We start from the raw sequence: 65,909 nt of genomic DNA, 5'->3' as shown, positions 1-65,909 counted from the left end.
GCCAGCTGTTCACTCGGCTTCCAGGTGGGGGCGCTCTTCGCCTCCTGCAGGTCTTGGCTCAGGGGCTGCTTGCCCTGAGGTGGGGCTGTGTGCGGGAGCCCAGGCACGCAGGGGCAGGCCCCAACCAGCTGCACACGTCTCTGCTGGGGAGGAGAGCGCTAGGGAAGCTACGTGTGTGAGGCAGCTGCTGGGCGCCCAGGGAGTCAGCCTCCGGGTGTGCGGGGCTGCAGACCACAGCCAGGGGCCCTGGGAGCCTGGTGCACTCCGTGCAACGCTGAGTCTGGGCGGCCAAGCAACCGCTGGAGGAGCCCTGCACTAGACCTTCCCTTCCCTCGCACAGAGCTCTTCCTGCTGGAGCCCTTGGCAGTGTGCAAGCCACCGGCCCCTAAGCCCTCCCCAAGGACGCCTTGGGCCTAGGTGCAAAGGCAAGGCAGGAGCGGAGCTGAGGCCAGGAAGGCGCCAGTGGCGTCTCCCAGCCTCGCGCAGCCTGCTCATTCCTGGGCAGGAAGCCTAGCAGCGAGGCAAGTCTGGGCAAGGCTCGCCCAGGGCAGAGCAGCCTCGCGCCAGCAACTCTGCCAGATCGGGCCTCTGAGCAGAGCTGGAGCTCTGCGCCCTGGAGGCGCACTCGGCTCCAGCCAAGCAGGGCTTGAGCCAAACGAGGCTGGGCTGCCTCTTCTTCCCTCGAGGAGGCTCGCCTCCCCGCCAGCTGTTCACTCGGCTTCCAGGTGGGGGCGCTCTTCGCCTCCTGCAGGTCTTGGCTCAGGGGCTGCTTGCCCTGAGCTGGGGCTGTGCGCGGGAGCCCAGGCACGCTGGGGCAGGCCCCAAACAGCTGCACACGTCTCTGCTGGGTAGGAGAGCGCTAGGGAAGCTACGTGTCTGAGGCAGCTGCTGGGCGCCCAGGGAGTCAGCCTCCGGGTGTGCGGGGCTGCAGACCCCAGCCAGGGGCCCTGGGAGCCTGGTGCACTCCGTGCGGCGCTGAGTCTGGGCGGCCAAGCAACCGCTGGAGGAGCCCTGCACTAGCCCTTCCCTTCCCTCGCACAGAGCTCTTCCTGCTGGAGCCCTTGGCAGTGTGCAAGCCACCGGCCCCTAAGCCCTCCCCAAGGACGCCTGGGGCCTAGGTGCAAAGGCAAGGCAGGAGCGGAGCTGAGGCCAGGAAGGCGCCAGTGGCGTCTCCCAGCCTCGCGCAGCCTGCTCCTTCCTGGGCAGGAAGCCTAGCAGCGAGGCAATTCTGGGCAAGGCTCGCCCAGGGCAGAGCAGCCTCGCGCCAGCAACTCTGCCAGAACGGGCCTCTGAGCAGAGCTGGAGCTCTGCCGTCCTGGAGGCCCACTCGGCTCCAGCCAAGTAGGGCTTGAGCCAAACGAGGCTGGGCTGCCTCTTCTTCCCTCGAGGAGGCTCGCCTCCCCGCCAGCTGTTCACTCGGCTTCCAGGTGTTGGCGCTCTGTGCCTCCTGCAGGTCTTGGCTCAGGGGCTGCTTGCCCTGAGCTGGGGCTGTGCACAGGAACCCAGGCACGCAGGGGCAGGCCGCAACCAGCTGCACACGTCTCTGCTGGGGAGGAGAGCGCTAGGGAAGCTACGTGTGTGAGGCAGCTGCTGGGCGCCCAGGGAGTCAGCCTCCGGGTGTGCGGGGCTGCAGACCCCAGCCAGGGGCCCTGGGAGCCTGGTGCACTCCGTGCAGCGCTGAGTCTGGGCGGCCAAGCAACCGCTGGAGGAGCCCTGCACTAGTCCTTCCCTTCCCTCGCACAGAGCTCTTCCTGCTGGAGCCCTTGGCAGTGTGCAAGCCACCGGCCCCTAAGCCCTCCCCAAGGACGCCTGGGGCTTAGGTACAAAGGCAAGGCAGGAGCGGAGCTGAGGCTAGGAAGGCACCAGTGGCGTCTCCCAGCCTCGCGCAGCCTGCTCCTTCCTGGGCAGGAAGCCTAGCAGCGAGGCAAGTCTGGGCAAGGCTCGCCCAGGGCAGAGCAGCCTCGCGCCAGCAACTCTGCCAGATCGGGCCTCTGAGCAGAGCTGGAGCTCTGCCGTTCTGGAGGCGCACTCGGTTCCAGGCAAGTAGGGCTTGAGCCAAACGAGGCTGGGCTGCCTCTTCTTCCCTCGAGGAGGCTCGCCTCCCCGCCAGCTGTTCACTCGGCTTCCAGGTGGGGGCGCTCTGCGCCTCCTGCAGGTCTTGGCTCAGGGGCTGCTTGCCCTGAGCTGGGGCTGTGGGCGGGAGCCCAGGCATTCAGGGGAAGGCCCCAACCAGCTGCACACGTCTCTGCTGGGGAGGAGAGCACTAGGGAAGCTACGTGTGTGAGGCAGCTGCTGGGCGCCCAGGGAGTCAGCCTCCGGGTGGGCGGGGCTGCAGACCCCAGCCAGGGGCCGTGGGAGCCTGGTGAACTCCGTGCCGAGCTGAGTCTGGGCGGCCAAGCAACCGCTGGAGGAGCCCTGCACTAGCCCTTCCCTTCCCTCGCACAGAGCTCTTCCTGCTTGAGACCTTGGCAGTGTGCAAGCCACCGGCCCCTAAGCCCTCCTCAAGGACGCCTGGGGCCTAGGTGCAAAGGCAAGGCAGGAGCGGAGCTGAGGCCAGGAAGGCGCCAGTGGCGTCTCCCAGCCTCACGCAGCCTGCTCCTTCCTGGGCAGGAAGCCTAGCAGCGAGGCAACTCTGGGCAAGGCTCGCCCAGGGCAGAGTGGCCTCGCGCCAGCAACTCTGCCAGATCGGGCCTCTGAGCAGAGCTGGAGCTCTGCGCCCTGGAGGCGCACTCGGCTCCAGCCAAGTAGGGCTTGAGCCAAACGAGGCTGGGCTGCCTCTTCTTCCCTCGAGGAGGCTCGCCTTCCCGCCAGGTGTTCACTCGGCTTCCAGGTGGGGGCGCTCTGCGCCTCCTGCAGGTCTTGGCTCAGGGGCTGCTTGCCCTGAGCTGGGGCTGTGGGTGGGAGCCCAGGCACGCAGGGGCAGGCCCCAACCAGCTGCACACGTCTCTGCTGGGGAGGAGAGCGCTAGGGAAGCTACGTGTGTGAGGCAGCTGCTGGGCGCCCAGGGAGTCAGCCTCCGGGTGTGCGGGGCTGCAGACCCCAGCCAGGGGCCCTGGGAGCCTGGTGCACTCCGTGCCGAGCTGAGTCTGGGCGGCCAAGCAACCGCTGGAGGAGCCCTGCACTAGCCCTTCCCTTCCCTCGCACAGAGCTCTTCCTGCTGGAGCCCTAGGCAGTGTGCAAGCCACCGGCCCCTAAGCCCTCCTCAAGGACGCCTGGGGCCTAGGTGCAAAGGCAAGGCAGGAGCGGAGCTGAGGCCAGGAAGGCGCCAGGGGCGTCTCCCAGCCTCACGCAGCCTGCTCCTTCCTGGGCAGGAAGCCTAGCAGCGAGGCAACTCTGGGCAAGGCTCGCCCAGGGCAGAGTGGCCTCGCGCCAGCAACTCTGCCAGATCGGGCCTCTGAGCAGAGCTGGAGCTCTGCGCCCTGGAGGCGCACTCGGCTCCAGCCAAGTAGGGCTTGAGCCAAACGAGGCTGGGCTGCCTCTTCTTCCCTCGAGGAGGCTCGCCTCCCCGCCAGCTGTTCACTCGGCTTCCAGGTGGGGGCCCTCTACGCCTCCTGCAGGTCTTGGCTCAGGGGCTGCTTGCCCTGAGGTGGGGCTGTGCGCCGGAGCCCAGGCACGCAGGGGCAGGCCCCAACCAGCTGCACACGTCTCTGCTGGGGAGGAGAGCGCTAGGGAAGCTTCGTGTGTGAGGCAGCTGCTGGGCGCCCAGGGAGTCAGCCTCCGGGTGTGCGGGGCTGCAGAACACAGCCAGGGGCCCTGGGATCCTGGTGCACTCAGTGCCGAGCTGAGTCTGGGCGGCCAAGCAACCGCTGGAGGAGCCCTGCACTAGCCCTTCCCTTCCCTCGCACAGAGCTCTTCCTGCTGGAGCCCTTGGCAGTGTGCAAGCCACCGGCCCCTAAGCCCTCCCCAAGGACGCCTGGGGCCTAGGTGCAAAGGCAAGGCAGGAGCGGAGCTGAGGCCAGGAAGGCGCCAGTGGCGTCTCCCAGCCTCGCGCAGCCTGCTCCTTCCTGGGCAGGAAGCCTAGCAGCGAGGCAAGTCTGGGCAAGGCTCGCCCAGGGCAGAGCAGCCTCGCGCCAGCAACTCTGCCAGATCGGGCCTCTGAGCAGAGCTGGAGCTCTGCCGTCCTGGAGGCGCACTCGGCTCCAGCCAAATAGGGCTTGAGCCAAACGAGGCTGGGCTTCCTATTCTTCCCTCGAGGAGGCTCGCCTCCCCGCCAGCTGTTCACTCGGCTTCCAGGTGGGGGCGCTCTTCGCCTCCTGCAGGTCTTGGCTCAGGGGCTGCTTGCCCTGAGCTGGGGCTGTGGGCGGGAGCCCAGGCATGCAGGGGCAGGCCCCAACCAGCTGCACACGTCTCTGCTGGGGAGGAGAGCGCTAGGGAAGCTACGTGTGTGAGGCAGCTGCTGGGCGCCCAGGGAGTCAGCCTCCGGGTGTGCGGGGCTGCAGACCCCAGCCAGGGGCCCTGGGAGCCTGGTGCACTCCGTGCCGAGCTGAGTCTGGGCTGCCAAGCAACCGCTGGAGGAGCCCTGCACTAGCCCTTCCCTTCCCTCGCACAGAGCTCTTCCTGCTGGAGCCCTTGGCAGTGTGCAAGCCACCGGCCCCTAAGCCCTCCACAAGGACGCCTGGGGCCTAGGTGCAAAGGCAAGGCAGGAGCGGAGCTGAGGCCAGGAAGGCGCCAGTGGCGTCTCCCAGCCTCGCGCAGCCTGCTCCTTCCTGGGCAGGAAGCCTAGCAGCGAGGCAAGTCTGGGCAAGGCTCGCCCAGGGCAGAGCAGCCTCGCGCCAGCAACTCTGCCAGATCGGGCCTCTGAGCAGAGCTGGAGCTCTGCCGTCCTGGAGGCGCACTCGGCTCCAGCCAAGTAGGGCTTGAGCCAAACGAGGCTGGGCTGCCTCTTCTTCCCTCGAGGAGGCTCGCCTCCCCGCCAGCTGTTCACTCGGCTTCCAGGTGGGGGCGCTCTGCGCCTCCTGCAGGTCTTGGCTCAGGGGCTGCTTGCCCTGAGCTGGGGCTGTGGGCGGGAGCCCAGGCACGCAGGGGCAGGCCCCAACCAGCTGCACACGTCTCTGCTGGAGACGAGAGCGCTAGGGAAGCTACGTGTGTGAGGCAGCTGCTGGGCGCCCAGGGAGTCAGCCTCCGGGTGTGCGGGGCTGCAGACCCCAGCCAGGGGCCCTGGGAGCCTGGTGCACTCCGTGCGGCGCTGTGTCTGGGCGGCCAAGCAACCGCTGGAGGAGCCCTGCACTGGCCCTTCCCTTCCCTCGCACAGAGCTCTTCCTGCTGGAGCCCTTGGCAGTGTGCAAGCCACCGGCCCCTAAGCCCTCCCCAAGGACGCCTGGGGCCTAGGTGCTAAGGCAAGGCAGGAGCGGAACTGAGGCCAGGAAGGCGCCAGTGGCGACTCACAGCCTCGCGCAGCGTGCTCCTTCCTGGGCAGGAAGCCTAGCAGCGAGGCAAGTCTGGGCAAGGCTCGCCCAAGGCAGAGCAGCCTCGCGCCAGCAACTCTGCCAGATCGGGCCTCTGAGCAGAGCTGGAGCTGTGCCGTCCTGGAGGCGCACTCGGCTCCAGCCAAGTAGGGCTTGAGCCAAACGAGGCTGGGCTTCCTCTTCTTCCCTCGAGGAGGCTCGCCTCCCCTCCAGCTGTTCACTCTGCTTCCAGGTGGGGGCGCTCTGCGCCTCCTGCAGGTCTTGGCTCAGGGGCTGCTTGCCCTGAGCTGGGGCTGTGGGCAGGAGCCCAGGCACGCAGGGGCAGGCCCCAACCAGCTGCACACGTCTCTGCTGGGGACGAGAGCGCTAGGGAAGCTACGTGTGTGAGGCAGCAGCTGGGCGCCCAGGGAGTCAGCCTCCGGGTGTGCGGGGCTGCAGACCCCAGCCAGGGGCCCTGGGAGCCTGGTGCACTCCGTGCGGCGCTGAGCCTGGGCGGCCAAGCAACCGCTGGAGGAGCCCTGCACTGGCCCTTCCCTTCCCTCGCACAGAGCTCTTCCTGCTGGAGCCCTTGGCAGTGTGCAAGCCACCGGCCCCTAAGCCCTCCCCAAGGACGCCTGGGGCCTAGGTGCAAAGGCAAGGCAGGAGCAGAGCTGAGGCTAGGAAGGCGCCAGTGGCGTCTCCCAGGCTCGCGCAGCCTGCTCCTTCCTGGGCAGGAAGCCTAGCAGCGAGGCAAGTCTGGGCAAGGCTCGCCCAGGGCAGAGCAGCCTCGCGCCAGCAGCTCTGCCAGATCGGGCCTCTGAGCAGAGCTGGAGCTCTGCCGTCCTGGAGGCGCACTCGGCTCCAGCCAAGTAGGGCTTGAGCCAAACGAGGCTGGGCTGCCTCTTCTTCCCTCGAGGAGGCTCGCCTCCCAGCCAGCTGTTCACTCGGCTTCCAGGTGGGGGCGCTCTGCGCCTCCTGCAGGTCTTGGCTCAGGGGCTGCTTGCCCTGAGCTGGGGCTGTGGGCGGGAGCCCAGGCACGCAGGGGCAGGCCCCAACCAGCTGCACACGTCTCTGCTGGGGAGGAGAGCGCTAGGGAAGCTACGTGTGTGAGGCAGCAGCTGGGCGCCCAGGGAGTCAGCCTCCGTGTGTGCGGGGCTGAAGACCCCAGCCAGGGGCCCTGGGAGCCTGGTGCACTCCGTGCGGCGCTGAGCCTGGGCTGCCAAGCAACCGCTGGAGGAGCCCTGCACTGGCCCTTCCTTTCCCTCGCACAGAGCTCTTCCTGCTGGAGCCCTTGGCAGTGTGCAAGCCACTGGCCCCTAAGCCCTCCCCAAGGACGCCTGGGGCCTAGGTGCAAAGGCAAGGCAGGAGCGGAGCTGAGGCCAGGAAGGCGCCAGTGGCGTCTCCCAGCCTCGCGCAGCCTGCTCCTTCCTGGGCAGGAAGCCTAGCAGCGAGGCAAGTCTGGGCAAGGCTCGCCCAGGGCAGAGCAGCCTCGCGCCAGCAACTCTGCCAGAACGGGCCTCTCAGCAGAGCTGGAGCTCTGCCGTCCTGGAGGCGCACTCGGCTCCAGCCAAGTAGGGCTTGAGCCAAACGAGGCTGGGCTGCCTCTTCTTCCCTCGAGGAGGCTCGCCTCCCCGCCAGCTGTTCACTCGGCTTCCAGGTGGGGGCGCTCTGCGCCTCCTGCAGGTCTTGGCTCAGGGGCTGCTTGCCCTGAGCTGGGGCTGTGCACAGGAACCCAGGCACGCAGGGGCAGGCCGCAACCAGCTGCACACGTCTCTGCTGGGGAGGAGAGCGCTAGGGAAGCTACGTGTGTGAGGCAGCTGCTGGGCGCCCAGGGAGTCAGCCTCCGGGTGTGCGGGGCTGCAGACCTCAGCCAGGGGCCCTGGGAGCCTGGTGCACTCCGTGCCGAGCTGAGTCTGGGCGGCCAAGCAACCGCTGGCGGAGCCCTGCACTAGCCCTTCCCTTCCCTCGCACAGAGCTCTTCCTGCTGGAGCCCTTGGCAGTATGCAAGCCACCGGCCCCTAAGCCCTCCCCAAGGACGCCTGGGGCCTAGGTGCAAAGGCAAGGCAGGAGCGGTGCTGAGGCCAGGAAGGCGCCAGTGGCGTCTCCCAGCTTCGCGCAGCCTGCTCCTTCCTGGGCAGGAAGCCTAGCAGCGAGGCAAGTCTGGGCAAGGCTCGCCCAGGGCAGAGCAGCCTCGCGCCAGCAACTCTGCCAGATCGGGCCTCTGAGCAGAGCTGGAGCTCTGCCGTCCTGGAGGCCCACTCGGCTCCAGCCAAGTAGGGCTTGAGCCAAACGAGGCTGGGCTGCCTCTTCTTCCCTCGAGGAGGCTCGCCTCCCCGCCAGCTGTTCACTAGGCTTCCAGGTGGGGGCGCTCTGCGCCTCCTGCAGGTCTTGGCTCAGGGGCTGCTTGCCCTGAGCTGGGGCTGTGGGCGGGAGCCCAGGCACGAAGGGGCAGGCCCCAACCAGCTGCACACGTCTCTGCTGGGGAGGAGAGCGCTAGGGAAGCTACGTGTGTGAGGCAGCAGCTGGCCGCCCAGGGAGTCAGCCTCCGTGTGTGCGGGGCTGCAGACCCCAGCCAGGGGCCCTGGGAGCCTGGTGCACTCCGTGCGGCGCTGAGCCTGGGCTGCCAAGCAACCGCTGGAGGAGCCCTGCACTGGCCCTTCCCTTCCCTCGCACAGAGCTCTTCCTGCTGGAGCCCTTGGCAGTGTGCAAGCCACCGGCCCCTAAGCCCTCCCCAAGGACGCCTGGGGCCTAGGTGCAAAGGCAAGGAAGGAGCGGAGCTGAGGCCAGGAAGGCGCCAGTTGTGTCTCCCAGCCTCGCGCAGCCTGCTCCTTCCTGGGCAGGAAGCCTAGCAGCGAGGCAAATCTGGGCAAGGCTCGCCCAGGGCAGAGCAGCCTCGCGCAAGCAACTCTGCCAGAACGGGCCTCTCAGCAGAGCTGGAGCTCTGCCGTCCTGGAGGCGCACTCGGCTCCAGCCAAGTAGGGCTTGAGCCAAACGAGGCTGGGCTGCCTCTTCTTCCCTCGAGGAGGCTCGCCTCCCCCCCAGCTGTTCACTCGGCTTCCAGGTGGGGGCGCTCTGCGCCTCCTGCAGGTCTTGGCTCAGGGGCTGCTTGCCCTGAGCTGGGGCTGTGGGTGGGAGCCCAGGCACGCAGGGGCAGGCCCCAACCAGCTGCACACGTCTCTGCTGGGGACGAGAGCGCTAGGGAAGCTACGTGTGTGAGGCAGCTGCTGGGCGCCCAGGGAGTCAGCCTCCGGGTGTGCGGGGCTGCAGACCCCAGCCAGGGGCCCTGGGAGCCTGGTGCACTTCGTGCCGAGCTGAGTCTGGGCGGCCAAGCAACCGCTGGAGGAGCCCTGCACTGGCCCTTCCCTTCCCTCGCACAGAGCTCTTCCTGCTGGAGCCCTTGGCAGTGTGCAAGCCACCGGCCCCTAAGCCCTCCCCAAGGACGCCTGGGCCCTAGGTGCAAAGGCAAGGCAGGAGCGGAGCTGAGGCCAGGAAGGCGCCAGTGGCGTCTCCCAGCCTCGCGCAGCCTGCTCCTTCCTGGGCAGGAAGCCTAGCAGCGAGGCAAGTCTGGGCAAGGCTCGCCCAGGGCAGAGCAGCCTCGCGCCAGCAACTCTGCCAGATCGGGCCTCTGAGCAGAGCTGGAACTCTGCCGTCCTGGAGGCGCACTCGGCTCCAGCCAAGTAGGGCTTGAGCCAAACGAGGCTGGGCTGCCTCTTCTTCCCTCGAGCAGGCTCGCCTCCCCGCCAGCTGTTCACTCGGCTTCCAGGTGGGGGCGCTCTGCGCCTCCTGCAGGTCTTGGCTCAGGGGCTGCTTGCCCTGAGCTGGGGCTGTGGGCGGGAGCCCAGGCACGCAGGGGCAGGCCCCAACCAGCTGCACACGTCTCTGCTGGGGAGGAGAGCGCTAGGGAAGCTACGTGTGTGAGACAGCTGCTGGGCGCCCAGGGAGTCAGCCTCCGGGTGTGCGGGGCTGCAGACCCCAGCCAGGGGCCCCGGGAGCCCGGTGCACTCCGTGCGGCGCTGAGCCTGGGCGGCCAAGCAACCGCTGGAGGAGCCCTGCACTGGCCCTTCCCTTCCCTCGAACAGAGTTCTTCCTGCTGGAGCCCTTGGCAGTGTGCAAGCCACCGGCCCCTAAGCCCTCCCCAAGGACGCGTGGGGCCTAGGTGCAAAGGCAAGGCAGGAGCGGAGCTGAGGCCAGGAAGGCGCCAGTGGCGTCTCCCAGCCTCGCGCAGCCTGCTCCTTCCTGGGCAGGAAGCCTAGCAGCGAGGCAAGTCTGGGCAAGGCTCGCCCAGGGCAGAGCAGCCTCGCGCCAGCAACTCTGCCAGATCGGGCCTCTGAGCAGAGCTGGAGCTCTGCCGTCCTGGAGGCGCACTCGGCTCCAGCCAAGTAGGGCTTGAGCCAAACGAGGCTGGGCTGCCTCTTCTTCCCTCGAGGAGGCTCGCCTCCCCGCCAGCTGTTCACTCGGCTTCCAGGTGGGGGCGCTCTGCGCCTCCTGCAGGTCTTGGCTCAGGGGCTGCTTGCCCTGAGCTGGGGCTGTGCGCGGGAGCCCAGGCACGCAGGGGCAGGCCCCAACCAGCTGCACACGTCTCTGCTGGAGACGAGAGCGCTAGGGAAGCTACGTGTGTGAGGCAGCTGCTGGGCGCCCAGGGAGTCAGCCTCCGGGTGTGCGGGGCTGCAGACCCCAGCCAGGGGCCCTGGGAGCCTGGTGCACTCCGTGCGGCGCTGTGTCTGGGCGGCCAAGCAACCGCTGGAGGAGCCCTGCACTGGCCCTTCCCTTCCCTCGCACAGAGCTCTTCCTGCTGGAGCCCTTGGCAGTGTGCAAGCCACCGGCCCCTAAGCCCTCCCCAAGGACGCCTGGGGCCTAGGTGCAAAGGCAAGGCAGGAGCGGAGCTGAGGCCAGGAAGGCGCCAGTGGCATCTCCCAGCCTCGCGCAGCCTGCTCCTTCCTGGGCAGGAAGCCTAGCAGCGAGGCAAGTCTGGGCAACGGTCGCCCAGGGCAGAGCAGCCTCGCGCCAGCAACTCTGCCAGATCGGGCCTCTGAGCATAGCTGGAGCTCTGCCGTCCTGGAGGCGCACTCGGCTCCAGCCACGCAGGGCTTGAGCCAAACGAGGCTGGGCTGCCTCTTCTTCCCTCGAGGAGGCTCGCCTCCCCGCCAGCTGTTCACTCGGCTTCCAGGTGGGGGCGCTCTGCGCCTTCTTCAGGTCTTGGCTCAGGGGCTGCTTGCCCTGAGCTGGGGCTGTGCGCGGGAGCCCAGGCACGCAGGGGCAGGCCCCAACCAGCTGCACACGTCTCTGCTGGGGAGGAGAGCGCTAGGGAAGCTACGTGTGTGAGGCAGCTGCTGGGCGCCCAGGGAGTCAGCCTCCGGGTGTGCGGGGCTGCAGACCCCAGCCAGTGGACCTGGGAGCCTGGTGCACTCCGTGCGGCGCTGAATCTGGGCGGCCAAGCAACCGCTGGAGGAGCCCTGCACTGGCCCTTCCCTTCCCTCGCACAGAGCTCTTCCTGCTGGAGCCCTTGGCAGTGTGCAAACCACCGGCCCCTAAGCCCTCCCCAAGGACGCCTGGGGCCTAGGTGCAAAGGCAAGGCAGGAGCGGAGCTGAGGCCAGGAAGGCGCCAGTGGCGTCTCCCAGCCTCGCGCAGCCTGCTCCTTCCTGGGCAGGAAGCCTAGCAGCGAGGCAAGTCTGGGCAAGGCTCGCCCAGGGCAGAGCAGCCTCGCGCCAGCAACTCTGCCAGATCGGGCCTCTGAGCAGAGCTGGAGCTCTGCCGTCCTGGAGGCGCACTCGGCTCCAGCCAAGTAGGGCTTGAGCCAAACGAGGCTGGGCTGCCTCTTCTTCCCTCGAGGAGGCTCGCCTCCCCGCCAGCTGTTCACTCGGCTTCCAGGTGGGGGCGCTCTGCGCCTCCTGCAGGTCTTGGCTCAGGGGCTGCTTGCCCTGAGCTGGGGCGGTGGGCGGGAGCCCAGGCACGCAGGGGCAGGCCCCAACCAGCTGCACACGTCTCTGCTGGAGACGAGAGCGCTAGGGAAGCTACGTGTGTGAGGCAGCTGCTGGGCGCCCAGGGATTCAGCCTCCGGGTGTGCGGGGCTGCAGACCCCAGCCAGGGGCCCTGGGAGCCTGGTGCACTCCGTGCGGCGCTGAGTCTGGGCGGCCAAGCAACCGCTGGAGGAGCCCTGCACTGGCCCTTCCCTTCCCTCGCACAGAGCTCTTCCTGCTGGAGCCCTTGGCAGTGTGCAAGCCACCGGCCCCTAAGCCCTCCCCAAGGACGCCTGGGGCCTAGGTGCAAAGGCAAGGCAGGAGCGGAGCTGAGGCCAGGAAGGCGCCAGTGGCGACTCACAGCCTCGCGCAGCGTGCTCCTTCCTGGGCAGGAAGCCTAGCAGCGAGGCAAGTCTGGGCAAGGCTCGCCCAAGGCAGAGCAGCCTCGCGCCAGCAACTCTGCCAGATCGGGCCTCTGAGCAGAGCTGGAGCTGTGCCGTCCTGGAGGCGCACTCGGCTCCACCCAAGTAGGGCTTGAGCCAAACGAGGCTGGGCTGCCTCTTCTTCCCTCGAGGAGGCTCGCCTCCCCTCCAGCTGTTCACTCGGCTTCCAGGTGGGGGCGCTCTGCGCCTCCTGCAGGTCTTGGCTCAGGGGCTGCTTGCCCTGAGCTGGGGCTGTGGGCGGGAGCCCAGGCACGCAGGGGCAGGCCCCAACCAGCTGCACACGTCTCTGCTGGGGAGGAGAGCGCTAGGGAAGCTACGTGTGTGAGGCAGCAGCTGGGCGCCCAGGGAGTCAGCCTCCGGGTGTGCGGGGCTGCAGACCCCAGCCAGGGGCCCTGGGAGCCTGGTGCACTCCGTGCGGTGCTGAGCCTGGGCGGCCAAGCAACCGCTGGAGGAGCCCTGCACTGGCCCTTCCCTTCCCTCGCACAGAGCTCTTCCTGCTGGAGCCCTTGGCAGTGTGCAAGCCACCGGCCCCTAAGCCCTCCCCAAGGACGCCTGGGGCCTAGGTGCAAAGGCAAGGCAGGAGCGGAGCTGAGGCCAGGAAGGCGCCAGTGGCGTCTCCCAGCCTCGCGCAGCCTGCTCCTTCCTGGGCAGGAAGCCTAGCAGCGAGGCAAGTCTGGGCAAGGCTCGCCCAGGGCAGAGCAGCCTCGCGCCAGCAACTCTGCCAGATCGGGCCTCTGAGCAGAGCTGGAGCTCTGCCGTCCTGGAGGCGCACTCGGCTCCAGCCAAGTAGGGCTTGAGCCAAACGAGGCTGGGCTGCCTCTTCTTCCCTCGAGGAGGCTCGCCTCCCCGCCAGCTGTTCACTCGGCTTCCAGGTGGGGGCGCTCTGCGCCTCCTGCAGGTCTTGGCTCAGGGGCTGCTTGCCCTGAGCTGGGGCTGTGGGCGGGAGCCCAGGCACACAGGGGCAGGCCCCAACCAGCTGCACACGTCTCTGCTGGAGACGAGAGCGCTAGGGAAGCTACGTGTGTGAGGCAGCTGCTGGGCGCCCAGGGATTCAGCCTCCGGGTGTGCGGGGCTGCAGACCCCAGCCAGGGGCCCTGGGAGCCTGGTGCACTCCGTGTGGCGCTGAGTCTGGGCGGCCAAGCAACCGCTGGAGGAGCCCTGCACTGGCCCTTCCCTTCCCTCGCACAGAGCTCTTCCTGCTGGAGCCCTTGGCAGTGTGCAAGCCACCGGCCCCTAAGCCCTCCCCAAGGACGCCTGGGGCCTAGGTGCAAAGGCAAGGCAGGAGCGGAGCTGAGGCCAGGAAGGCGCCAGTGGCGACTCACAGCTTCGCGCAGCGTGCTCCTTCCTGGGCAGGAAGCCTAGCAGCGAGGCAAGTCTGGGCAAGGCTCGCCCAAGGCAGAGCAGCCTCGCGCCAGCAACTCTGCCAGATCGGGCCTCTGAGCAGAGCTGGAGCTGTGCCGTCCTGGAGGCGCACTCGGCTCCAGCCAAGTAGGGCTTGAGCCAAACGAGGCTGGGCTGCCTCTTCTTCCCTCGAGGAGGCTCGCCTCCCCTCCAGCTGTTCACTCGGCTTCCAGGTGGGGGCGCTCTGCGCCTCCTGCAGGTCTTGGCTCAGGGGCTGCTTGCCCTGAGCTGGGGCTGTGGGCGGGAGCCCAGGCACGCAGGGGCAGGCCCCAACCAGCTGCACACGTCTCTGCTGGGGAGGAGAGCGCTAGGGAAGCTACGTGTGTGAGGCAGCAGCTGGGCGCCCAGGGAGTCAGCCTCCGTGTGTGCGGGGCTGCAGACCCCAGCCAGGGGCCCTGGGAGCCTGGTGCACTCCGTGCGGCGCTGAGCCTGGGCTGCCAAGCAACCGCTGGAGGAGCCCTGCACTGGCCCTTCCCTTCCCTCGCACAGAGCTCTTCCTGCTGGAGCCCTTGGCAGTGTGCAAGCCACCGGCCCCTAAGCCCTCCCCAAGGACGCCTGGGGCCTAGGTGCAAAGGCAAGGAAGGAGCGGAGCTGAGGCCAGGAAGGCGCCAGTGGTGTCTCCCAGCCTCGCGCAGCCTGCTCCTTCCTGGGCAGGAAGCCTAGCAGCGAGGCAAGTCTGGGCAAGGCTCGCCCAGGGCAGAGCAGCCTCGCGCAAGCAACTCTGCCAGAACGGGCCTCTCAGCAGAGCTGGAGCTCTGCCGTCCTGGAGGCGCACTCGGCTCCAGCCAAGTAGGGCTTGAGCCAAACGAGGCTGGGCTGCCTCTTCTTCCCTCGAGGAGGCTCGCCTCCCCGCCAGCTGTTCACTCGGCTTCCAGGTGGGGGCGCTCTGCGCCTCCTGCAGGTCTTGGCTCAGGGGCTGCTTGCCCTGAGCTGGGGCTGTGGGTGGGAGCCCAGGCACGCAGGGGCAGGCCCCAACCAGCTGCACACGTCTCTGCTGGGGACGAGAGCGCTAGGGAAGCTACGTGTGTGAGGCAGCTGCTGGGCGCCCAGGGAGTCAGCCTCCGGGTGTGCGGGGCTGCAGACCCCAGCCAGGGGCCCTGGGAGCCTGGTGCACTTCGTGCGGCGCTGAGTCTGGGCGGCCAAGCAACCGCTGGAGGAGCCCTGCACTGGCCCTTCCCTTCCCTCGCACAGAGCTCTTCCTGTTGGAGCCCTTGGCAGTGTGCAAGCCACCGGCCCCTAAGCCCTCCCCAAGGACGCCTGGGCCCTAGGTGCAAAGGCAAGGCAGGAGCGGAGCTGAGGCCAGGAAGGCGCCAGTGGCGTCTCCCAGCCTCGCGCAGCCTGCTCCTTCCTGGGCAGGAAGCCTAGCAGCGAGGCAAGTCTGGGCAAGGCTCGCCCAGGGCAGAGCAGCCTCGCGCCAGCAACTCTGCCAAATCGGGCCTCTGAGCAGAGCTGGAGCTCTGCCGTCCTGGAGGCGCACTCGGCTCCAGCCAAGTAGGGCTTGAGCCAAACGAGGCTGGGCTGCCTCTTCTTCCCTCGAGCAGGCTCGCCTCCCCGCCAGCTGTTCACTCGGCTTCCAGGTGGGGGCGCTCTGCGCCTCCTGCAGGTCTTGGCTCAGGGGCTGCTTGCCCTGAGCTGGGGCTGTGGGCGGGAGCCCAGGCACGCAGGGGCAGGCCCCAACCAGCTGCACACGTCTCTGCTGGGGAGGAGAGCGCTAGGGAAGCTACGTGTGTGAGACAGCTGCTGGGCGCCCAGGGAGTCAGCCTCCGGGTGTGCGGGGCTGCAGACCCCAGCCAGGGGCCCTGGGAGCCTGGTGCACTCCGTGCGGCGCTGAGCCTGGGCGGCCAAGCAACCGCTGGAGGAGCCCTGCACTGGCCCTTCCCTTCCCTCGAACAGAGTTCTTCCTGCTGGAGCCCTTGGCAGTGTGCAAGCCACCGGCCCCTAAGCCCTCCCCAAGGACGCCTGGGGCCTAGGTGCAAAGGCAAGGCAGGAGCGGAGCTGAGGCCAGGAAGGCGCCAGTGGCGTCTCCCAGCCTCGCGCAGCCTGCTCCTTCCTGGGCAGGAAGCCTAGCAGCGAGGCAAGTCTGGGCAAGGCTCGCCCAGGGCAGAGCAGCCTCGCGCCAGCAACTCTGCCAGATCGGGCCTCTGAGCAGAGCTGGAGCTCTGCCGTCCTGGAGGCGCACTCGGCTCCAGCCAAGTAGGGCTTGAGCCAAACGAGGCTGGGCTGCCTCTTCTTCCCTCGAGGAGGCTCGCCTCCCCGCCAGCTGTTCACTCGGCTTCCAGGTGGGGGCGCTCTGCGCCTCCTGCAGGTCTTGGCTCAGGGGCTGCTTGCCCTGAGCTGGGGCTGTGGGCGGGAGCCCAGGCACGCAGGGGCAGGCCCCAACCAGCTGCACACGTCTCTGCTGGAGACGAGAGCGCTAGGGAAGCTACGTGTGTGAGGCAGCTGCTGGGCGCCCAGGGAGTCAGCCTCCGGGTGTGCGGGGCTGCAGACCCCAGCCAGGGGCCCTGGGAGCCTGGTGCACTCCGTGCGGCGCTGTGTCTGGGCGGCCAAGCAACCGCTGGAGGAGCCCTGCACTGGCCCTTCCCTTCCCTCGCACAGAGCTCTTCCTGCTGGAGCCCTTGGCAGTGTGCAAGCCACCGGCCCCTAAGCCCTCCCCAAGGACGCCTGGGGCCTAGGTGCTAAGGCAAGGCAGGAGCGGAACTGAGGCCAGGAAGGCGCCAGTGGCGACTCACAGCCTCGCGCAGCGTGCTCCTTCCTGGGCAGGAAGCCTAGCAGCGAGGCAAGTCTGGGCAAGGCTCGCCCAAGGCAGAGCAGCCTCGCGCCAGCAACTCTGCCAGATCGGGCCTCTGAGCAGAGCTGGAGCTGTGCCGTCCTGGAGGCGCACTCGGGTCCAGCCAAGTAGGGCTTGAGCCAAACGAGGCTGGGCTTCCTCTTCTTCCCTCGAGGAGGCTCGCCTCCCCTCCAGCTGTTCACTCGGCTTCCAGGTGGGGGCGCTCTGCGCCTCCTGCAGGTCTTGGCTCAGGGGCTGCTTGCCCTGAGCTGGGGCTGTGGTCAGGAGCCCAGGCACGCAGGGGCAGGCCCCAACCAGCTGCACACGTCTCTGCTGGGGACGAGAGCGCTAGGGAAGCTACGTGTGTGAGGCAGCAGCTGGGCGCCCAGGGAGTCAGCCTCCGGGTGTGCGGGGCTGCAGACCCCAGCCAGGGGCCCTGGGAGCCTGGTGCACTCCGTGCGGCGCTGAGCCTGGGCGGCCAAGCAACCACTGGAGGAGCCCTGCACTAGCCCTTCCCTTCCCTCGCACAGAGCTCTTCCTGCTGGAGCCCTTGGCAGTGTGCAAGCCACCGGCCCCTAAGCCCTCCCCGAGGACGCCTGGGCCCTAGGTGCAAAGGCAAGGCAGGAGCGGAGCTGAGGCCAGGAAGGCGCCAGTGGCGTCTCCCAGCCTCGCGCAGCGTGCTCCTTCCTGGGCAGGAAGCCTAGCAGCGAGGCAAGTCTGGGCAAGGCTCGCCCAGGGCAGAGCAGCCTCGCGCCAGCAACTCTGCCAGATCGGGCCTCTGAGCAGAGCTGGAGCTCTGCCGTCCTGGAGGCGCACTCGGCTCCAGCCAAGTAGGGCTTGAGCCAAACGAGGCTGGGCTGCCTCTTCTTTCCTCGAGGAGGCTCGCCTCCCCGCCAGCTGTTCACTCGGCTTCCAGGTGGGGGCGCTCTGCGCCTCCTGCAGGTCTTGGCTCAGGGGCTGCTTGCCCTGAGCTGGGGCTGTGGGCGGGAGCCCAGGCACGCAGGGGCAGGCCCCAACCAGCTGCACACGTCTCTGCTGGAGACGAGAGCGCTAGGGAAGCTACGTGTGTGAGGCAGCTGCTGGGCGCCCAGGGAGTCAGCCTCCGGGTGTGCGGGGCTGCAGACCCCAGCCAGGGGCCCTGGGAGCCTGGTGCACTCCGTGTGGCGCTGAGTCTGGGCGGCCAAGCAACCGCTGGAGGAGCCCTGCACTGGCCCTTCCCTTCCCTCGCACAGAGCTCTTCCTGCTGGAGCCCTTGGCAGTGTGCAAGCCACCGGCCCCTAAGCCCTCCCCAAGGACGCCTGGGGCCTAGGTGCAAAGGCAAGGCAGGAGCGGAGCTGAGGCCAGGAAGGCGCCAGTGGCGACTCACAGCCTCGCGCAGCGTGCTCCTTCCTGGGCAGGAAGCCTAGCAGCGAGGCAAGTCTGGGCAAGGCTCGCCCAAGGCAGAGCAGCCTCGCGCCAGCAACTCTGCCAGATCGGGCCTCTGAGCAGAGCTGGAGCTGTGCCGACCTGGAGGCGCACTCGGCTCCAGCCAAGTAGGGCTTGAGCCAAACGAGGCTGGGCTGCCTCTTCTTCCCTCGAGGAGGCTCGCCTCCTCTCCAGCTGTTCACTCGGCTTCCAGGTGGGGGCGCTCTGCGCCTCCTGCAGGTCTTGGCTCAGGGGCTGCTTGCCCTGAGCTGGGGCTGTGGGCGGGAGCCCAGGCACGCAGGGGCAGGCCCCAACCAGCTGCACACGTCTCTGCTGGGGAGGAGAGCGCTAGGGAAGCTACGTGTGTGAGGCAGCAGCTGGGCGCCCAGGGAGTCAGCTTCCGGGTGTGCGGGGCTGCAGACCCCAGCCAGGGGCCCTGGGAGACTGGTGCACTCCGTGCGGCGCTGAGCCTGGGCTGCAAAGCAACCGCTGGAGGAGCCCTGCACTGGCCCTTCCCTTCTCTCGCACAGAGCTCTTCCTGCTGGAGCCCTTGGCAGTGTGCAAGCCACCGGCCCCTAAGCCCTCCCCAAGGACGCCTGGGGCCTAGGTGCAAAGGCAAGGCAGGAGCGGAGCTGAGGCCAGGAAGGCGCCAGTGGCGTCTCCCAGCCTCGCGCAGCCTGCTCCTTCCTGGGCAGGAAGCCTAGCAGCGAGGCAAGTCTGGGCAAGGCTCGCCCAGGGCAGAGCAGCCTCGCGCCAGCAACTCTGCCAGATCGGGCCTCTGAGCAGAGCTGGAGCTCTGCCGTCCTGGAGGCGCACTCGGCTCCAGCCAAGTAGGGCTTGAGCCAAACGAGGCTGGGCTGCCTCTTCTTCCCTCGAGGAGGCTCGCCTCCCCGCCAGCTGTTCACTCGGCTTCCAGGTGGGGGCGCTCTGCGCCTCCTGCAGATCTTGGCTCAGGGGCTACTTGCCCTGAGCTGGGGCTGTGGGCGGGAGCCCAGGCACGCAGAGGCAGGCCCCAACCAGCTGCACATGTCTCTGCTGGGGAGGAGAGCGCTAGGGAAGCTACGTGTGTGATGCAGCAGCTGGGCGCCCAGGGAGTCAGCCTCCGTGTGTGCGGGGCTGCAGACCCCAGCCAGGGGCCCTGGGAGCCTGGTGCACTCCGTGCGGCGCTGAGCCTGGGCTGCCAAGCAACCGCTGGAGGAGCCCTGCACTGGCCCTTCCCATCCCTCGCACAGAGCTCTTCCTGCTGGAGCCCTTGGCAGTGTGCAAGCCATTGGCCCCTAAGCCCTCCCCAAGGAGGCCTGGGGCCTAGGTGCAAAGACAAGGCAGGAGCGGAGCTGAGGCCAGGAAGGCGCCAGTGGCGTCTCCCAGCCTCGCGCAGCCTGCTCCTTCCTGGGCAGGAAGCCTAGCAGCGAGGCAAGTCTGGGCAAGGCTCGCCCAGGGCAGAGCAGCCTCGCGCCAGCAACTCTGCCAGAACGGGCCTCTCAGCAGAGCTGGAGCTCTGCCGTCCTGGAGGCGCACTCGGCTCCAGCCAAGTAGGGCTTGAGCCAAACGAGGCTGGGCTGCCTCTTCTTCCCTCGAGGAGGCTCGCCTCCCCGCCAGCTGTTCACTCGGTTTCCAGGTGGGGGCGCTCTGCGCCTCCTGCAGGTCTTGGCTCAGGGGCTGCTTACCCTGAGCTGGGGCTGTGGGCGGGAGCCCAGGCACGCAGGGGCAGGCCCCAACCAGCTGCACACGTCTCTGCTGTGGAGGAGAGCGCTAGGGAAGCTACGTGTGTGAGGCAGCTGCTGGGCGCCCAGGGAGTCAGCCTCCGGGTGTGCGGGGCTGCAGACCCCAGCCAGGGGCCCTGGGAGCCTGGTGCACTCCGCCCGGCGCTGAGCCAGGGCGGCCAAGCAACCGCTGGAGGAGCCCTGCACTGGCCCTTCCCTTCCCTCGCACAGAGCTCTTCCTGCTGGAGCCCTTGGCAGTGTGCAAGCCACCGGCCCCTAAGCCCTCCCCAAGGACGCCTGGGGCCTAGGTGCAAAGGCAAGGCAGGAGCGGAGCTGAGGCCAGGAAGGCGCCAGTGGCGTCTCCCAGGCTCGCGCAGCCTGCTCCTTCCTGGGCAGGAAGCCTAGCAGCGAGGCAAGTCTGGGCAAGGCTCGCCCAGGGGAGAGCAGCCTCGCGCCAGCAACTCTGCCAGATCGGGCCTCTGAGCATAGCTGGAGCTCTGCTGTCCTGGAGGCGCACTCGGCTCCAGCCAAGTAGGGCTTGAGCCAAACGAGGCTGGGCTGCCTCTTCTTCCCTCGAGGAGGCTCGCCTCCCCGCCAGCTGTTCACTCGGCTTCCAGGTGGGGGCGCTCTGCGCCTTCTGCAGGTCTTGGCTCAGGGGCTGCTTGCCCTGAGCTGGGGCTGTGCGCGGGAGCCCAGGCACGCAGGGGTAGGCCCCAACCAGCTGCACACGTCTCTGCTGGGGAGGAGAGCGCTAGGGAAGCTACGTGTGTGAGGCAGCTGCTGGGCGCCCAGGGAGTCAGCCTCCGGGGGTGCGGGGCTGCAGACCCCAACCAGGGGCCCTGGGAGCCTGGTGCACTCCGTGCGGCGCTGAATCTGGGCGGCCAAGCAACCGCTGGAGGAGCCCTGCACTGGCCCTTCCCTTCCCTCGCACAGAGCTCTTCCTGCTGGAGCCCTTGGCAGTGTGCAAGCCACCGGCCCCTAAGCCCTCCCCAAGGATGCCTGGGCCCTAGGTGCAAAGGCAAGGCAGGAGCGGAGCTGAGGCCAGGAAGGCGCCAGTGGCGTCTCCCAGCCTCGCGCAGCCTGCTCCTTCCTGGGCAGGAAGCCTAGCAGCGAGGCAAGTCTGGGCAAGGCTCGCCCAGGGCAGAGCAGCCTCGCGCCAGCAACTCTGCCAGATCGGGCCTCTGAGCAGAGCTGGAGCTCTGCCGTCCTGGAGGCGCACTCGGCTCCAGCCAAGTAGGGCTTGAGCCAAACCAGGCTGGGCTGCCTCTTCTTCCCTCGAGGAGGCTCGCCTCCCCGCCAGCTGTTCACTCGGCTTCCAGGTGGGGGCGCTCTGCGCCTCCTGCAGGTCTTGGCTCAGGGGCTGCTTGCCCTGAGCTGGGGCTGTGGGCGGGAGCCCAGGCACGCAGGGGCAGGCCCCAACCAGCTGCACACGTCTCTGCTGGAGACGAGAGCGCTAGGGAAGCTACGTGTGTGAGGCAGCTGCTGGGCGCCCAGGGAGTCAGCCTCCGGGTGTGCGGGGCTGCAGACCCCAGCCAGGGGCCCTGGGAGCCTGGTGCACTCCGTGCGGCGCTGTGTCTGGGCGGCCAAGCAACCGCTGGAGGAGCCCTGCACTGGCCCTTCCCTTCCCTCGCACAGAGCTCTTCCTGCTGGAGCCCTTGGCAGTGTGCAAGCCACCGGCCCCTAAGCCCTCCCCAAGGACGCCTGGGGCCTAGGTGCTAAGGCAAGGCAGGAGCGGAACTGAGGCCAGGAAGGCGCCAGTGGCGACTCACAGCCTCGCGCAGCGTGCTCCTTCCTGGGCAGGAAGCCTAGCAGCGAGGCAAGTCTGGGCAAGGCTCGCCCAAGGCAGAGCAGCCTCGCGCCAGCAACTCTGCCAGATCGGGCCTCTGAGCAGAGCTGGAGCTGTGCCGTCCTGGAGGCGCACTCGGGTCCAGCCAAGTAGGGCTTGAGCCAAACGAGGCTGGGCTTCCTCTTCTTCCCTCGAGGAGGCTCGCCTCCCCTCCAGCTGTTCACTCGGCTTCCAGGTGGGGGCGCTCTGCGCCTCCTGCAGGTCTTGGCTCAGGGGCTGCTTGCCCTGAGCTGGGGCTGTGGTCAGGAGCCCAGGCACGCAGGGGCAGGCCCCAACCAGCTGCACACGTCTCTGCTGGGGACGAGAGCGCTAGGGAAGCTACGTGTGTGAGGCAGCAGCTGGGCGCCCAGGGAGTCAGCCTCCGGGTGTGCGGGGCTGCAGACCCCAGCCAGGGGCCCTGGGAGCCTGGTGCACTCCGTGCGGCGCTGAGCCTGGGCGGCCAAGCAACCGCTGGAGGAGCCCTGCACTAGCCCTTCCCTTCCCTCGCACAGAGCTCTTCCTGCTGGAGCCCTTGGCAGTGTGCAAGCCACCGGCCCCTAAGCCCTCCCCAAGGACGCCTGGGGCCTAGGTGCAAAGGCAAAGCAGGAGCGGAGCTGAGGCCAGGAAGGCGCCAGTGGCGTCTCCCCGCCTCGCGCAGCGTGCTCCTTCCTGGGCAGGAAGCCTAGCAGCGAGGCAAGTCTGGGCAAGGCTCGCCCAGGGCAGAGCAGCCTCGCGCCAGCAACTCTGCCAGATCGGGCCTCTGAGCAGAGCTGGAGCTCTGCCGTCCTGGAGGCGCACTCGGCTCCAGCCAAGTAGGGCTTGAGCCAAACGAGGCTGGGCTGCCTCTTCTTTCCTCGAGGAGGCTCGCCTCCCCGCCAGCTGTTCACTCGGCTTCCAGGTGGGGGCGCTCTGCGCCTCCTGCAGGTCTTGACTCAGGGGCTGCTTGCCCTGAGCTGGGGCTGTGGGCGGGAGCCCAGGCACGCAGGGGCAGGCCCCAACCAGCTGCACACGTCTCTGCTGGAGACGAGAGCGCTAGGGAAGCTACGTGTGTGAGGCAGCTGCTGGGCGCCCAGGGAGTCAGCCTCCGGGTGTGCGGGGCTGCAGACCCCAGCCAGGGGCCCTGGGAGCCTGGTGCACTCCGTGTGGCGCTGAGTCTGGGCGGCCAAGCAACCGCTGGAGGAGCCCTGCACTGGCCCTTCCCTTCCCTCGCACAGAGCTCTTCCTGCTGGAGCCCTTGGCAGTGTGCAAGCCACCGGCCCCTAAGCCCTCCCCAAGGACGCCTGGGGCCTAGGTGCAAAGGCAAGGCAGGAGCGGAGCTGAGGCCAGGAAGGCGCCAGTGGCGACTCACAGCCTCGCGCAGCGTGCTCCTTCCTGGGCAGGAAGCCTAGCAGCGAGGCAAGTCTGGGCAAGGCTCGCCCAGGGGAGAGCAGCCTCGCGCCAGCAACTCTGCCAGATCGGGCCTCTGAGCAGAGCTGGAGCTGTGCCGACCTGGAGGCGCACTCGGCTCCAGCCAAGTAGGGCTTGAGCCAAACGAGGCTGGGCTGCCTCTTCTTCCCTCGAGGAGGCTCGCCTCCTCTCCAGCTGTTCACTCGGCTTCCAGGTGGGGGCGCTCTGCGCCTCCTGCAGGTCTTGGCTCAGGGGCTGCTTGCCCTGAGCTGGGGCTGTGGGCGGGAGCCCAGGCACGCAGGGGCAGGCCCCAACCAGCTGCACACGTCTCTGCTGGGGAGGAGAGCGCTAGGGAAGCTACGTGTGTGAGGCAGCTGCTGGGCGCCCAGGGAGTCAGCCTCCGGGTGTGCGGGGCTGCAGACCCCAGCCAGGGGACCTGGGAGCCTGGTGCACTCCGTGCGGCGCTGAATCTGGGCGGCCAAGCAACCGCTGGAGGAGCCCTGCACTGGCCCTTCCCTTCCCTCGCACAGAGCTCTTCCTGCTGGAGCCCTTGGCAGTGTGCAAACCACCGGCCCCTAAGCCCTCCCCAAGGACGCCTGGGGCCTAGGTGCAAAGGCAAGGCAGGAGCGGAGCTGAGGCCAGGAAGGCGCCAGTGGCGTCTCCCAGCCTCGCGCAGCCTGCTCCTTCCTGGGCAGGAAGCCTAGCAGCGAGGCAAGTCTGGGCAAGGCTCGCCCAGGGCAGAGCAGCCTCGCGCCAGCAACTCTGCCAGATCGGGCCTCTGAGCAGAGCTGGAGCTCTGCCGTCCTGGAGGCGCACTCGGCTCCAGCCAAGTAGGGCTTGAGCCAAACGAGGCTGGGCTGCCTCTTCTTCCCTCGAGGAGGCTCGCCTCCCCGCCAGCTGTTCACTCGGCTTCCAGGTGGGGGCGCTCTGCGCCTCCTGCAGGTCTTGGCTCAGGGGCTGCTTGCCCTGAGCTGGGGCGGTGGGCGGGAGCCCAGGCACGCAGGGGCAGGCCCAAACCAGCTGCACACGTCTCTGCTGGAGACGAGAGCGCTAGGGAAGCTACGTGTGTGAGGCAGCTGCTGGGCGCCCAGGGATTCAGCCTCCGGGTGTGCGGGGCTGCAGACCCCAGCCAGGGGCCCTGGGAGCCTGGTGCACTCCGTGCGGCGCTGAGTCTGGGCGGCCAAGCCACCGCTGGAGGAGCCCTGCACTGGCCCTTCCCTTCCCTCGCACAGAGCTCTTCCTGCTGGAGCCCTTGGCAGTGTGCAAGCCACCGGCCCCTAAGCCCTCCCCAAGGACGCCTGGGGCCTAGGTGCAAAGGCAAGGCAGGAGCGGAGCTGAGGCCAGGAAGGCGCCCGTGGCGACTCACAGCCTCGCGCAGCGTGCTCCTTCCTGGGCAGGAAGCCTAGCAGCGAGGCAAGTCTGGGCAAGGCTCGCCCAAGGCAGAGCAGCCTCGCGCCAGCAACTCTGCCAGATCGGGCCTCTGAGCAGAGCTGGAGCTGTGCCGTCCTGGAGGCGCACTCGGCTCCACCCAAGTAGGGCTTGAGCCAAACGAGGCTGGGCTGCCTCTTCTTCCCTCGAGGAGGCTCGCCTCCCCTCCAGCTGTTCACTCGGCTTCCAGGTGGGGGCGCTCTGCGCCTCCTGCAGGTCTTGGCTCAGGGGCTGCTTGCCCTGAGCTGGGGCTGTGGGCGGGAGCCCAGGCACGCAGGGGCAGGCCCCAACCAGCTGCACACGTCTCTGCTGGGGAGGAGAGCGCTAGGGAAGCTACGTGTGTGAGGCAGCAGCTGGGCGCCCAGGGAGTCAGCCTCCGGGTGTGCGGGGCTGCAGACCCCAGCCAGGGGCCCTGGGAGCCTGGTGCACTCCGTGCGGTGCTGAGCCTGGGCGGCCAAGCAACCGCTGGAGGAGCCCTGCACTGGCCCTTCCCTTCCCTCGCACAGAGCTCTTCCTGCTGGAGCCCTTGGCAGTGTGCAAGCCACCGGCCCCTAAGCCCTCCCCAAGGACGCCTGGGGCCTAGGTGCAAAGGCAAGGCAGGAGCGGAGCTGAGGCCAGGAAGGCGCCAGTGGCGTCTCCCAGCCTCGCGCAGCCTGCTCCTTCCTGGGCAGGAAGCCTAGCAGCGAGGCAAGTCTGGGCAAGGCTCGCCCAGGGCAGAGCAGCCTCGCGCCAGCAACTCTGCCAGATCGGGCCTCTGAGCAGAGCTGGAGCTCTGCCGTCCTGGAGGCGCACTCGGCTCCAGCCAAGTAGGGCTTGAGCCAAACGAGGCTGGGCTGCCTCTTCTTCCCTCGAGGAGGCTCGCCTCCCCGCCAGCTGTTCACTCGGCTTCCAGGTGGGGGCGCTCTGCGCCTCCTGCAGGTCTTGGCTCAGGGGCTGCTTGCCCTGAGCTGGGGCTGTGGGCGGGAGCCCAGGCACACAGGGGCAGGCCCCAACCAGCTGCACACGTCTCTGCTGGAGACGAGAGCGCTAGGGAAGCTACGTGTGTGAGGCAGCTGCTGGGCGCCCAGGGATTCAGCCTCCGGGTGTGCGGGGCTGCAGACCCCAGCCAGGGGCCCTGGGAGCCTGGTGCACTCCGTGTGGCGCTGAGTCTGGGCGGCCAAGCAACCGCTGGAGGAGCCCTGCACTGGCCCTTCCCTTCCCTCGCACAGAGCTCTTCCTGCTGGAGCCCTTGGCAGTGTGCAAGCCACCGGCCCCTAAGCCCTCCCCAAGGACGCCTGGGGCCTAGGTGCAAAGGCAAGGCAGGAGCGGAGCTGAGGCCAGGAAGGCGCCAGTGGCGACTCACAGCTTCGCGCAGCGTGCTCCTTCCTGGGCAGGAAGCCTAGCAGCGAGGCAAGTCTGGGCAAGGCTCGCCCAAGGCAGAGCAGCCTCGCGCCAGCAACTCTGCCAGATCGGGCCTCTGAGCAGAGCTGGAGCTGTGCCGTCCTGGAGGCGCACTCGGCTCCAGCCAAGTAGGGCTTGAGCCAAACGAGGCTGGGCTGCCTCTTCTTCCCTCGAGGAGGCTCGCCTCCCCTCCAGCTGTTCACTCGGCTTCCAGGTGGGGGCGCTCTGCGCCTCCTGCAGGTCTTGGCTCAGGGGCTGCTTGCCCTGAGCTGGGGCTGTGGGCGGGAGCCCAGGCACGCAGGGGCAGGCCCCAACCAGCTGCACACGTCTCTGCTGGGGAGGAGAGCGCTAGGGAAGCTACGTGTGTGAGGCAGCAGCTGGGCGCCCAGGGAGTCAGCCTCCGTGTGTGCGGGGCTGCAGACCCCAGCCAGGGGCCCTGGGAGCCTGGTGCACTCCGTGCGGCGCTGAGCCTGGGCTGCCAAGCAACCGCTGGAGGAGCCCTGCACTGGCCCTTCCCTTCCCTCGCACAGAGCTCTTCCTGCTGGAGCCCTTGGCAGTGTGCAAGCCACCGGCCCCTAAGCCCTCCCCAAGGACGCCTGGGGCCTAGGTGCAAAGGCAAGGAAGGAGCGGAGCTGAGGCCAGGAAGGCGCCAGTGGTGTCTCCCAGCCTCGCGCAGCCTGCTCCTTCCTGGGCAGGAAGCCTAGCAGCGAGGCAAGTCTGGGCAAGGCTCGCCCAGGGCAGAGCAGCCTCGCGCAAGCAACTCTGCCAGAACGGGCCTCTCAGCAGAGCTGGAGCTCTGCCGTCCTGGAGGCGCACTCGGCTCCAGCCAAGTAGGGCTTGAGCCAAACGAGGCTGGGCTGCCTCTTCTTCCCTCGAGGAGGCTCGCCTCCCCGCCAGCTGTTCACTCGGCTTCCAGGTGGGGGCGCTCTGCGCCTCCTGCAGGTCTTGGCTCAGGGGCTGCTTGCCCTGAGCTGGGGCTGTGGGTGGGAGCCCAGGCACGCAGGGGCAGGCCCCAACCAGCTGCACACGTCTCTGCTGGGGACGAGAGCGCTAGGGAAGCTACGTGTGTGAGGCAGCTGCTGGGCGCCCAGGGAGTCAGCCTCCGGGTGTGCGGGGCTGCAGACCCCAGCCAGGGGCCCTGGGAGCCTGGTGCACTTCGTGCGGCGCTGAGTCTGGGCGGCCAAGCAACCGCTGGAGGAGCCCTGCACTGGCCCTTCCCTTCCCTCGCACAGAGCTCTTCCTGTTGGAGCCCTTGGCAGTGTGCAAGCCACCGGCCCCTAAGCCCTCCCCAAGGACGCCTGGGCCCTAGGTGCAAAGGCAAGGCAGGAGCGGAGCTGAGGCCAGGAAGGCGCCAGTGGCGTCTCCCAGCCTCGCGCAGCCTGCTCCTTCCTGGGCAGGAAGCCTAGCAGCGAGGCAAGTCTGGGCAAGGCTCGCCCAGGGCAGAGCAGCCTCGCGCCAGCAACTCTGCCAGATCGGGCCTCTGAGCAGAGCTGGAGCTCTGCCGTCCTGGAGGCGCACTCGGCTCCAGCCAAGTAGGGCTTGAGCCAAACGAGGCTGGGCTGCATCTTCTTCCCTCGAGCAGGCTCGCCTCCCCGCCAGCTGTTCACTCGGCTTCCAGGTGGGGGCGCTCTGCGCCTCCTGCAGGTCTTGGCTCAGGGGCTGCTTGCCCTGAGCTGGGGCTGTGGGCGGGAGCCCAGGCACGCAGGGGCAGGCCCCAACCAGCTGCACACGTCTCTGCTGGGGAGGAGAGCGCTAGGGAAGCTACGTGTGTGAGACAGCTGCTGGGCGCCCAGGGAGTCAGCCTCCGGGTGTGCGGGGCTGCAGACCCCAGCCAGGGGCCCTGGGAGCCTGGTGCACTCCGTGCGGCGCTGAGCCTGGGCGGCCAAGCAACCGCTGGAGGAGCCCTGCACTGGCCCTTCCCTTCCCTCGAACAGAGTTCTTCCTGCTGGAGCCCTTGGCAGTGTGCAAGCCACCGGCCCCTAAGCCCTCCCCAAGGACGCCTGGGGCCTAGGTGCAAAGGCAAGGCAGGAGCGGAGCTGAGGCCAGGAAGGCGCCAGTGGCGTCTCCCAGCCTCGCGCAGCCTGCTCCTTCCTGGGCAGGAAGCCTAGCAGCGAGGCAAGTCTGGGCAAGGCTCGCCCAGGGCAGAGCAGCCTCGCGCCAGCAACTCTGCCAGATCGGGCCTCTGAGCAGAGCTGGAGCTCTGCCGTCCTGGAGGCGCACTCGGCTCCAGCCAAGTAGGGCTTGAGCCAAACGAGGCTGGGCTGCCTCTTCTTCCCTCGAGGAGGCTCGCCTCCCCGCCAGCTGTTCACTCGGCTTCCAGGTGGGGGCGCTCTGCGCCTCCTGCAGGTCTTGGCTCAGGGGCTGCTTGCCCTGAGCTGGGGCTGTGGGCGGGAGCCCAGGCACGCAGGGGCAGGCCCCAACCAGCTGCACACGTCTCTGCTGGAGACGAGAGCGCTAGGGAAGCTACGTGTGTGAGGCAGCTGCTGGGCGCCCAGGGAGTCAGCCTCCGGGTGTGCGGGGCTGCAGACCCCAGCCAGGGGCCCTGGGAGCCTGGTGCACTCCGTGCGGCGCTGTGTCTGGGCGGCCAAGCAACCGCTGGAGGAGCCCTGCACTGGCCCTTCCCTTCCCTCGCACAGAGCTCTTCCTGCTGGAGCCCTTGGCAGTGTGCAAGCCACCGGCCCCTAAGCCCTCCCCAAGGACGCCTGGGGCCTAGGTGCTAAGGCAAGGCAGGAGCGGAACTGAGGCCAGGAAGGCGCCAGTGGCGACTCACAGCCTCGCGCAGCGTGCTCCTTCCTGGGCAGGAAGCCTAGCAGCGAGGCAAGTCTGGGCAAGGCTCGCCCAAGGCAGAGCAGCCTCGCGCCAGCAACTCTGCCAGATCGGGCCTCTGAGCAGAGCTGGAGCTGTGCCGTCCTGGAGGCGCACTCGGGTCCAGCCAAGTAGGGCTTGAGCCAAACGAGGCTGGGCTTCCTCTTCTTCCCTCGAGGAGGCTCGCCTCCCCTCCAGCTGTTCACTCGGCTTCCAGGTGGGGGCGCTCTGCGCCTCCTGCAGGTCTTGGCTCAGGGGCTGCTTGCCCTGAGCTGGGGCTGTGGTCAGGAGCCCAGGCACGCAGGGGCAGGCCCCAACCAGCTGCACACGTCTCTGCTGGGGACGAGAGCGCTAGGGAAGCTACGTGTGTGAGGCAGCAGCTGGGCGCCCAGGGAGTCAGCCTCCGGGTGTGCGGGGCTGCAGACCCCAGCCAGGGGCCCTGGGAGCCTGGTGCACTCCGTGCGGCGCTGAGCCTGGGCGGCCAAGCAACCGCTGGAGGAGCCCTGCACTAGCCCTTCCCTTCCCTCGCACAGAGCTCTTCCTGCTGGAGCCCTTGGCAGTGTGCAAGCCACCGGCCCCTAAGCCCTCCCCAAGGACGCCTGGGGCCTAGGTGCAAAGGCAAGGCAGGAGCGGAGCTGAGGCCAGGAAGGCGCCAGTGGCGTCTCCCAGCCTCGCGCAGCCTGCTCCTTCCTGGGCAGGAAGCCTAGCAGCGAGGCAAGTCTGGGCAAGGCTCGCCCAGGGCAGAGCAGCCTCGCGCCAGCAACTCTGCCAGATCGGGCCTCTGAGCAGAGCTGGAGCTCTGCCGTCCTGGAGGCGCACTCGGCTCCAGCCAAGTAGGGCTTGAGCCAAACGAGGCTGGGCTGCCTCTTCTTTCCTCGAGGAGGCTCGCCTCCCCGCCAGCTGTTCACTCGGCTTCCAGGTGGGGGCGCTCTGCGCCTCCTGCAGGTCTTGGCTCAGGGGCTGCTTGCCCTGAGCTGGGGCTGTGGGCGGGAGCCCAGGCACGCAGGGGCAGGCCCCAACCAGCTGCACACGTCTCTGCTGGAGACGAGAGCGCTAGGGAAGCTACGTGTGTGAGGCAGCTGCTGGGCGCCCAGGGAGTCAGCCTCCGGGTGTGCGGGGCTGCAGACCCCAGCCAGGGGCCCTGGGAGCCTGGTGCACTCCGTGTGGCGCTGAGTCTGGGCGGCCAAGCAACCGCTGGAGGAGCCCTGCACTGGCCCTTCCCTTCCCTCGCACAGAGCTCTTCCTGCTGGAGCCCTTGGCAGTGTGCAAGCCACCGGCCCCTAAGCCCTCCCCAAGGACGCCTGGGGCCTAGGTGCAAAGGCAAGGCAGGAGCGGAGCTGAGGCCAGGAAGGCGCCAGTGGCGACTCACAGCCTCGCGCAGCGTGCTCCTTCCTGGGCAGGAAGCCTAGCAGCGAGGCAAGTCTGGGCAAGGCTCGCCCAGGGGAGAGCAGCCTCGCGCCAGCAACTCTGCCAGATCGGGCCTCTGAGCAGAGCTGGAGCTGTGCCGACCTGGAGGCGCAATCGGCTCCAGCCAAGTAGGGCTTGAGCCAAACGAGGCTGGGCTGCCTCTTCTTCCCTCGAGGAGGCTCGCCTCCTCTCCAGCTGTTCACTCGGCTTCCAGGTGGGGGCGCTCTGCGCCTCCTGCAGGTCTTGGCTCAGGGGCTGCTTGCCCTGAGCTGGGGCTGTGGGCGGGAGCCCAGGCACGCAGGGGCAGGCCCCAACCAGCTGCACACGTCTCTGCTGGGGAGGAGAGCGCTAGGGAAGCTACGTGTGTGAGGCAGCTGCTGGGCGCCCAGGGAGTCAGCCTCCGGGTGTGCGGGGCTGCAGACCCCAGCCAGGGGACCTGGGAGCCTGGTGCACTCCGTGCGGCGCTGAATCTGGGCGGCCAAGCAACCGCTGGAGGAGCCCTGCACTGGCCCTTCCCTTCCCTCGCACAGAGCTCTTCCTGCTGGAGCCCTTGGCAGTGTGCAAACCACCGGCCCCTAAGCCCTCCCCAAGGACGCCTGGGGCCTAGGTGCAAAGGCAAGGCAGGAGCGGAGCTGAGGCCAGGAAGGCGCCAGTGGCGTCTCCCAGCCTCGCGCAGCCTGCTCCTTCCTGGGCAGGAAGCCTAGCAGCGAGGCAAGTCTGGGCAAGGCTCGCCCAGGGCAGAGCAGCCTCGCGCCAGCAACTCTGCCAGATCGGGCCTCTGAGCAGAGCTGGAGCTCTGCCGTCCTGGAGGCGCACTCGGCTCCAGCCAAGTAGGGCTTGAGCCAAACGAGGCTGGGCTGCCTCTTCTTCCCTCGAGGAGGCTCGCCTCCCCGCCAGCTGTTCACTCGGCTTCCAGGTGGGGGCGCTCTGCGCCTCCTGCAGGTCTTGGCTCAGGGGCTGCTTGCCCTGAGCTGGGGCGGTGGGCGGGAGCCCAGGCACGCAGGGGCAGGCCCAAACCAGCTGCACACGTCTCTGCTGGAGACGAGAGCGCTAGGGAAGCTACGTGTGTGAGGCAGCTGCTGGGCGCCCAGGGATTCAGCCTCCGGGTGTGCGGGGCTGCAGACCCCAGCCAGGGGCCCTGGGAGCCTGGTGCACTCCGTGCGGCGCTGAGTCTGGGCGGCCAAGCCACCGCTGGAGGAGCCCTGCACTGGCCCTTCCCTTCCCTCGCACAGAGCTCTTCCTGCTGGAGCCCTTGGCAGTGTGCAAGCCACCGGCCCCTAAGCCCTCCCCAAGGACGCCTGGGGCCTAGGTGCAAAGGCAAGGCAGGAGCGGAGCTGAGGCCAGGAAGGCGCCAGTGGCGACTCACAGCCTCGCGCAGCGTGCTCCTTCCTGGGCAGGAAGCCTAGCAGCGAGGCAAGTCTGGGCAAGGCTCGCCCAAGGCAGAGCAGCCTCGCGCCAGCAACTCTGCCAGATCGGGCCTCTGAGCAGAGCTGGAGCTGTGCCGTCCTGGAGGCGCACTCGGCTCCACCCAAGTAGGGCTTGAGCCAAACGAGGCTGGGCTGCCTCTTCTTCCCTCGAGGAGGCTCGCCTCCCCTCCAGCTGTTCACTCGGCTTCCAGGTGGGGGCGCTCTGCGCCTCCTGCAGGTCTTGGCTCAGGGGCTGCTTGCCCTGAGCTGGGGCTGTGGGCGGGAGCCCAGGCACGCAGGGGCAGGCCCCAACCAGCTGCACACGTCTCTGCTGGGGAGGAGAGCGCTAGGGAAGCTACGTGTGTGAGGCAGCAGCTGGGCGCCCAGGGAGTCAGCCTCCGGGTGTGCGGGGCTGCAGACCCCAGCCAGGGGCCCTGGGAGCCTGGTGCACTCCGTGCGGTGCTGAGCCTGGGCGGCCAAGCAACCGCTGGAGGAGCCCTGCACTGGCCCTTCCCTTCCCTCGCACAGAGCTCTTCCTGCTGGAGCCCTTGGCAGTGTGCAAGCCACCGGCCCCTAAGCCCTCCCCAAGGACGCCTGGGGCCTAGGTGCAAAGGCAAGGCAGGAGCGGAGCTGAGGCCAGGAAGGCGCCAGTGGCGTCTCCCAGCCTCGCGCAGCCTGCTCCTTCCTGGGCAGGAAGCCTAGCAGCGAGGCAAGTCTGGGCAAGGCTCGCCCAGGGCAGAGCAGCCTCGCGCCAGCAACTCTGCCAGATCGGGCCTCTGAGCAGAGCTGGAGCTCTGCCGTCCTGGAGGCGCACTCGGCTCCAGCCAAGTAGGGCTTGAGCCAAACGAGGCTGGGCTGCCTCTTCTTCCCTCGAGGAGGCTCGCCTCCTCGCCAGCTGTTCACTCGGCTTCCAGGTGGGGGCGCTCTGCGCCTCCTGCAGGTCTTGGCTCAGGGGCTGCTTGCCCTGAGCTGGGGCTGTGGGCGGGAGCCCAGGCACACAGGGGCAGGCCCCAACCAGCTGCACACGTCTCTGCTGGAGACGAGAGCGCTAGGGAAGCTACGTGTGTGAGGCAGCTGCTGGGCGCCCAGGGATTCAGCCTCCGGGTGTGCGGGGCTGCAGACCCCAGCCAGGGGCCCTGGGAGCCTGGTGCACTCCGTGTGGCGCTGAGTCTGGGCGGCCAAGCAACCGCTGGAGGAGCCCTGCACTGGCCCTTCCCTTCCCTCGCACAGAGCTCTTCCTGCTGGAGCCCTTGGCAGTGTGCAAGCCACCGGCCCCTAAGCCCTCCCCAAGGACGCCTGGGGCCTAGGTGCAAAGGCAAGGCAGGAGCGGAGCTGAGGCCAGGAAGGCGCCAGTGGCGACTCACAGCTTCGCGCAGCGTGCTCCTTCCTGGGCAGGAAGCCTAGCAGCGAGGCAAGTCTGGGCAAGGCTCGCCCAAGGCAGAGCAGCCTCGCGCCAGCAACTCTGCCAGATCGGGCCTCTGAGCAGAGCTGGAGCTGTGCCGTCCTGGAGGCGCACTCGGCTCCAGCCAAGTAGGGCTTGAGCCAAACGAGGCTGGGCTGCCTCTTCTTCCCTCGAGGAGGCTCGCCTCCCCTCCAGCTGTTCACTCGGCTTCCAGGTGGGGGCGCTCTGCGCCTCCTGCAGGTCTTGGCTCAGGGGCTGCTTGCCCTGAGCTGGGGCTGTGGGCGGGAGCCCAGGCACGCAGGGGCAGGCCCCAACCAGCTGCACACGTCTCTGCTGGGGAGGAGAGCGCTAGGGAAGCTACGTGTGTGAGGCAGCAGCTGGGCGCCCAGGGAGTCAGCCTCCGTGTGTGCGGGGCTGCAGACCCCAGCCAGGGGCCCTGGGAGCCTGGTGCACTCCGTGCGGCGCTGAGCCTGGGCTGCCAAGCAACCGCTGGAGGAGCCCTGCACTGGCCCTTCCCTTCCCTCGCACAGAGCTCTTCCTGCTGGAGCCCTTGGCAGTGTGCAAGCCACCGGCCCCTAAGCCCTCCCCAAGGACGCCTGGGGCCTAGGTGCAAAGGCAAGGAAGGAGCGGAGCTGAGGCCAGGAAGGCGCCAGTGGTGTCTCCCAGCCTCGCGCAGCCTGCTCCTTCCTGGGCAGGAAGCCTAGCAGCGAGGCAAGTCTGGGCAAGGCTCGCCCAGGGCAGAGCAGCCTCGCGCAAGCAACTCTGCCAGAACGGGCCTCTCAGCAGAGCTGGAGCTCTGCCGTCCTGGAGGCGCACTCGGCTCCAGCCAAGTAGGGCTTGAGCCAAACGAGGCTGGGCTGCCTCTTCTTCCCTCGAGGAGGCTCGCCTCCCCGCCAGCTGTTCACTCGGCTTCCAGGTGGGGGCGCTCTGCGCCTCCTGCAGGTCTTGGCTCAGGGGCTGCTTGCCCTGAGCTGGGGCTGTGGGTGGGAGCCCAGGCACGCAGGGGCAGGCCCCAACCAGCTGCACACGTCTCTGCTGGGGACGAGAGCGCTAGGGAAGCTACGTGTGTGAGGCAGCTGCTGGGCGCCCAGGGAGTCAGCCTCCGGGTGTGCGGGGCTGCAGACCCCAGCCAGGGGCCCTGGGAGCCTGGTGCACTTCGTGCGGCGCTGAGTCTGGGCGGCCAAGCAACCGCTGGAGGAGCCCTGCACTGGCCCTTCCCTTCCCTCGCACAGAGCTCTTCCTGTTGGAGCCCTTGGCAGTGTGCAAGCCACCGGCCCCTAAGCCCTCCCCAAGGACGCCTGGGCCCTAGGTGCAAAGGCAAGGCAGGAGCGGAGCTGAGGCCAGGAAGGCGCCAGTGGCGTCTCCCAGCCTCGCGCAGCCTGCTCCTTCCTGGGCAGGAAGCCTAGCAGCGAGGCAAGTCTGGGCAAGGCTCGCCCAGGGCAGAGCAGCCTCGCGCCAGCAACTCTGCCAGATCGGGCCTCTGAGCAGAGCTGGAGCTCTGCCGTCCTGGAGGCGCACTCGGCTCCAGCCAAGTAGGGCTTGAGCCAAACGAGGCTGGGCTGCCTCTTCTTCCCTCGAGCAGGCTCGCCTCCCCGCCAGCTGTTCACTCGGCTTCCAGGTGGGGGCGCTCTGCGCCTCCTGCAGGTCTTGGCTCAGGGGCTGCTTGCCCTGAGCTGGGGCTGTGGGCGGGAGCCCAGGCACGCAGGGGCAGGCCCCAACCAGCTGCACACGTCTCTGCTGGGGAGGAGAGCGCTAGGGAAGCTACGTGTGTGAGACAGCTGCTGGGCGCCCAGGGAGTCAGCCTCCGGGTGTGCGGGGCTGCAGACCCCAGCCAGGGGCCCTGGGAGCCTGGTGCACTCCGTGCGGCGCTGAGCCTGGGCGGCCAAGCAACCGCTGGAGGAGCCCTGCACTGGCCCTTCCCTTCCCTCGAACAGAGTTCTTCCTGCTGGAGCCCTTGGCAGTGTGCAAGCCACCGGCCCCTAAGCCCTCCCCAAGGACGCCTGGGGCCTAGGTGCAAAGGCAAGGCAGGAGCGGAGCTGAGGCCAGGAAGGCGCCAGTGGCGTCTCCCAGCCTCGCGCAGCCTGCTCCTTCCTGGGCAGGAAGCCTAGCAGCGAGGCAAGTCTGGGCAAGGCTCGCCCAGGGCAGAGCAGCCTCGCGCCAGCAACTCTGCCAGATCGGGCCTCTGAGCAGAGCTGGAGCTCTGCCGTCCTGGAGGCGCACTCGGCTCCAGCCAAGTAGGGCTTGAGCCAAACGAGGCTGGGCTGCCTCTTCTTCCCTCGAGGAGGCTCGCCTCCCCGCCAGCTGTTCACTCGGCTTCCAGGTGGGGGCGCTCTGCGCCTCCTGCAGGTCTTGGCTCAGGGGCTGCTTGCCCTGAGCTGGGGCTGTGGGCGGGAGCCCAGGCACGCAGGGGCAGGCCCCAACCAGCTGCACACGTCTCTGCTGGAGACGAGAGCGCTAGGGAAGCTACGTGTGTGAGGCAGCTGCTGGGCGCCCAGGGAGTCAGCCTCCGGGTGTGCGGGGCTGCAGACCCCAGCCAGGGGCCCTGGGAGCCTGGTGCACTCCGTGCGGCGCTGTGTCTGGGCGGCCAAGCAACCGCTGGAGGAGCCCTGCACTGGCCCTTCCCTTCCCTCGCACAGAGCTCTTCCTGCTGGAGCCCTTGGCAGTGTGCAAGCCACCGGCCCCTAAGCCCTCCCCAAGGACGCCTGGGGCCTAGGTGCTAAGGCAAGGCAGGAGCGGAACTGAGGCCAGGAAGGCGCCAGTGGCGACTCACAGCCTCGCGCAGCGTGCTCCTTCCTGGGCAGGAAGCCTAGCAGCGAGGCAAGTCTGGGCAAGGCTCGCCCAAGGCAGAGCAGCCTCGCGCCAGCAACTCTGCCAGATCGGGCCTCTGAGCAGAGCTGGAGCTGTGCCGTCCTGGAGGCGCACTCGGGTCCAGCCAAGTAGGGCTTGAGCCAAACGAGGCTGGGCTTCCTCTTCTTCCCTCGAGGAGGCTCGCCTCCCCTCCAGCTGTTCACTCGGCTTCCAGGTGGGGGCGCTCTGCGCCTCCTGCAGGTCTTGGCTCAGGGGCTGCTTGCCCTGAGCTGGGGCTGTGGTCAGGAGCCCAGGCACGCAGGGGCAGGCCCCAACCAGCTGCACACGTCTCTGCTGGGGACGAGAGCGCTAGGGAAGCTACGTGTGTGAGGCAGCAGCTGGGCGCCCAGGGAGTCAGCCTCCGGGTGTGCGGGGCTGCAGACCCCAGCCAGGGGCCCTGGGAGCCTGGTGCACTCCGTGCGGCGCTGAGCCTGGGCGGCCAAGCAACCGCTGGAGGAGCCCTGCACTAGCCCTTCCCTTCCCTCGCACAGAGCTCTTCCTGCTGGAGCCCTTGGCAGTGTGCAAGCCACCGGCCCCTAAGCCCTCCCCGAGGACGCCTGGGGCCTAGGTGCAAAGGCAAGGCAGGAGCGGAGCTGAGGCCAGGAAGGCGCCAGTGGCGTCTCCCAGCCTCGCGCAGCGTGCTCCTTCCTGGGCAGGAAGCCTAGCAGCGAGGCAAGTCTGGGCAAGGCTCGCCCAGGGCAGAGCAGCCTCGCGCCAGCAACTCTGCCAGATCGGGCCTCTGAGCAGAGCTGGAGCTCTGCCGTCCTGGAGGCGCACTCGGCTCCAGCCAAGTAGGGCTTGAGCCAAACGAGGCTGGGCTGCCTCTTCTTTCCTCGAGGAGGCTCGCCTCCCCGCCAGCTGTTCACTCGGCTTCCAGGTGGGGGCGCTCTGCGCCTCCTGCAGGTCTTGGCTCAGGGGCTGCTTGCCCTGAGCTGGGGCTGTGGGCGGGAGCCCAGGCACGCAGGGGCAGGCCCCAACCAGCTGCACACGTCTCTGCTGGAGACGAGAGCGCTAGGGAAGCTACGTGTGTGAGGCAGCTGCTGGGCGCCCAGGGAGTCAGCCTCCGGGTGTGCGGGGCTGCAGACCCCAGCCAGGGGCCCTGGGAGCCTGGTGCACTCCGTGTGGCGCTGAGTCTGGGCGGCCAAGCAACCGCTGGAGGAGCCCTGCACTGGCCCTTCCCTTCCCTCGCACAGAGCTCTTCCTGCTGGAGCCCTTGGCAGTGTGCAAGCCACCGGCCCCTAAGCCCTCCCCAAGGACGCCTGGGGCCTAGGTGCAAAGGCAAGGCAGGAGCGGAGCTGAGGCCAGGAAGGCGCCAGTGGCGACTCACAGCCTCGCGCAGCGTGCTCCTTCCTGGGCAGGAAGCCTAGCAGCGAGGCAAGTCTGGGCAAGGCTCGCCCAAGGCAGAGCAGCCTCGCGCCAGCAACTCTGCCAGATCGGGCCTCTGAGCAGAGCTGGAGCTGTGCCGACCTGGAGGCGCACTCGGCTCCAGCCAAGTAGGGCTTGAGCCAAACGAGGCTGGGCTGCCTCTTCTTCCCTCGAGGAGGCTCGCCTCCTCTCCAGCTGTTCACTCGGCTTCCAGGTGGGGGCGCTCTGCGCCTCCTGCAGGTCTTGGCTCAGGGGCTGCTTGCCCTGAGCTGGGGCTGTGGGCGGGAGCCCAGGCACGCAGGGGCAGGCCCCAACCAGCTGCACACGTCTCTGCTGGGGAGGAGAGCGCTAGGGAAGCTACGTGTGTGAGGCAGCAGCTGGGCGCCCAGGGAGTCAGCCTCCGGGTGTGCGGGGCTGCAGACCCCAGCCAGGGGCCCTGGGAGACTGGTGCACTCCGTGCGGCGCTGAGCCTGGGCTGCAAAGCAACCGCTGGAGGAGCCCTGCACTGGCCCTTCCCTTCTCTCGCACAGAGCTCTTCCTGCTGGAGCCCTTGGCAGTGTGCAAGCCACCGGCCCCTAAGCCCTCCCCAAGGACGCCTGGGGCCTAGGTGCAAAGGCAAGGCAGGAGCGGAGCTGAGGCCAGGAAGGCGCCAGTGGCGTCTCCCAGCCTCGCGCAGCCTGCTCCTTCCTGGGCAGGAAGCCTAGCAGCGAGGCAAGTCTGGGCAAGGCTCGCCCAGGGCAGAGCAGCCTCGCGCCAGCAACTCTGCCAGATCGGGCCTCTGAGCAGAGCTGGAGCTCTGCCGTCCTGGAGGCGCACTCGGCTCCAGCCAAGTAGGGCTTGAGCCAAACGAGGCTGGGCTGCCTCTTCTTCCCTCGAGGAGGCTCGCCTCCCCGCCAGCTGTTCACTCGGCTTCCAGGTGGGGGCGCTCTGCGCCTCCTGCAGATCTTGGCTCAGGGGCTACTTGCCCTGAGCTGGGGCTGTGGGCGGGAGCCCAGGCACGCAGAGGCAGGCCCCAACCAGCTGCACATGTCTCTGCTGGGGAGGAGAGCGCTAGGGAAGCTACGTGTGTGATGCAGCAGCTGGGCGCCCAGGGAGTCAGCCTCCGGGTGTGCGGGGCTGCAGACCCCAGCCAGGGGCCCTGGGAGCCTGGTGCACTCCGTGCGGCGCTGAGCCTGGGCTGCCAAGCAACCGCTGGAGGAGCCCTGCACTGGCCCTTCCCATCCCTCGCACAGAGCTCTTCCTGCTGGAGCCCTTGGCAGTGTGCAAGCCATTGGCCCCTAAGCCCTCCCCAAGGAGGCCTGGGGCCTAGGTGCAAAGACAAGGCAGGAGCGGAGCTGAGGCCAGGAAGGCGCCAGTGGCGTCTCCCAGCCTCGCGCAGCCTGCTCCTTCCTGGGCAGGAAGCCTAGCAGCGAGGCAAGTCTGGGCAAGGCTCGCCCAGGGCAGAGCAGCCTCGCGCCAGCAACTCTGCCAGAACGGGCCTCTCAGCAGAGCTGGAGCTCTGCCGTCCTGGAGGCGCACTCGGCTCCAGCCAAGTAGGGCTTGAGCCAAACGAGGCTGGGCTGCCTCTTCTTCCCTCGAGGAGGCTCGCCTCCCCGCCAGCTGTTCACTCGGTTTCCAGGTGGGGGCGCTCTGCGCCTCCTGCAGGTCTTGGCTCAGGGGCTGCTTACCCTGAGCTGGGGCTGTGGGCGGGAGCCCAGGCACGCAGGGGCAGGCCCCAACACAGCTGCACACGTCTCTGCTGGGGAGGAGAGCGCTAGGGAAGCTACGTGTGTGAGGCAGCTGCTGGGCGCCCAGGGAGTCAGCCTCCGGGTGTGCGGGGCTGCAGACCCCAGCCAGGGGCCCTGGGAGCCTGGTGCACTCCGCCCGGCGCTGAGCCAGGGCGGCCAAGCAACCGCTGGAGGAGCCCTGCACTGGCCCTTCCCTTCCCTCGCACAGAGCTCTTCCTGCTGGAGCCCTTGGCAGTGTGCAAGCCACCGGCCCCTAAGCCCTCCCCAAGGACGCCTGGGGCCTAGGTGCAAAGGCAAGGCAGGAGCGGAGCTGAGGCCAGGAAGGCGCCAGTGGCGTCTCCCAGGCTCGCGCAGCCTGCTCCTTCCTGGGCAGGAAGCCTAGCAGCGAGGCAAGTCTGGGCAAGGCTCGCCCAGGGGAGAGCAGCCTCGCGCCAGCAACTCTGCCAGATCGGGCCTCTGAGCATAGCTGGAGCTCTGCTGTCCTGGAGGCGCACTCGGCTCCAGCCAAGTAGGGCTTGAGCCAAACGAGGCTGGGCTGCCTCTTCTTCCCTCGAGGAGGCTCGCCTCCCCGCCAGCTGTTCACTCGGCTTCCAGGTGGGGGCGCTCTGCGCCTTCTGCAGGTCTTGGCTCAGGGGCTGCTTGCCCTGAGCTGGGGCTGTGCGCGGGAGCCCAGGCACGCAGGGGTAGGCCCCAACCAGCTGCACACGTCTCTGCTGGGGAGGAGAGCGCTAGGGAAGCTACGTGTGTGAGGCAGCTGCTGGGCGCCCAGGGAGTCAGCCTCCGGGGGTGCGGGGCTGCAGACCCCAGCCAGGGGCCCTGGGAGCCTGGTGCACTCCGTGCGGCGCTGAATCTGGGCGGCCAAGCAACCGCTGGAGGAGCCCTGCACTGGCCCTTCCCTTCCCTCGCACAGAGCTCTTCCTGCTGGAGCCCTTGGCAGTGTGCAAGCCACCGGCCCCTAAGCCCTCCCCAAGGATGCCTGGGCCCTAGGTGCAAAGGCAAGGCAGGAGCGGAGCTGAGGCCAGGAAGGCGCCAGTGGCGTCTCCCAGCCTCGCGCAGCCTGCTCCTTCCTGGGCAGGAAGCCTAGCAGCGAGGCAAGTCTGGGCAAGGCTCGCCCAGGGCAGAGCAGCCTCGCGCCAGCAACTCTGCCAGATCGGGCCTCTGAGCAGAGCTGGAGCTCTGCCGTCCTGGAGGCGCACTCGGCTCCAGCCAAGTAGGGCTTGAGCCAAACGAGGCTGGGCTGCCTCTTCTTCCCTCGAGGAGGCTCGCCTCCCCGCCAGCTGTTCACTCGGCTTCCAGGTGGGGGCGCTCTGCGCCTCCTGCAGGTCTTGGCTCAGGGGCTGCTTGCCCTGAGCTGGGGCTGTGGGCGGGAGCCCAGGCACGCAGGGGCAGGCCCCAACCAGCTGCACACGTCTCTGCTGGAGACGAGAGCGCTAGGGAAGCTACGTGTGTGAGGCAGCTGCTGGGCGCCCAGGGAGTCAGCCTCCGGGTGTGCGGGGCTGCAGACCCCAGCCAGGGGCCCTGGGAGCCTGGTGCACTCCGTGCGGCGCTGTGTCTGGGCGGCCAAGCAACCGCTGGAGGAGCCCTGCACTGGCCCTTCCCTTCCCTCGCACAGAGCTCTTCCTGCTGGAGCCCTTGGCAGTGTGCAAGCCACCGGCCCCTAAGCCCTCCCCAAGGACGCCTGGGGCCTAGGTGCTAAGGCAAGGCAGGAGCGGAACTGAGGCCAGGAAGGCGCCAGTGGCGACTCACAGCCTCGCGCAGCGTGCTCCTTCCTGGGCAGGAAGCCTAGCAGCGAGGCAAGTCTGGGCAAGGCTCGCCCAAGGCAGAGCAGCCTCGCGCCAGCAACTCTGCCAGATCGGGCCTCTGAGCAGAGCTGGAGCTGTGCCGTCCTGGAGGCGCACTCGGGTCCAGCCAAGTAGGGCTTGAGCCAAACGAGGCTGGGCTTCCTCTTCTTCCCTCGAGGAGGCTCGCCTCCCCTCCAGCTGTTCACTCGGCTTCCAGGTGGGGGCGCTCTGCGCCTCCTGCAGGTCTTGGCTCAGGGGCTGCTTGCCCTGAGCTGGGGCTGTGGTCAGGAGCCCAGGCACGCAGGGGCAGGCCCCAACCAGCTGCACACGTCTCTGCTGGGGACGAGAGCGCTAGGGAAGCTACGTGTGTGAGGCAGCAGCTGGGCGCCCAGGGAGTCAGCCTCCGGGTGTGCGGGGCTGCAGACCCCAGCCAGGGGCCCTGGGAGCCTGGTGCACTCCGTGCGGCGCTGAGCCTGGGCGGCCAAGCAACCGCTGGAGGAGCCCTGCACTAGCCCTTCCCTTCCCTCGCACAGAGCTCTTCCTGCTGGAGCCCTTGGCAGTGTGCAAGCCACCGGCCCCTAAGCCCTCCCCGAGGACGCCTGGGGCCTAGGTGCAAAGGCAAGGCAGGAGCGGAGCTGAGGCCAGGAAGGCGCCAGTGGCGTCTCCCAGCCTCGCGCAGCGTGCTCCTTCCTGGGCAGGAAGCCTAGCAGCGAGGCAAGTCTGGGCAAGGCTCGCCCAGGGCAGAGCAGCCTCGCGCCAGCAACTCTGCCAGATCGGGCCTCTGAGCAGAGCTGGAGCTCTGCCGTCCTGGAGGCGCACTCGGCTCCAGCCAAGTAGGGCTTGAGCCAAACGAGGCTGGGCTGCCTCTTCTTTCCTCGAGGAGGCTCGCCTCCCCGCCAGCTGTTCACTCGGCTTCCAGGTGGGGGCGCTCTGCGCCTCCTGCAGGTCTTGGCTCAGGGGCTGCTTGCCCTGAGCTGGGGCTGTGGGCGGGAGCCCAGGCACGCAGGGGCAGGCCCCAACCAGCTGCACACGTCTCTGCTGGAGACGAGAGCGCTAGGGAAGCTACGTGTGTGAGGCAGCTGCTGGGCGCCCAGGGAGTCAGCCTCCGGGTGTGCGGGGCTGCAGACCCCAGCCAGGGGCCCTGGGAGCCTGGTGCACTCCGTGTGGCGCTGAGTCTGGGCGGCCAAGCAACCGCTGGAGGAGCCCTGCACTGGCCCTTCCCTTCCCTCGCACAGAGCTCTTCCTGCTGGAGCCCTTGGCAGTGTGCAAGCCACCGGCCCCTAAGCCCTCCCCAAGGACGCCTGGGGCCTAGGTGCAAAGGCAAGGCAGGAGCGGAGCTGAGGCCAGGAAGGCGCCAGTGGCGACTCACAGCCTCGCGCAGCGTGCTCCTTCCTGGGCAGGAAGCCTAGCAGCGAGGCAAGTCTGGGCAAGGCTCGCCCAAGGCAGAGCAGCCTCGCGCCAGCAACTCTGCCAGATCGGGCCTCTGAGCAGAGCTGGAGCTGTGCCGACCTGGAGGCGCACTCGGCTCCAGCCAAGTAGGGCTTGAGCCAAACGAGGCTGGGCTGCCTCTTCTTCCCTCGAGGAGGCTCGCCTCCTCTCCAGCTGTTCACTCGGCTTCCAGGTGGGGGCGCTCTGCGCCTCCTGCAGGTCTTGGCTCAGGGGCTGCTTGCCCTGAGCTGGGGCTGTGGGCGGGAGCCCAGGCACGCAGGGGCAGGCCCCAACCAGCTGCACACGTCTCTGCTGGGGAGGAGAGCGCTAGGGAAGCTACGTGTGTGAGGCAGCAGCTGGGCGCCCAGGGAGTCAGCCTCCGGGTGTGCGGGGCTGCAGACCCCAGCCAGGGGCCCTGGGAGACTGGTGCACTCCGTGCGGCGCTGAGCCTGGGCTGCAAAGCAACCGCTGGAGGAGCCCTGCACTGGCCCTTCCCTTCTCTCGCACAGAGCTCTTCCTGCTGGAGCCCTTGGCAGTGTGCAAGCCACCGGCCCCTAAGCCCTCCCCAAGGACGCCTGGGGCCTAGGTGCAAAGGCAAGGCAGGAGCGGAGCTGAGGCCAGGAAGGCGCCAGTGGCGTCTCCCAGCCTCGCGCAGCCTGCTCCTTCCTGGGCAGGAAGCCTAGCAGCGAGGCAAGTCTGGGCAAGGCTCGCCCAGGGCAGAGCAGCCTCGCGCCAGCAACTCTGCCAGATCGGGCCTCTGAGCAGAGCTGGAGCTCTGCCGTCCTGGAGGCGCACTCGGCTCCAGCCAAGTAGGGCTTGAGCCAAACGAGGCTGGGCTGCCTCTTCTTCCCTCGAGGAGGCTCGCCTCCCCGCCAGCTGTTCACTCGGCTTCCAGGTGGGGGCGCTCTGCGCCTCCTGCAGATCTTGGCTCAGGGGCTACTTGCCCTGAGCTGGGGCTGTGGGCGGGAGCCCAGGCACGCAGAGGCAGGCCCCAACCAGCTGCACATGTCTCTGCTGGGGAGGAGAGCGCTAGGGAAGCTACGTGTGTGATGCAGCAGCTGGGCGCCCAGGGAGTCAGCCTCCGGGTGTGCGGGGCTGCAGACCCCAGCCAGGGGCCCTGGGAGCCTGGTGCACTCCGTGCGGCGCTGAGCCTGGGCTGCCAAGCAACCGCTGGAGGAGCCCTGCACTGGCCCTTCCCATCCCTCGCACAGAGCTCTTCCTGCTGGAGCCCTTGGCAGTGTGCAAGCCATTGGCCCCTAAGCCCTCCCCAAGGAGGCCTGGGGCCTAGGTGCAAAGACAAGGCAGGAGCGGAGCTGAGGCCAGGAAGGCGCCAGTGGCGTCTCCCAGCCTCGCGCAGCCTGCTCCTTCCTGGGCAGGAAGCCTAGCAGCGAGGCAAGTCTGGGCAAGGCTCGCCCAGGGCAGAGCAGCCTCGCGCCAGCAACTCTGCCAGAACGGGCCTCTCAGCAGAGCTGGAGCTCTGCCGTCCTGGAGGCGCACTCGGCTCCAGCCAAGTAGGGCTTGAGCCAAACGAGGCTGGGCTGCCTCTTCTTCCCTCGAGGAGGCTCGCCTCCCCGCCAGCTGTTCACTCGGTTTCCAGGTGGGGGCGCTCTGCGCCTCCTGCAGGTCTTGGCTCAGGGGCTGCTTACCCTGAGCTGGGGCTGTGGGCGGGAGCCCAGGCACGCAGGGGCAGGCCCCAACCAGCTGCACACGTCTCTGCTGTGGAGGAGAGCGCTAGGGAAGCTACGTGTGTGAGGCAGCTGCTGGGCGCCCAGGGAGTCAGCCTCCGGGTGTGCGGGGCTGCAGACCCCAGCCAGGGGCCCTGGGAGCCTGGTGCACTCCGCCCGGCGCTGAGCCAGGGCGGCCAAGCAACCGCTGGAGGAGCCCTGCACTGGCCCTTCCCTTCCCTCGCACAGAGCTCTTCCTGCTGGAGCCCTTGGCAGTGTGCAAGCCACCGGCCCCTAAGCCCTCCCCAAGGACGCCTGGGGCCTAGGTGCAAAGGCAAGGCAGGAGCGGAGCTGAGGCCAGGAAGGCGCCAGTGGCGTCTCCCAGGCTCGCGCAGCCTGCTCCTTCCTGGGCAGGAAGCCTAGCAGCGAGGCAAGTCTGGGCAAGGCTCGCCCAGGGGAGAGCAGCCTCGCGCCAGCAACTCTGCCAGATCGGGCCTCTGAGCATAGCTGGAGCTCTGCTGTCCTGGAGGCGCACTCGGCTCCAGCCAAGTAGGGCTTGAGCCAAACGAGGCTGGGCTGCCTCTTCTTCCCTCGAGGAGGCTCGCCTCCCCGCCAGCTGTTCACTCGGCTTCCAGGTGGGGGCGCTCTGCGCCTTCTGCAGGTCTTGGCTCAGGGGCTGCTTGCCCTGAGCTGGGGCTGTGCGCGGGAGCCCAGGCACGCAGGGGTAGGCCCCAACCAGCTGCACACGTCTCTGCTGGGGAGGAGAGCGCTAGGGAAGCTACGTGTGTGAGGCAGCTGCTGGGCGCCCAGGGAGTCAGCCTCCGGGGGTGCGGGGCTGCAGACCCCAGCCAGGGGCCCTGGGAGCCTGGTGCACTCCGTGCGGCGCTGAATCTGGGCGGCCAAGCAACCGCTGGAGGAGCCCTGCACTGGCCCTTCCCTTCCCTCGCACAGAGCTCTTCCTGCTGGAGCCCTTGGCAGTGTGCAAGCCACCGGCCCCTAAGCCCTCCCCAAGGATGCCTGGGCCCTAGGTGCAAAGGCAAGGCAGGAGCGGAGCTGAGGCCAGGAAGGCGCCAGTGGCGTCTCCCAGCCTCGCGCAGCCTGCTCCTTCCTGGGCAGGAAGCCTAGCAGCGAGGCAAGTCTGGGCAAGGCTCGCCCAGGGCAGAGCAGCCTCGCGCCAGCAACTCTGCCAGATCGGGCCTCTGAGCAGAGCTGGAGCTCTGCCGTCCTGGAGGCGCACTCGGCTCCAGCCAAGTAGGGCTTGAGCCAAACCAGGCTGGGCTGCCTCTTCTTCCCTCGAGGAGGCTCGCCTCCCCGCCAGCTGTTCACTCGGCTTCCAGGTGGGGGCGCTCTGCGCCTCCTGCAGGTCTTGGCTCAGGGGCTGCTTGCCCTGAGCTGGGGCTGTGGGCGGGAGCCCAGGCACGCAGGGGCAGGCCCCAACCAGCTGCACACGTCTCTGCTGGAGACGAGAGCGCTAGGGAAGCTACGTGTGTGAGGCAGCTGCTGGGCGCCCAGGGAGTCAGCCTCCGGGTGTGCGGGGCTGCAGACCCCAGCCAGGGGCCCTGGGAGCCTGGTGCACTCCGTGCGGCGCTGTGTCTGGGCGGCCAAGCAACCGCTGGAGGAGCCCTGCACTGGCCCTTCCCTTCCCTCGCACAGAGCTCTTCCTGCTGGAGCCCTTGGCAGTGTGCAAGCCACCGGCCCCTAAGCCCTCCCCAAGGACGCCTGGGGCCTAGGTGCTAAGGCAAGGCAGGAGCGGAACTGAGGCCAGGAAGGCGCCAGTGGCGACTCACAGCCTCGCGCAGCGTGCTCCTTCCTGGGCAGGAAGCCTAGCAGCGAGGCAAGTCTGGGCAAGGCTCGCCCAAGGCAGAGCAGCCTCGCGCCAGCAACTCTGCCAGATCGGGCCTCTGAGCAGAGCTGGAGCTGTGCCGTCCTGGAGGCGCACTCGGGTCCAGCCAAGTAGGGCTTGAGCCAAACGAGGCTGGGCTTCCTCTTCTTCCCTCGAGGAGGCTCGCCTCCCCTCCAGCTGTTCACTCGGCTTCCAGGTGGGGGCGCTCTGCGCCTCCTGCAGGTCTTGGCTCAGGGGCTGCTTGCCCTGAGCTGGGGCTGTGGTCAGGAGCCCAGGCACGCAGGGGCAGGCCCCAACCAGCTGCACACGTCTCTGCTGGGGACGAGAGCGCTAGGGAAGCTACGTGTGTGAGGCAGCAGCTGGGCGCCCAGGGAGTCAGCCTCCGGGTGTGCGGGGCTGCAGACCCCAGCCAGGGGCCCTGGGAGCCTGGTGCACTCCGTGCGGCGCTGAGCCTGGGCGGCCAAGCAACCGCTGGAGGAGCCCTGCACTAGCCCTTCCCTTCCCTCGCACAGAGCTCTTCCTGCTGGAGCCCTTGGCAGTGTGCAAGCCACCGGCCCCTAAGCCCTCCCCAAGGACGCCTGGGGCCTAGGTGCAAAGGCAAGGCAGGAGCGGAGCTGAGGCCAGGAAGGCGCCAGTGGCGTCTCCCAGCCTCGCGCAGCGTGCTCCTTCCTGGGCAGGAAGCCTAGCAGCGAGGCAAGTCTGGGCAAGGCTCGCCCAGGGCAGAGCAGCCTCGCGCCAGCAACTCTGCCAGATCGGGCCTCTGAGCAGAGCTGGAGCTCTGCCGTCCTGGAGGCGCACTCGGCTCCAGCCAAGTAGGGCTTGAGCCAAACGAGGCTGGGCTGCCTCTTCTTTCCTCGAGGAGGCTCGCCTCCCCGCCAGCTGTTCACTCGGCTTCCAGGTGGGGGCGCTCTGCGCCTCCTGCAGGTCTTGGCTCAGGGGCTGCTTGCCCTGAGCTGGGGCTGTGGGCGGGAGCCCAGGCACGCAGGGGCAGGCCCCAACCAGCTGCACACGTCTCTGCTGGAGACGAGAGCGCTAGGGAAGCTACGTGTGTGAGGCAGCTGCTGGGCGCCCAGGGAGTCAGCCTCCGGGTGTGCGGGGCTGCAGACCCCAGCCAGGGGCCCTGGGAGCCTGGTGCACTCCGTGTGGCGCTGAGTCTGGGCGGCCAAGCAACCGCTGGAGGAGCCCTGCACTGGCCCTTCCCTTCCCTCGCACAGAGCTCTTCCTGCTGGAGCCCTTGGCAGTGTGCAAGCCACCGGCCCCTAAGCCCTCCCCAAGGACGCCTGGGGCCTAGGTGCAAAGGCAAGGCAGGAGCGGAGCTGAGGCCAGGAAGGCGCCAGTGGCGTCTCCCAGCCTCGCGCAGCCTGCTCCTTCCTGGGCAGGAAGCCTAGCAGCGAGGCAAGTCTGGGCAAGGCTCGCCCAGGGCAGAGCAGCCTCGCGCCAGCAACTCTGCCAGATCGGGCCTCTGAGCAGAGCTGGAGCTCTGCCGTCCTGGAGGCGCACTCGGCTCCAGCCAAGTAGGGCTTGAGCCAAACGAGGCTGGGCTGCCTCTTCTTCCCTCGAGGAGGCTCGCCTCCCCGCCAGCTGTTCACTCGGCTTCCAGGTGGGGGCGCTCTGCGCCTCCTGCAGATCTTGGCTCAGGGGCTGCTTGCCCTGAGCTGGGGCTGTGGGCGGGAGCCCAGGCACGCAGAGGCAGGCCCCAACCAGCTGCACATGTCTCTGCTGGGGAGGAGAGCGCTAGGGAAGCTACGTGTGTGATGCAGCAGCTGGGCGCCCAGGGAGTCAGCCTCCGTGTGTGCGGGGCTGCAGACCCCAGCCAGGGGCCCTGGGAGCCTGGTGCACTCCGTGCGGCGCTGAGCCTGGGCTGCCAAGCAACCGCTGGAGGAGCCCTGCACTGGCCCTTCCCATCCCTCGCACAGAGCTCTTCCTGCTGGAGCCCTTGGCAGTGTGCAAGCCATTGGCCCCTAAGCCCTCCCCAAGGAGGCCTGGGGCCTAGGTGCAAAGACAAGGCAGGAGCGGAGCTGAGGCCAGGAAGGCGCCAGTGGCGTCTCCCAGCCTCGCGCAGCCTGCTCCTTCCTGGGCAGGAAGCCTAGCAGCGAGGCAAGTCTGGGCAAGGCTCGCCCAGGGCAGAGCAGCCTCGCGCCAGCAACTCTGCCAGAACGGGCCTCTCAGCAGAGCTGGAGCTCTGCCGTCCTGGAGGCGCACTCGGCTCCAGCCAAGTAGGGCTTGAGCCAAACGAGGCTGGGCTGCCTCTTCTTCCCTCGAGGAGGCTCGCCTCCCCGCCAGCTGTTCACTCGGTTTCCAGGTGGGGGCGCTCTGCGCCTCCTGCAGGTCTTGGCTCAGGGGCTGCTTACCCTGAGCTGGGGCTGTGGGCGGGAGGCCAGGCACGCAGGGGCAGGCCCCAACCAGCTGCACACGTCTCTGCTGTGGAGGAGAGCGCTAGGGAAGCTACGTGTGTGAGGCAGCTGCTGGGCGCCCAGGGAGTCAGCCTCCGGGTGTGCGGGGCTGCAGACCCCAGCCAGGGGCCCTGGGAGCCTGGTGCACTCCGCCCGGCGCTGAGCCAGGGCGGCCAAGCAACCGCTGGAGGAGCCCTGCACTGGCCCTTCCCTTCCCTCGCACAGAGCTCTTCCTGCTGGAGCCCTTGGCAGTGTGCAAGCCACCGGCCCCTAAGCCCTCCCCAAGGACGCCTGGGGCCTAGGTGCAAAGGCAAGGCAGGAGCGGAGCTGAGGCCAGGAAGGCGCCAGTGGCGTCTCCCAGGCTCGCGCAGCCTGCTCCTTCCTGGGCAGGAAGCCTAGCAGCGAGGCAAGTCTGGGCAAGGCTCGCCCAGGGGAGAGCAGCCTCGCGCCAGCAACTCTGCCAGATCGGGCCTCTGAGCATAGCTGGAGCTCTGCTGTCCTGGAGGCGCACTCGGCTCCAGCCAAGTAGGGCTTGAGCCAAACGAGGCTGGGCTGCCTCTTCTTCCCTCGAGGAGGCTCGCCTCCCCGCCAGCTGTTCACTCGGCTTCCAGGTGGGGGCGCTCTGCGCCTTCTGCAGGTCTTGGCTCAGGGGCTGCTTGCCCTGAGCTGGGGCTGTGGGCGGGAGCCCAGGCACGCAGGGGCAGGCCCCAACCAGTTGCACACGTCTCTGCTGGGGAGGAGAGCGCTAGGGAAGCTACGTGTGTGAGGCAGCAGCTGGGCGCCCAGGGAGTCAGCCTCCGTGTGTGCGGGGCTGCAGACCCCAGCCAGGGGCCCTGGGAGCCTGGTGCACTCCGTGCGGCGCTGAGCCTGGGCTGCCAAGCAACCGCTGGAGGAGCCCTGCACTGGCCCTTCCCTTCCCTCGCACAGAGCTCTTCCTGCTGGAGCCCTTGGCAGTGTGCAAGCCATTGGCCCCTAAGCCCTCCCCAAGGAGGCCTGGGGCCTAGGTGCAAAGGCAAGGCAGGAGCGGAGCTGAGGCCAGGAAGGCGCCAGTGGCGTCTCCCACCTCGCGCAGCCTGCTCCTTCCTGGGCAGGAAGCCTAGCAGCGAGGCAAGTCTGGGCAAGGCTCGCCCAGGGCAGAGCAGCCTCGCGCCAGCAACTCTGCCAGAACGGGCCTCTCAGCAGAGCTGGAGCTCTGCCGTCCTGGAGGCGCACTCGGCTCCAGCCAAGTAGGGCTTGAGCCAAACGAGGCTGGGCTGCCTCTTCTTCCCTCGAGGAGGCTCGCCTCCCCGCCAGCTGTTCACTCGGCTTCCAGGTGGGGGCGCTCTGCGCCTCCTGCAGGTCTTGGCTCAGGGGCTGCTTACCCTGAGCTGGGGCTGTGGGCGAGAGCCCAGGCACGCAGGGGCAGGCCCCAACCAGCTGCACACGTCTCTGCTGGGGAGAAGAGCGCTAGGGAAGCTACGTGTGTGAGGCAGCTGCTGGGCGCCCAGGGAGTCAGCCTCCGGGTGTGCGGGGCTGCAGACCCCAGCCAGGGGCCCTGGGAGCCTGGTGCACTCCGTCCGGCGCTGAGCCAGGGCGGCCAAGCAACCGCTGGAGGAGCCCTGCACTGGCCCTTCCCTTCCCTCGCACAGAGCTCTTCCTGCTGGAGCCCTTGGCAGTGTGCAAGCCACCGGCCCCTAAGCCCTCCCCAAGGACGCCTGGGGCCTAGGTGCAAAGGCAAGGCAGGAGCGGAGCTGAGGCCAGGAAGGAGCCAGTGGCATCTCCCAGCCTCGCGCAGCCTGCTCCTTCCTGGGCAGGAAGCCTAGCAGCGAGGCAAGTCTGGGCAACGGTCGCCCAGGGCAGAGCAGCCTCGCGCCAGCAACTCTGCCAGATCGGGCCTCTGAGCATAGCTGGAGCTCTGCTGTCCTGGAGGCGCACTCGGCTCCAGCCAAGTAGGGCTTGAGCCAAACGAGGCTGGGCTGCCTCTTCTTCCCTCGAGGAGGCTCGCCTCCCCGCCAGCTGTTCACTCGGCTTCCAGGTGGGGGCGCTCTGCGCCTTCTGCAGGTCTTGGCTCAGGGGCTGCTTGCCCTGAGCTGGGGCTGTGGGCGGGAGCCCAGGCACGCAGGGGTAGGCCCCAACCAGCTGCACACGTCTCTGCTGGGGAGGAGAGCGCTAGGGTAGCTACGTGTGTGAGGCAGCTGCTGGGCGCCCAGGGAGTCAGCCTCCGGGTGTGCGGGGCTGCAGACCCCAGCCAGGGGCCCTGGGAGCCTGGTGCACTCCGTGCGGCGCTGAATCTGGGCGGCCAAGCAACCGCTGGAGGAGCCCTGCACTGGCCCTTCCCTTCCCTCGCACAGAGCTCTTCCTGCTGGAGCCCTTGGCAGTGTGCAAGCCACCGGCCCCTAAGCCCTCCCCAAGGATGCCTGGGGCCTAGGTGCAAAGGCAAGGCAGGAGCGGAGCTGAGGCCAGGAAGGCGCCAGTGGCGTCTCCCAGCCTCGCGCAGCCTGCTCCTTCCTGGGCAGGAAGCCTAGCAGCGAGGCAAGTCTGGGCAAGGCTCGCCCAGGGCAGAGCAGCCTCGCGCCAGCAACTCTGCCAGAACGGGCCTCTCAGCAGAGCTGGAGCTCTGCCGTCCTGGAGGCGCACTCGGCTCCAGCCAAGTAGGGCTTGAGCCAAACGAGGCTGGGCTGCCTCTTCTTCCCTCGAGGAGGCTCGCCTCCCCGCCAGCTGTTCACTCGGCTTCCAGGTGGGGGCGCTCTGCGCCTCCTGCAGGTCTTGGCTCAGGGGCTGCTTGCCCTGAGCTGTGGCTGTGGGCGGGAGCCCAGGCACGCAGGGGCAGGCCCCAACCAGCTGCACACGTCTCTGCTGGGGAGGAGAGCGCTAGGGAAGCTACGTGTGTGAGGCAGCTGCTGGGCGCCCAGGGAGTCAGCCTCCGGGTGTGCGGGGCTGCAGACCCCAGCCAGTGGCCCTGGGAGCCTGGTGCACTCTGTTAGGCGCTGAGCCTGGGCGGCCAAGCAAACCGCTGGAGGAGCCCTGCACTGGCCCTTCCCTTCCCTCGCACAGAGCTCTTCCTGCTGGAGCCCTTGGCAGTGTGCAAGCCACCGGCCCCTAAGCCCTCCCCAAGGACGCCTGGGGCCTAGGTGCAAAGGCAAGGCAGGAGCGGAGCTGAGGCCAGGAAGGCGCCAGTGGCGTCTCCCAGCCTCGCGCAGCCTGCTCCTTCCTGGGCAGGAAGCCTAGCAGCGAGGCAAGTCTGGGCAAGGCTCGCCCAGGGCAGAGCAGCCTCGCGCCAGCAACTCTGCCAGATCGGGCCTCTGAGCAGAGCTGGAGCTCTGCCGTCCTGGAGGCGCACTCGGCTCCAGCCAAGTAGGGCTTGAGCCAAACGAGGCTGGGCTGCCTCTTCTTTCCTCGAGGAGGCTCGCCTCCCTGCCAGCTGTTCACTCGGCTTCCAGGTGGGGGCGCTCTGCGCCTCCTGCAGGTCTTGGCTCAGGGGCTGCTTGCCCTGAGCTGGGGCTGTGGGCGGGAGCCCAGGCACGCAGGGGCAGGCCCCAACCAGCTGCACACGTCTCTGCTGGAGACGAGAGCGCTAGGGAAGCTACGTGTGTGAGGCAGCTGCTGGGCGCCCAGGGAGTCAGCCTCCGGGTGTGCGGGGCTGCAGACCCCAGCCAGGGGCCCTGGGAGCCTGGTGCACTCCGTGTGGCGCTGAGTCTGGGCGGCCAAGCAACCGCTGGAGGAGCCCTGCACTGGCCCTTCCCTTCCCTCGCACAGAGCTCTTCCTGCTGGAGCCCTTGGCAGTGTGCAAGCCACCGGCCCCTAAGCCCTCCCCAAGGACGCCTGGGGCCTAGGTGCAAAGGCAAGGCAGGAGCGGAGCTGAGGCCAGGAAGGCGCCAGTGGCGACTCACAGCCTCGCGCAGCGTGCTCCTTCCTGGGCAGGAAGCCTAGCAGCGAGGCAAGTCTGGGCAAGGCTCGCCCAAGGCAGAGCAGCCTCGCGCCAGCAACTCTGCCAGATCGGGCCTCTGAGCAGAGCTGGAGCTGTGCCGACCTGGAGGCGCACTCGGCTCCAGCCAAGTAGGGCTTGAGCCAAACGAGGCTGGGCTGCCTCTTCTTCCCTCGAGGAGGCTCGCCTCCTCTCCAGCTGTTCACTGGGCTTCCAGGTGGGGGCGCTCTGCGCCTCCTGCAGGTCTTGGCTCAGGGGCTGCTTGCCCTGAGCTGGGGCTGTGGGCGGGAGCCCAGGCACGCAGGGGCAGGCCCCAACCAGCTGCACACGTCTCTGCTGGGGAGGAGAGCGCTAGGGAAGCTACGTGTGTGAGGCAGCAGCTGGGCGCCCAGGGAGTCAGCCTCCGGGTGTGCGGGGCTGCAGACCCCAGCCAGGGGCCCTGGGAGACTGGTGCACTCCGTGCGGCGCTGAGCCTGGGCTGCCAAGCAACCGCTGGAGGAGCCCTGCACTGGCCCTTCCCTTCTCTCGCACAGAGCTCTTCCTGCTGGAGCCCTTGGCAGTGTGCAAGCCACCGGCCCCTAAGCCCTCTCCAAGGACGCCTGGGGCCTAGGTGCAAAGGCAAGGCAGGAGCGGAGCTGAGGCCAGGAAGGCGCCAGTGGCGTCTCCCAGCCTCGCGCAGCCTGCTCCTTCCTGGGCAGGAAGCCTAGCAGCGAGGCAAGTCTGGGCAAGGCTCGCCCAGGGCAGAGCAGCCTCGCGCCAGCAACTCTGCCAGATCGGGCCTCTGAGCAGAGCTGGAGCTCTGCCGTCCTGGAGGCGCACTCGGCTCCAGCCAAGTAGGGCTTGAGCCAAACGAGGCTGGGCTGCCTCTTCTTCCCTCGAGGAGGCTCGCCTCCCCGCCAGCTGTTCACTCGGCTTCCAGGTGGGGGCGCTCTGCGCCTCCTGCAGGTCTTGGCTCAGGGGCTGCTTGCCCTGAGCTGGGGCTGTGGGCGGGAGCCCAGGCACGCAGGGGCAGGCCCCAACCAGCTGCACACGTCTCTGCTGGGGAGGAGAGCGCTAGGGAAGCTACGTGTGTGAGGCAGCAGCTGGGCGCCCAGGGAGTCAGCCTCCGTGTGTGCGGGGCTGCAGACCCCAGCCAGGGGCCCTGGGAGCCTGGTGCACTCCGTGCGGCGCTGAGCCTGGGCTGCCAAGCAACCGCTGGAGGAGCCCTGCACTGGCCCTTCCCTTCCCTCGCACAGAGCTCTTCCTGCTGGAGCCCTTGGCAGTGTGCAAGCCATTGGCCCATAAGCCCTCCCCAAGGAGGCCTGGGGCCTAGGTGCAAAGGCAAGGCAGGAGCGGAGCTGAGGCCAGGAAGGCGCCAGTGGCGTCTCCCACCTCGCGCAGCCTGCTCCTTCCTGGGCAGGAAGCCTAGCAGCGAGGCAAGTCTGGGCAAGGCTCGCCCAGGGCAGAGCAGCCTCGCGCCAGCAACTCTGCCAGAACGGGCCTCTCAGCAGAGCTGGAGCTCTGCCGTCCTGGAGGCGCACTCGGCTCCAGCCAAGTAGGGCTTGAGCCAAACGAGGCTGGGCTGCCTCTTCTTCCCTCGAGGAGGCTCGCCTCCCCGCCAGCTGTTCACTCGGCTTCCAGGTGGGGGCGCTCTGCGCCTCCTGCAGGTCTTGGCTCAGGGGCTGCTTACCCTGAGCTGGGGCTGTGGGCGGGAGCCCAGGCACGCAGGGGTAGGCCCCAACCAGCTGCACACGTCTCTGCTGGGGAGGAGAGCGCTAGGGAAGCTACGTGTGTGAGGCAGCTGCTGGGCGCCCAGGGAGTCAGCCTCCGTGTGTGCGGGGCTGCAGACCCCAGCCAGGGGCCCTGGGAGCCTGGTGCACTCCGTGCGGCGCTGAATCTGGGCGGCCAAGCAACCGCTGGATGAGCCCTGCACTGGCCCTTCCCTTCCCTCGCACAGAGCTCTTCCTGCTGGTGCCCTTGGCAGTGTGCAAGCCACCGGCCCCTAAGCCCTCCCCAAGGATGCCTGGGGCCTAGGTGCAAAGGCAAGGCAGGAGCGGAGCTGAGGCCAGGAAGGCGCCAGTGGCGTCTCCCAGCCTCGCGCAGCCTGCTCCTTCCTGGGCAGGAAGCCTAGCAGCGAGGCAAGTCTGGGCAAGGCTCGCCCAGGGCAGAGCAGCCTCGCGCCAGCAACTCTGCCAGAACGGGCCTCTCAGCAGAGCTGGAGCTCTGCCGTCCTGGAGGCGCACTCGGCTCCAGCCAAGTAGGGCTTGAGCCAAACGAGGCTGGGCTGCCTCTTCTTCCCTCGAGGAGGCTCGCCTCCCCGCCAGCTGTTCACTCGGCTTCCAGGTGGGGGCGCTCTGCGCCTCCTGCAGGTCTTGGCTCAGGGGCTGCTTGCCCTGAGCTGTGGCTGTGGGCGGGAGCCCAGGCACGCAGGGGCAGGCCCCAACCAGCTGCACACGTCTCTGCTGGGGAGGAGAGCGCTAGGGAAGCTACGTGTTTGAGGCAGCTGCTGGGCGCCCAGGGAGTCAGCCTCCGGGTGTGCGGGGCTGCAGACCCCAGCCAGTGGCCCTGGGAGCCTGGTGCACTCTGTTAGGCGCTGAGCCTGGGCGGCCAAGCAAACCGTTGGAGGAGCCCTGCACTGGCCCTTCCCTTCCCTCGCACAGAGCTCTTCCTGCTGGAGCCCTTGGCAGTGTGCAAGCCACCGGCCCCTAAGCCCTCCCCAAGGACGCCTGGGGCCTAGGTGCAAAGGCAAGGCAGGAGCGGAGCTGAGGCCAGGAAGGCGCCAGTGGCGTCTCCCAGCCTCGCGCAGCCTGCTCCTTCCTGGGCAGGAAGCCTAGCAGCGAGGCAAGTCTGGGCAAGGCTCGCCCAGGGCAGAGCAGCCTCGCGCCAGCAACTCTGCCAGAACGGGCCTCTGAGCAGAGCTGGAGCTGTGAAGTCCTGGAGGCGCACTCGGCTCCAGCCAAGTAGGGCTTGAGCCAAACGAGGCTGGGCTGCCTCTTCTTCCCTCGAGGAGGCTCGCCTCCCCGCCAGCTGTTCACTCGGCTTCCAGGTGGGGGCGCTCTGCGCCTCCTGCAGGTCTTGGCTCAGGGGCTGCTTGCCCTGAGCTGGGGCTGTGGGCGGGAGCCCAGGCACGCAGGGGCAGGCCCCAACCAGCTGCACACGTCTCTGCTGGGGAGGAGAGCGCTAGGGAAGCTACGTGTGTGAGGCAGCTGCTGGGCGCCCAGGGAGTCAGCCTCCGGGTGTGCGGGGCTGCAGACCCCAGCCAGGGGCCCTGGGAGCCTGGTGCACTCCGTGCGGCGCTGAGCCTGGGCGGCCAAGCAACCGCTGGAGGAGCCCTGCACTGGCCCTTCCCTTCCCTCGCACAGAGCTCTTCCTGCTGGAGCCCTTGGCAGTGTGCAAGCCACCGGCCCCTAAGCCCTCCCCAAGGACGCCTGGGGCCTAGGTGCAAAGGCAAGGAAGGAGCGGAGCTGAGGCCAGGAAGGCGCCAGTGGCGTCTCCCAGCCTCGCGCAGCCTGCTCCTTCCTGGGCAGGAAGCCTAGCAGCGAGGCAAGTCTGGGCAAGGCTCGCCCAGGGCAGAGCAGCCTCGCGCCAGCAACTCTGCCAGAACGGGCCTCTCAGCAGAGCTGGAGCTCTGCCGTCCTGGAGGCGCACTCGGCTCCAGCCAAGTAGGGCTTGAGCCAAACGAGGCTGGGCTGCCTCTTCTTCCCTCGAGGAGGCTCGCCTCCCCGCCAGCTGTTCACTCGGCTTCCAGGTGGGGGCGCTCTGCGCCTCCTGCAGGTCTTGGCTCAGGGGCTGCTTGCCCTGAGCTGGGGCTGTGGGCGGGAGCCCAGGCACGCAGGGGCAGGCCCCAACCAGCTGCCCACGTCTCTGCTGGGGAGGAGAGCGCTAGGGAAGCTACGTGTGTGAGGCAGCTGCTGGGCGCCCAGGGAGTCAGCCTCCGGGTGTGCGGGGCTGCAGAACCCAGCCAGGGGCCCTGGGAGCCTGGTGCACTCCGTGCGGCGCTGAGCCTGGGCGGCCAAGCAACCGCTGGAGGAGCCCTGCACTGGCCCTTCCCTTCCCTCGAACAGAGTTCTTCCTGCTGGAGCCCTTGGCAGTGTGCAAGCCACCGGCCCCTAAGCCCTCCCCAAGGACGCCTGGGGCCTAGGTGCAAAGGCAAGGCAGGAGCGGAGCTGAGGCCAGGAAGGCGCCAGTGGCGTCTCCCAGCCTCGCGCAGCCTGCTCCTTCCAGGGCAGGAAGCCTAGCAGCGAGGCAAGTCTGGGCAAGGCTCGCCCAGGGCAGAGCAGCCTCGCGCCAGCAACTCTGCCAGATCGGGCCTATGAGCAGAGCTGGAGCTCTGCCGTCCTGGAGGCGCACTCGGCTCCAGCCAAGTAGGGCTTGAGCCAAACGAGGCTGGGCTGCCTCTTCTTCCCTCGAGGAGGCTCGCCTCCCCGCCAGCTGTTCACTCGGCTTCCAGGTGGGGGCGCTCTGCGCCTCCTGCAGGTCTTGGCTCAGGGGCTGCTTGCCCTGAGCTGGGGCTGTGGGCGGGAGCCCAGGCACGCAGGGGCAGGCCCCAACCAGCTGCACACGTCTCTGCTGGAGACGAGAGCGCTAGGGAAGCTACGTGTGTGAGGCAGCTGCTGGGCGCCCAGGGAGTCAGCCTCCGGGTGTGCGGGGCTGCAGAGCCCAGCCAGGGGCCCTGGGAGCCTGGTGCACTCCGTGCGGCGCTGAGTCTGGGCGGCCAAGCAACCGCTGAAGGAGCCCTGCACTGGCCCTTCCCTTCCCTCGCACAGAGCTCTTCCTGCTGGAGCCCTTGGCAGTGTGCAAGCCACCGGCCCCTAAGCCCTCCCCAAGGACGCCTGGGGCCTAGGTGCAAAGGCAAGGCAGGAGCGGAGCTGAGGCCAGGAAGGCGCCAGTGGCATCTCCCAGCCTCGCGCAGCCTGCTCCTTCCTGGGCAGGAAGCCTAGCAGCGAGGCAAGTCTGGGCAAGGCTCGCCCAGGGCAGAGCAGCCTCGCGCCAACAACACTGCCAGATCGGGCCTCTGAGCAGAGCTGGAGCTCTGCCGTCCTGGAGGCGCACTCGGCTCCAGCCAAGTAGGGCTTGAGCCAAACGAGGCTGGGCTGCCTCTTCTTCCCTCGAGGAGGCTCGCCTCCCCGCCAGCTGTTCACTCGGCTTCCAGGTGGGGGCGCTCTGCGCCTCCTGCAGCTCTTGGCTCAGGGGCTGCTTGCCCTGAGCTGGGGCTGTGGGCGGGAGCCCAGGCACGCAGGGGCAGGCCCCAACCAGCTGCACACGTCTCTGCTGGAGACGAGAGCGCTAGGGAAGCTACGTGTGTGAGGCAGCTGCTGGGCGCCCAGGGAGTCAGCCTCCGGGTGTGCGGGGCTGCAGACCCCAGCCAGGGGCCCTGGGAGCCTGGTGCACTCCGTGTGGCGCTGAGTCTGGGCGGCCAAGCAACCGCTGGAGGAGCCCTGCACTGGCCCTTCCCTTCCCTCGCACAGAGCTCTTCCTGCTGGAGCCCTTGGCAGTGTGCAAGCCACCGGCCCCTAAGCCCTCCCCAAGGACGCCTGGGGCCTAGGTGCAAAGGCAAGGAAGGAGCGGAGCTGAGGCCAGGAAGGCGCCAGTGGCGTCTCCCAGCCTCGCGCAGCCTGCTCCTTCCTGGGCAGGAAGCCTAGCAGCGAGGCAAGTCTGGGCAAGGCTCGCCCAGGGCAGAGCAGCCTCGCGCCAGCAACTCTGCCAGAACGGGCCTCTCAGCAGAGCTGGAGCTCTGCCGTCCTGGAGGCGCACTCGGCTCCAGCCAAGTAGGGCTTGAGCCAAACGAGGCTGGGCTGCCTCTTCTTCCCTCGAGGAGGCTCGCCTCCCCGCCAGCTGTTCACTCGGCTTCCAGGTGGGGGCGCTCTGAGCCTCCTGCAGGTCTTGGCTCAGGGGCTGCTTGCCCTGAGCTGGGGCTGTGGGTGGGAGCCCAGGCACGCAGGGGCAGGCCCCAACCAGCTGCACACGTCTCTGCTGGGGACGAGAGCGCTAGGGAAGCTACGTGTGTGAGGCAGCTGCTGGGCGCCCAGGGAGTCAGCCTCCGGGTGTGCGGGGCTGCAGACCCCAGCCAGGGGCCCTGGGAGCCTGGTGCACTCCGTGCGGCGCTGAGTCTGGGCGGCCAAGCAACCGCTGGAGGAGCCCTGCTCTGGCCCTTCCCTTCCCTCGCACAGAGCTCTTCCTGCTGGAGCCCTTGGCAGTGTGCAAGCCACCGGCCCCTAAGCCCTCCCCAAGGACGCCTGGGGCCTAGGTGCAAAGGCAAGGCAGGAGCGGAGCTGAGGCCAGGAAGGCGCCAGTGGCGTCTCCCAGCCTCGCGCAGCCTGCTCCTTCCTGGGCAGGAAGCCTAGCTGCGAGGCAAGTCTGGGCAAGGCTCGCCCAGGGCAGAGCAGCCTCGCGCCAGCAACTCTGCCAGAACGAGCCTCTGAGCAGAGCTCCAGCTCTGCCGTCCTGGAGGCGCACACGGCTCCAGCCAAGTAGGGCTTGAGCCAAACGAGGCTGGGCTGCCTCTTCTTCCCTCGAGGAGGCTCGCCTCCCCGCCAGCTGTTCACTCGGCTTCCAGGTGGGGGCGCTCTGCGCCTCCTGCAGGTCTTGGCTCAGGGGCTGCTTGCCCTGAGCTGGGGCTGTGGGCGGGAGCCCAGGCACGCAGGGGCAGGCCCCAACCAGCTGCACACATTTCTGCTGGAGACTAGAGCGCTAGGGAAGCTACGTGTGTGAGGCAGCTGCTGGGCGCCCAGGGAGTCAGCCTCCGGGTGTGCGGGGCTGCAGACCCCAGCCAGGGGCCCTGGGAGCCTGGTGCACTCCGTGCGGTGCTGAGTCTGGGCGGCCAAGCAACCGCTGGAGGAGCCCTGCACTGGCCCTTCCCTTCCCTCGCACAGAGCTCTTCCTGCTGGAGCCCTTGGCAGTGTGCAAGCCACCGGCCCCTAAGCCCTCCCCAAGGACGCCTGGGGCCTAGGTGCAAAGGCAAGGCAGGAGCGGAGCTGAGGCCAGGTAGGCGCCAGTGGCGTCTCCCAGCCTCGCGCAGCCTGCTCCTTCCTGGGCAGAAAGCCTAGCAGCGAGGCAAGTCTGGGCAAGGCTCGCCCAGGGCAGAGCAGCCTCGCGCCAGCAACTCTGCCAGATCGGGCCTCTGAGCAGAGCTGGAGCTCTGCCGTCCTGGAGGCGCACTCTGCTCCAGCCAAGTAGGGCTTGAGCCAAACGAGGCTGGGCTGCCTCTTCTTCCCTCGAGGAGGCTCGCCTCCCCGCCAGCTGTTCACTCGGCTTCCAGGTGGGGGCGCTCTGCGCCTCCTGCAGGTCTTGGCTCAGGGGCTGCTTACCCTGAGCTGGGGCTGTGGGCGGGAGCCCAGGCACGCAGGGGCAGGCCCCAACCAGCTGCACACGTCTCTGCTTGGGAGGAGAGCGCTAGGGAAGCTACGTGTGTGAGGCAGCTCCTGGGTGCCCAGGGAGTCAGCCTCCGGGTGTGCGGGGCTGCAGACCCCAGCCAGGGGCCCTGGGAGCCTGGTGCACTCCGTGCAGCGCTGAGCCTGGGCGGCCAAGCAACCGCTGGAGGAGCCCTGCACTGGCCCTTCCCTTCCCTCGCACAGAGCTCTTCCTGCTGGAGCCCTTGGCAGTGTGCAAGCCACCGGCCCCTAAGCCCTCCCCAAGGACGCCTGGGGCCTAGGTGCAAAGGCAAGGCAGGAGCGGAGCTGAGGCCAGGAAGGCGCCAGTGGCGTCTCCCAGCCTCGCGCAGCCTGCTCCTTCCAGGGCAGGAAGCCTAGCAGCGAGGCAAGTCTGGGCAAGGCTCGCCCAGGGCAGAGCAGCCTCGCGCCAGCAACTCTGCCAGAACGGGCCTCTGAGCAGAGCTGGAGCTCTGCCGTCCTGGAGGCGCACTCGGCTCCAGCCAAGTAGGGCTTGAGCCAAACGAGGCTGGGCTGCCTCTTCTTCCCTCGAGGAGGCTCGCCTCCCCGCCAGCTGTTCACTCGGCTTCCAGGTGGGGGCGATCTGCGCCTCCTGCAGGTCTTGGCTCAGGGGCTGCTTGCCCTGAGCTGGGGCTGTGGGCGGGAGCCCAGGCACGCAGGGGCAGGCCCCAACCAGCTGCACACGTCTCTGCTGGAGACGAGAGCGCTAGGGAAGCTACGTGTGTGAGGCAGCTGCTGGGCGCCCAGGGAGTCAGCCTCCGGGTGTGCGGGGCTGCAGAGCCCAGCCAGGGGCCCTGGGAGCCTGGTGCACTCCGTGCGGCGCTGAGTCTGGGCGGCCAAGCAACCGCTGGAGGAGCCCTGCACTGGCCCTTCCCTTCCCTCGCACAGAGCTCTTCCTGCTGGAGCCCTTGGCAGTGTACAAGCCACCGGCCCCTAAGCCCTCCCCAAGGACGCCTGGGGCCTAGGTGCAAAGGCAATGCAGGAGCGGAGCTGAGGCCAGGAAGGCGCCAGTGGCATCTCCCAGCCTCGCGCAGCCTGCTCCTTCCTGGGCAGGAAGCCTAGCAGCGAGGCAAGTCTGGGCAAGGCTCGCCCAGGGCAGAGCAGCCTCGCGCCAGCAACACTGCCAGATCGGGCCTCTGAGCAGAGCTGGAGCTCTGCCGTCCTGGAGGCGCACTCGGCTCCAGCCAAGTAGGGCTTGAGCCAAACGAGGCTGGGCTGCCTCTTCTTCCCTCGAGGAGGCTCGCCTCCCCGCCAGCTGTTCACTCGGCTTCCAGGTGGGGGCGCTCTGCGCCTCCTGCAGCTCTTGGCTCAGGGGCTGCTTGCCCTGAGCTGGGGCTGTGGGCGGGAGCCCAGGCACGCAGGGGCAGGCCCCAACCAGCTGCACACGTCTCTGCTGGAGACGAGAGCGCTAGGGAAGCTACGTGTGTGAGGCAGCTGCTGGGCGCCCAGGGAGTCAGCCTCCGGGTGTGCGGGGCTGCAGACCCCAGCCAGGGGCCCTGGGAGCCTGGTGCACTCCGTGTGGCGCTGAGTCTGGGCGGCCAAGCAACCGCTGGAGGAGCCCTGCACTGGCCCTTCCCTTCCCTCGCACAGAGCTCTTCCTGCTGGAGCCCTTGGCAGTGTGCAAGCCACCGGCCCCTAAGCCCTCTCCAAGGAGGCCTGGGGCCTAGGTGCAAAGGCAAGGCAGGAGCGGAGCTGAGGCCAGGAAGGCGCCAGTGGCGTCTCCCAGCCTCGCGCAGCCTGCTCCTTCCTGGGCAGGAAGCCTAGCAGCGAGGCAAGTCTGGGCAAGGCTCGCCCAGGGCAGAGCAGCCTCGCGCCAGCAACTCTGCCAGAACGGGCCTCTCAGCAGAGCTGGAGCTCTGCCGTCCTGGAGGCGCACTCGGCTCCAGCCAAGTAGGGCTTGAGCCAAACGAGGCTGGGCTGCCTCTTCTTCCCTCGAGGAGGCTCGCCTCCCCGCCAGCTGTTCACTCGGCTTCCAGGTGGGGGCGCTCTGCGCCTCCTGCAGGTCTTGGCTCAGGGGCTGCTTGCCCTGAGCTGGGGCTGTGGGCGGGAGCCCAGGCACGCAGGGGCAGGCCCCAACCAGCTGCACACGTCTCTGCTGGAGACGAGAGCGCTAGGGAAGCTACGTGTGTGAGGCAGCTGCTGGGCGCCCAGGGAGTCAGCCTCCGGGTGTGCGGGGCTGCAGACCCCAGCCAGGGGCCCTGGGAGCCTGGTGCACTCCGTGCGGCGCTGAGTCTGGGCGTCAAAGCAACCGATGGAGGAGCCCTGCACTGGCCTTCCCTTCCCTCGCACAGAGCTCTTCCTGCTGGAGCCCTTGGCAGTGTGCAAGCCACCGGCCCCTAAGCCCTCCCCAAGGACGCCTGGGGCCTAGGTGCAAAGGCAAGGCAGGAGCGGAGCTGAGGCCAGGAAGGCGCCAGTGGCGACTCACAGCGTCGCGCAGCGTGCTCCTTCCTGGGCAGGAAGCCTAGCAGCGAGGCAAGTCTGGGCAAGGCTCGCCCAGGGCAGAGCAGCCTCGCGCCAGCAACTCTGCCAGAACGGGCCTCTCAGCAGAGCTGGAGCTCTGCCGTCCTGGAGGCGCACTCGGCTCCAGCCAAGTAGGGCTTGAGCCAAACGAGGCTGGGCTGCCTCTTCTTCCCTCGAGGAGGCTCGCCTCCCCGCCAGCTGTTCACTCGGCTTCCAGGTGGGGGCGCTCTGCGCCTCCTGCAGGTCTTGGCTCAGGGGCTGCTTGCCCTGAGCTGGGGCTGTGGGCGGGAGCCCAGGCACGCAGGGGCAGGCCCCAACCAGCTGCACACGTCTCTGCTGGGGAGGAGAGCGCTAGGGAAGCTACGTGTGTGAGGCAGCAGCTGGGCGCCCAGGGAGTCAGCCTCCGGGTGTGCGGGGCTGCAGACCCCAGCCAGGGGCCCTGGGAGCCTGGTGCACTCCGTGCAGCGCTGAGCCTGGGCGGCCAAGCAACCGCTGGAGGAGCCCTGCACTGGCCCTTCCCTTCCCTCGCACAGAGCTCTTCCTGCTGGAGCCCTTGGCAGTGTGCAAGCCACCGGCCCCTAAGCCCTCCCCAAGGACGCCTGGGGCCTAGGTGCAAAGGCAAGGCAGGAGCGGAGCTGAGGCCAGGAAGGCGCCAGTGGCGTCTCCCAGCCTCGCGCAGCCTGCTCCTTCCAGGGCAGGAAGCCTAGCAGCGAGGCAAGTCTGGGCAAGGCTCGCCCAGGGCAGAGCAGCCTCGCGCCAGCAACTCTGCCAGAACGGGCCTCTGAGCAGAGCTGGAGCTCTGCCGTCCTGGAGGCGCACTCGGCTCCAGCCAAGTAGGGCTTGAGCCAAACGAGGCTGGGCTGCCTCTTCTTCCCTCGAGGAGGCTCGCCTCCCCGCCAGCTGTTCACTCGGCTTCCAGGTGGGGGCGCTCTGCGCCTCCTGCAGGTCTTGGCTCAGGGGCTGCTTGCCCTGAGCTGGGGCTGTGGGCGGGAGCCCAGGCACGCAGGGGCAGGCCCCAACCAGCTGCACACGTCTCTGCTGGAGACGAGAGCGCTAGGGAAGCTACGTGTGTGAGGCAGCTGCTGGGCGCCCAGGGAGTCAGCCTCCGGGTGTGCGGGGCTGCAGAGCCCAGCCAGGGGCCCTGGGAGCCTGGTGCACTCCGTGCGGCGCTGAGTCTGGGCGGCCAAGCAACCGCTGGAGGAGCCCTGCACTGGCCCTTCCCTTCCCTCGCACAGAGCTCTTCCTGCTGGAGCCCTTGGCAGTGTGCAAGCCACCGGCCCCTAAGCCCTCCCCAAGGACGCCTGGGGCCTAGGTGCAAAGGCAATGCAGGAGCGGAGCTGAGGCCAGGAAGGCGCCAGTGGCATCTCCCAGCCTCGCGCAGCCTGCTCCTTCCTGGGCAGGAAGCCTAGCAGCGAGGCAAGTCTGGGCAAGGCTCGCCCAGGGCAGAGCAGCCTCGCGCCAGCAACACTGCCAGAACGGGCCTCTGAGCAGAGCTGGAGCTCTGCCGTCCTGGAGGCGCACTCGGCTCCAGCCAAGTAGGGCTTGAGCCAAACGAGGCTGGGCTGCCTCTTCTTCCCTCGAGGAGGCTCGCCTCCCCGCCAGCTGTTCACTCGGCTTCCAGGTGGGGGCGCTCTGCGCCTCCTGCAGCTCTTGGCTCAGGGGCTGCTTGCCCTGAGCTGGGGCTGTGGGCGGGAGCCCAGGCACGCAGGGGCAGGCCCCAACCAGCTGCACACGTCTCTGCTGGAGACGAGAGCGCTAGGGAAGCTACGTGTGTGAGGCAGCTGCTGGGCGCCCAGGGAGTCAGCCTCCGGGTGTGCGGGGCTGCAGACCCCAGCCAGGGGCCCTGGGAGCCTGGTGCACTCCGTGTGGCGCTGAGTCTGGGCGGCCAAGCAACCGCTGGAGGAGCCCTGCACTGGCCCTTCCCTTCCCTCGCACAGAGCTCTTCCTGCTGGAGCCCTTGGCAGTGTGCAAGCCACCGGCCCCTAAGCCCTCTCCAAGGAGGCCTGGGGCCTAGGTGCAAAGGCAAGGCAGGAGCGGAGCTGAGGCCAGGAAGGCGCCAGTGGCGTCTCCCAGCCTCGCGCAGCCTGCTCCTTCCTGGGCAGGAAGCCTAGCAGCGAGGCAAGTCTGGGCAAGGCTCGCCCAGGGCAGAGCAGCCTCGCGCCAGCAACTCTGCCAGAACGGGCCTCTCAGCAGAGCTGGAGCTCTGCCGTCCTGGAGGCGCACTCGGCTCCAGCCAAGTAGGGCTTGAGCCAAACGAGGCTGGGCTGCCTCTTCTTCCCTCGAGGAGGCTCGCCTCCCCGCCAGCTGTTCACTCGGCTTCCAGGTGGGGGCGCTCTGCGCCTCCTGCAGGTCTTGGCTCAGGGGCTGCTTGCCCTGAGCTGGGGCTGTGGGCGGGAGCCCAGGCACGCAGGGGCAGGCCCCAACCAGCTGCACACGTCTCTGCTGGAGACGAGAGCGCTAGGGAAGCTACGTGTGTGAGGCAGCTGCTGGGCGCCCAGGGAGTCAGCCTCCGGGTGTGCGGGGCTGCAGACCCCAGCCAGGGGCCCTGGGAGCCTGGTGCACTCCGTGCGGCGCTGAGTCTGGGCGTCAAAGCAACCGATGGAGGAGCCCTGCACTGGCCTTCCCTTCCCTCGCACAGAGCTCTTCCTGCTGGAGCCCTTGGCAGTGTGCAAGCCACCGGCCCCTAAGCCCTCCCCAAGGACGCCTGGGGCCTAGGTGCAAAGGCAAGGCAGGAGCGGAGCTGAGGCCAGGAAGGCGCCAGTGGCGACTCACAGCGTCGCGCAGGGTGCTCCTTCCTGGGCAGGAAGCCTAGCAGCGAGGCAAGTCTGGGCAAGGCTCGCCCAGGGCAGAGCAGCCTCGCGCCAGCAACTCTGCCAGAACGGGCCTCTCAGCAGAGCTGGAGCTCTGCCGTCCTGGAGGCGCACTCGGCTCCAGCCAAGTAGGGCTTGAGCCAAACGAGGCTGGGCTGCCTCTTCTTCCCTCGAGGAGGCTCGCCTCCCCGCCAGCTGTTCACTCGGCTTCCAGGTGGGGGCGCTCTGCGCCTCCTGCAGGTCTTGGCTCAGGGGCTGCTTGCCCTGAGCTGGGGCTGTGGGCGGGAGCCCAGGCACGCAGGGGCAGGCCCCAACCAGCTGCACACGTCTCTGCTGGGGAGGAGAGCGCTAGGGAAGCTACGTGTGTGAGGCAGCAGCTGGGCGCCCAGGGAGTCAGCCTCCGGGTGTGCGGTTCTGCAGACCCCAGCCAGGGGCCCTGGGAGACTGGTGCACTCCGTGCGGCGCTGAGCCTGGGCTGCCAAGCAACCGCTGGAGGAGCCCTGCACTGGCCCTTCCCTTCCCTCGCACAGAGCTCTTCCTGCTGGAGCCCTTGGCAGTGTGCAAGCCACCGGCCCCTAAGCCCTCCCCAAGGACGCCTGGGGCCTAGGTGCAAAGGCAAGGAAGGAGCGGAGCTGAGGCCAGGAAGGCGCCAGTGGCGTCTCCCAGCCTCGCGCAGCCTGCTCCTTCCTGGGCAGGAAGCCTAGCAGCGAGGCAAGTCTGGGCAAGGCTCGCCCAGGGCAGAGCAGCCTCGCGCCAGCAACTCTGCCAGAACGGGCCTCTGAGCAGAGCTGGAGCTCTGCCGTCCTGGAGGCACACTCGGCTCCAGCCAAGTAGGGCTTGAGCCAAACGAGGCTGGGCTGCCTCTTCTTCCCTCGAGGAGGCTCGCCTCCCCGCCAGCTTTTCACTCGGCTTCCAGGTGGGGGCGCTCTGAGCCTCCTGCAGGTCTTGGCTCAGGGGCTGCTTGCCCTGAGCTGGGGCTGTGGGTGGGAGCCCAGGCACGCAGGGGCAGGCCCCAACCAGCTGCACACGTCTCTGCTGGGGACGAGAACGCTAGGGAAGCTACGTGTGTGAGGCAGCTGCTGGGCGCCCAGGGAGTCAGCCTCCGGATGTGCGGGGCTGCAGACCCCAGCCAGGGGCCCTGGGAGCCTGGTGCACTCCGTGCGGCGCTGAGTCTGGGCGGCCAAGCAACCGCTGGAGGAGCCCTGCACTGGCCCTTCCCTTCCCTCGCACAGAGCTCTTCCTGCTGGAGCCCTTGGCAGTGTGCAAGCCACCGGCCCCTAAGCCCTCCCCAAGGACGCCTGGGGCCTAGGTGCAAAGGCAAGGCAGGAGCGGAGCTGAGGCCAGGAAGGCGCCAGTGGCGTCTCCCAGCCTCGCGCAGCCTGCTCCTTCCTGGGCAGGAAGCCTAGCAGCGAGGCAAGTCTGGGCAAGGCTCGCCCAGGGCAGAGCAGCCTCGCGCTAGCAACTCTGCCAGAACGGGCCTCTGAGCAGAGCTGGAGCTCTGCCGTCCTGGAGGCGCACACGGCTCCAGCCAAGTAGGGCTTGAGCCAAACGAGGCTGGGCTGCCTCTTCTTCCCTCGAGGAGGCTCGCCTCCCCGCCAGCTGTTCACTCGGCTTCCAGGTGGGGGCGCTCTGCGCCTCCTGCAGGTCTTGGCTCAGGGGCTGCTTACCCTGAGCTGGGGCTGTGGGCGGGAGCCCAGGCACGCAGGGGCAGGCCCCAACCAGCTGCACACGTCTCTGCTGGGGAGGAGAGCGCTAGGGAAGCTACGTGTGTGAGGCAGCAGCTGGGCGCCCAGGGAGTCAGCCTCCGGGTGTGCGGTTCTGCAGACCCCAGTCAGGGGCCCTGGGAGACTTGTGCACTCCGTGTGGCGCTGAGCCTGGGCTGCCAAGCAACCGCTGGAGGAGCCCTGCACTGGCCCTTCCCTTCCCTCGCACAGAGCTCTTCCTGCTGGAGCCCTTGGCAGTGTGCAAGCCACCGGCCCCTAAGCCCTCCCCAAGGACGCCTGGGGCCTAGGTGCAAAGGCAAGGAAGGAGCGGAGCTGAGGCCAGGAAGGCGCCAGTGGCGTCTCCCAGCCTCGCGCAGCCTGCTCCTTCCTGGGCAGGAAGCCTAGCAGCGAGGCAAGTCTGGGCAAGGCTCGCCCAGGGCAGAGCAGCCTCGCGCCAGCAACTCTGCCAGAACGGGCCTCTGAGCAGAGCTGGAGCTCTGCCGTCCTGGAGGCGCACT

The sequence above is a fragment of the Ovis canadensis genome, chromosome 16, assembly GCF_042477335.2.
Source record: "Ovis canadensis isolate MfBH-ARS-UI-01 breed Bighorn chromosome 16, ARS-UI_OviCan_v2, whole genome shotgun sequence".
Classification (NCBI taxonomy): Eukaryota; Metazoa; Chordata; class Mammalia; order Artiodactyla; family Bovidae; genus Ovis; species Ovis canadensis.
The sequence above is the reverse complement of the archived record's forward strand: the minus strand, read 5'-3'. Positions refer to the sequence as shown.